Consider the following 72,089-nt stretch of genomic DNA (forward strand, 5'->3'; position numbering starts at 1 on the left):
GACGGAAACTCGGTCCAGAAAGATCTAAGGCAGTGAACGACGAAGTCGACAGGCTCCTCGACGCGGGTTTTATTACCGAAGTTCGATACCCTGAATGGTTAGCCAACCCGGTCGTCGTCAAGAAGAAGAACGGCAAATGGCGCATATGCGTCGATTTCACGGACCTCAACAAGGCATGCCCAAAGGATAGTTACCCACTCCCTCACATCGATCGTCTCGTCGAATCAACTGCCGGTAACGAACTCCTAACCTTCATGGACGCTTTCTCGGGCTACAACCAGATCTTGATGCATCCCGATGATCGCGAGAAGACAGCATTCATCACCGACAGAGGGACTTATTGCTACAAGGTGATGCCCTTCGGGCTAAAAAACGCCGGTGCGACTTATCAGCGACTCGTTAACCGAATGTTCGCTGATCAGCTTGGCAACACCATGGAAGTGTACATCGACGATATGTTGGTGAAATCGCTCAAGGCCGACGACCACCTAAATAACTTACGCGACTGCTTCAAGATCTTGAACGACTATGGGATGAAACTTAACCCGGCCAAATGTACCTTCGGTGTCACCTCTGGGGAATTCCTCGGCTACATCGTCACTCAGCGAGGAATCGAAGCTAACCCCAAGCAGATCTCGGCGATTCTCGATCTTCCAAGCCCGAAAAACAGCCGCGAAGTGCAGCGACTAACGGGACGCATAGCAGCTCTCAACAGGTTCATCTCGCGATCGACCGACAAGTGTCTTCCCTTCTACGAGCTACTAAGGGGAAACAAGAGGTTCGTCTGGGATGAAAAATGCGAAGAGGCATTCAATCAACTCAAGCATTATCTCACGACCCCACCCGTGCTATCGAAGCCAGAAGCCGGCGACACACTGTCTCTCTACATCGCCGTCACATCCTCCGCCGTCAGCAGCGTATTGATTCGAGAAGATAGGGGAGAACAGAAACCAATCTTTTACACAAGTAAAAGAATGACGGAGCCTGAGACGAGATATCCAACACTCGAAAAGATGGCCCTAGCTGTCGTCACCTCGGCAAGAAAACTGCGACCCTACTTCCAGTCGCACACGATCGAAGTACTGTCCAACCAACCACTCAGAACGGTTATGCAAAATACTAACCAATCGGGGCGGTTGACCAAATGGGCGATGGAGCTGAGCGAACATGACATCGTATACAAGAATCGCACAGCAGCAAAGTCACAAGTCCTTGCCGACTTCTTGATCGAGTTGACGCCAGAGCTGGAACAAGACCTCATCCTACCAAGCGTAAACTGGATCCTCCACGTCGACGGTTCATCCACGAGTAAAGGATCAGGAGCAGGAGTGCAATTGCAATCACCAACAGGAGAACTCATCCGACAGTCATTCAGTTTCGGTTTCGCGGCATCAAACAACGAAGCTGAGTACGAATCCCTCATCGCGGGACTCCGTCTCGCCAAAGCGGTGAAAGCCAAACGAATCAGCGCTTACTGCGACTCTCAACTCGTCGTAAGCCAGTACCTCGGTGATTACGACGTCCGCAACGACAGGATGGACGCCTACCTCAAACTCGTCCAAGACCTCACGCGAGACTTCGAGTTCTTCGAACTCACGAAGGTTCCTCGCGGAGAAAATGTTTGTGCCGACGCCCTCGCCGCTCTGGGAAGCAAGCTACATGACCAGGTCAAAAGGACAATCCCGATCCATAAAATCGAGAAACCAAGCATCGATACGAAGGCAGAACAGGCCGCGATTATAGCAGCGATCAACGACGCGATGGACATTGACGAAGTGGAATCCCCCTCGCCAGATGATCACTCAACAGATTGGCGTAAGGAACTCATTGATTACCTCGCGGAAGGTTTACTGCCCGTCGAAAAATGGGATGCCCGGCGACTGAAACGACGCAGCACGCACTACGTCGTCATGGACGGGGAACTACACCGATGGACTGCAACAAAGGTACTACTCAAGTGTATCGCCGGCGAAGAAACGAGACTCGTCATGGCCGAAACACACGAAGGAGCAGCAGGCAACCACTCGGGCGGGCGAGCTCTCGCACTAAAAGTTAAAAACCTCGGATTCTACTGGCCAACAATGAACGCCGACTGCGAGACATACGCGCGCAAATGCGATAAGTGCCAGCGTCACGCCAAAACCATACACAGCCCAACGGAGTTTCTCCACACCTTGACTGCTCCATACCCATTTATGAGATGGGGAATGAACATCATTGGTCCGATGCCGGCATCCCGACAAAAGAAGTTCATCCTGGTCCTCACCGATTACTTCACCAAATGGGTTGAAGCCGAAGCCTACGCCAGCATAACCGACAAGGAGGTACAAAACTTCGTCTGGAAGAACATAATCTGCCGACACGGGCTCCCATACGAGATAATCACGGACAACGGTTCGCAATTCATCTCGCATCACTTCAAGGGCTTCTGCGACAGATGGCGCATTCGACTCAACATGTCGACACCGAGAAACCCGCAAAGTAATGGTCAAGCCGAATCGACGAACAAGACCATCATAGACGGTCTGAAGAAACGACTCGACTTAAAGAAAGGTTGCTGGGCAGACGAACTAGATGGTGTCCTGTGGTCTCATAGAACCACTCCTCGCGGAGCGACGAAGACTACACCCTTCTCAATGGCCTACGGCATCGAGGCAATGGCTCCTGCAGAAGTGAACGTGACGAGTCTACGCCGGTCACGAATGCCACAGAACACTGAACTCAACCGCGACATGCTCCTCGACGCACTCGACGATATCGAGGAAAAGCGCGACCAAGCGTTACTCCGTATCCAGAATTACCAGCATCAAATCGAGAGCTATTACAACAAAAAGGTCAAGTCGCGTCCTCTCGAAATGGGCAACCTTGTCTTAAGAAAGGTCTTCGAAAACACTAAGGAGTGGAAAGCCGGCAAGCTCGGAGCCAACTGGGAAGGACAATACAAGATAGTCGAAGTCATCAAGCCAGGAGTATACCGCCTCGAGACTTCGACAGGCGAAGCAGTATCGAGAGCCTGGAACTCCAAACATCTCCGCCTCTTCCATCCTTAGTCAAGGAAAATACCAACCCGAGTAAATGCGCCACAAAGGCCACTTTTACTCGCAATTTACTGATCGAGTAAACGCGCCACAAAGGCCGCTTTTACTCGCAAAAAAAAAAAAAAAAAAAAAAAAAAAAATCGAGTAAATGCGCCACAAAGGCCACTTTTACTCGCAATCTAAGAACTACGAATGGCTTGATTCCCGCAAAGGGATACGTAGGCAGCCCAAAGGAAAAGGGTCCAGCCGAAATAAAAAAAAAATATATAAACCCTCCCCGAGGAATCGATCTCCGAAGCAGACGATCACTTAAACGATGCCTACACGAGCACGCCCCGGCTCCTCGAACAAACGTATCGGCACTCGCATCCCACGTCGAATACGTCCTGATCAGACACATATTCACGGGAATCGACCGCGTTGCGACCTAAACCAACATGGCCGAGACAATGACTCCAATTCATCCTATAATTAACTAAGTAAGGTCTGGCCAACCAAACGCTTGAAAATTACATTAGGATCGACTCGGAACCGTCAAAGTCGAAAACTCTTAATTAACGACTTAAAGTGGCAAACGGTCGCGACTCAAAGAGGTCGATCGAGACAAAGTCATAACAAGTTTAAAATTATAATGATTCGACATCTCGAACAGCATTTACACCGAACGAACAGAGTCACTTCAAATCTTGAGAAATCACGATTTTGATAGACAAATCTAAGATAAGTAAATCAGTTCAAATCACCAAAAGAGTTCAAGATGGCGAGAAAACAACAAAATAAAAGCCTCGAGGGCAAAGGTTCGAAAAGTTACAACAATGAGTCATATAAGACTCGAAAGAAAACAACATACAAGAGACGCTAATCCTCTCGGTCGCTCTCACGATCGTTGAGGGCAGAAAGCTCCGAAGCCCTAACACTCGACTCGTGAGCAACCTCCTCGTTACCTCGACGAGATCCTTCAGCCGAAGTATCCGAGAGCACGAGGACAGGAGCACCGTCTTCAGCAGCGTTGGTCCCCCGATTAGGCGTCTCCCCCTCAAACGCAGCCGAAGAACCCTCTACAAAAGGCGTCGGCTCGTCACGACGTCCATCGATTGGATCAGAAGGCAGAGTAACAAGATTTGCTGCGGTCTCTGGGTCAATCAGACTGGCGTTGGACCCGTAAGGATCAAGACTCGCCAAAATACGAGCATCTACAAACTGGGAATCCAGTACAAGAGGAGAAAGCGTGAGATCCCCCTCGGGTATCTCGCCAACCTTGAGGTCCTCGGCCTCCTGCTCGTACTTCTTCTCTTGCTCCGCGAAAAGATCGATCGTGGCTTGCAAGATGTCGCTCCCAGCCCTCTTTAAGGCTTCAAGGCATTTCCTGGTCCCAAAAGCTTGGCTATGAAGCAACCGAGCCTTGTCGTAAAGACTTCGGCGTTCCTCTCGGGAGCGAATCTTGGCGAAGCGACGATTAGCCTTTGCAGACATCTCAGCTTCAACCCTTCCTCTTTCCTTCGTCACTTCCAAGATCCTGAAATCCCTAAGGCGCTTCATCTCTCTTTCATGAGATGCAGCGAGTGAAGCCTTCTCGCTCTCGAGCTCGGCATTCTTCTGCTCGAGCTCATGGATAACCCCGCGAGACGCCACCAAATCGGCCTTGAGTTCGTCTCTTCGAGCTATCGTGCGAGTGACCATCCCATTGAGCCTCTCAACGTTAGCCTTTGACGTACTTAGCCGACGAGCAGAAGCTTCCTCTTTCTCCGCGTGCTCCTTCTTGGCCAGCTCAAGTTCAGTCGAGACTCCTTTCAGGGCAGTGTCGTATTTGTCGATTACGACATTCATCGCGCCGTCTCCCTAAACGAACGAGGAGATGAAAATCGTAAGAAAGAATTAAGTAACGAAACACAAAAAAAAAGGGAGAGATCGAAACGTTTACCAGCAGCTTTGCCCTCGCAGCCTCCTCGTATTCACTCCCAAAGATGAGGTCCTTCACGGCAGGTAGAGGTTTCGCCCTCCCCCTGAGTTGGCGAAGAAACTCCCCGCACTTCTCGGGAACATACGCCAGAGGGGCCGGCCCCTCGTAGTGGAAGGAGACTTTGTCCGGAAAGTTAATCCCGGGAGCCCTCCTTAAGACAGCAGAGCCGCGAGGAGACGTGCCGATCTGAACGGCCCCAGTCCCAGTAATAGCTGGGATTCCCTCGCGAGGAGACGCCAAAGTAGGAGATCGTACTTCATCGTCGATCTCATCGTTGTGCCTCCTCATTAAAAGCGGCGACTCTCCGCTATCTTCATCAGAACCGTCCAGGACGGCGACGTTAAGGGAATCCTCAGATCCATCTGCTTCCCCCGCTTCGTCTCGCTCTCTCGAGACTTCAGCCTCAGAAACCTCCTCTTCAGGTTGGGTTTCTTCTTCTTCCTCCTCAGCTCCAGTTGGCTCCTCGGGATCCTCCGACTGAACCTCAACAGACCTCTTGGTCTTCTTCCTCCTTTTCTTCTTCTTCTGAGGATCACCGGAAAGAGGGACGCCACTCGCCTCCCCAGCACTCTCCTCGACACCCGAGTTACCCCTCTTCCTCTTCCTACCTTTTCCAGTATTTGCAGCATCGGAAGGAGGAACCTCGTCAGCACGAGGGACGGCCGTCGAGGGCCCGCCCCCGCTAGCCAGTCCCAGTTGAGCAGCTAGCATCGCGCTTAAGTCTGGAAGAGTCCCCATTCTCTTTGCCTCGGTGACTTGCTTCTGGATATCTCTCGGGAAAATTTCTAGTCTCTTCTTGCGAATAGGAAGAGCTGTCGGAAGATCTGATCTCCACCCTCCTGAAAACACAAGGCAAAGATGTCAGCACGCGGTAAGTAAACCATACGGCCAAAGAGAATACCAGAAACGGCGAGAGAACGCACTACGAGCAATTCGATCTTTAAACTCGTAGGTCTTCTCGACGGTGATCTCGGACCAACGGTAGATTCTAAGCAAAGCGACGGCTTGAACGCTTTTCAGGAAATCCTTGGGATAGACGGAAGACGTAGGATGGCCAACTGCAAACAAAAGAAAAGGAGAGTCTCATTAAGAACAACAAAGTCAGACGCAGTTCGCGACAAGATACTCTACCACAGGAACGGTTCCAAAGAACCCGATAGTCCTCCTGAGGAGGCTCCTCGAAAGCCGAGTCGTCGGATTTAAGAAAGAAGTAAGAGCGCTGCCAATTCTGCGTCTTGTTCGGATGGCCGGCGCATACGTTACAGTTTGGTCGCATCTTCACCGAGTAGGTCCCGTCCTTCATGTCGGTTATCGAGGTCATCTCCTCGAAAGATCTGACGCTCATCGGCATATCGATCTGCTCCGCTAAAACCGATAAGGTGACGGCCAGTCGCAGCGAGCCATTCAATAGTTGGCTAATCGCGATGTCTCGCCGCCTAGCGTACGCAGTGATTAATCGCGGGATCGGGAACCAACAGCGAGTGTCCTCCTGGAAGTAAGACTCATATACCGTCTGATATCCGATCGGAGGAGACCAAGGTCTCTGCTCCTTCGTAGGGATAAGGAAGGTTACGCCTGTAGCGCCCTTGGATCGAAGAATCTTCTTCACACTCCTCGGGGTCGATTTAGTCTCTTCTACACCCTCCCAGTCTTGACCAGCCACGAAGGCAGGGCGAAGCAGGTCGGGTAGAAGCCTCGGAAGCTCCTCGAAAATCCCGTCGGGATAGAAGGTCGTCGGGACTAACTCAGCTTCGGGATCGTCATTTTCAGGAGGATCGCCCTCCATAGGGCGAGCCCTCAAAGTAACCGAGTCGACAGGCATCGCCCCGCTCTGCCCGTCTCTCGCGCACTCCGTCGCGTCTCTAACAGCGACGTTCTCATTCCCTTCCCTCGCAAGCCTCGTAGCATCTGCGACCAGGAGCCTTTGGGAACGAGACAAATTGGCGGTATCCATCATCGCCGCATGGTGGGTAGATTCAAGATCCCCGAGACGACCTCCGTCGGGATTCCTTGCCGGCGTCGACGTCGCTGCAACCGATTTTCCCTTCTGTTGCCTCGATAATCTCGGAACCGATGACATAGTGAAGATCGCGTCGAACGAAGGCTACAACACTTAGAGAGATAAAGGAAGGAGAGAGAAAGTACCTTTGCTCGCGGAGGAAACTTAAAGAAATGAAAGGGGATCTGCATATTTATAAGGAGAAGAGAGGGAGGAGTTCGAGGCATCATCATTAGGTCTATTCGGGCCTAAATGGGCCTCGAAATTCCCCCTAAATACCCAGCGGACCCTCGCGGCGTTTCGACTCCCCGAGATACTCATGAAGGGAAAAAGGGGGAAAGATTCGAGGTATCATAATTAAGCCTAAATGGGCCTAAACGGGCCTCGAGTTTCCCCCAAAAACCCCATCGACTCCCGCGACTTTCCGGCTTCTTATCTTAATTAACCAAACGGTTATCCTAAGATCGGTTAAACCGGTAAATTAGCCAGGATTTGCCGATCAAAATCTGGGAGCCTGCGACTCAACGACTCCGAGGGAAGGCATTACCGCAGCCTTCCCCGCGACTCAACGACTCCGAGAGAAGGCATTGCCGCAGCCTTCCCCGCGACTCATCGACCTATCATTTCAATCTCCCGACAGGACTTCTGTTCCTTTGAACCTTCGAGTTCCAGAATCCATCATGAGCTTGTCGACTCTTCGCTCACTGATGGACTGGGGGGACTTACTGTAGAGGATGGATTTAATCATCCCACAAGGCCCAAGGAATAGAAGGCCTGGCCCAGACCAAGGAAAGCGATGGCTCGAATAGTCGGCTTAAACCGGTTGATTACTCGGCTTGCCTCTACAGTATCTCGAGTCGAGCGACGCCGACTAAGAGGCACACAGCTCGGCGACCGCTCGGACGAATGCGGGCCTCTCGGCCCAATAAAGAAGGCCCACGAAGACGACTTAAGCTAGGTCAAGAACGACACATCAGAGGACTATATAAGGAGAAGGAAGAGAAACGAGAAGGGGATCCGAAATCATCTGACTAACATCTGGCGGCTAGATTAGGGTTTTCACCTTTGCTTCATCTTGCCGTTATTTGTATTTTTCCGGTAGCTCATCGAGTTGCCGGCTTCTCTTCTGTCGCATTCTCTTTACTTCTCTTGTAACCGACTGAACATCTCTTCCGACCGTAATAAGACGTCTTTGTTAAACCCACATCCTTTTATCACCGTTTTCCGATCAAACAATCATAACACTAAAACGTACAGCAGTCCCCTTACATAACCACGTAGAGTTTACATGTGCATCTAGTCTTTCGTAGAAAAAAAATGATTTTGCTTAGAAGATGATGTAGCATTATGGGATCTTTTAGCTATGTTTTTTGATCTTCCTCCTCTCGTTTGTGGTTTCATTTCTCTGAAAATGTATTTCCATCTCATTCTCATGTTTCTTTCGGTTTGAAGAATCAGCCTGAGTCGAGATTTGTTTGCTGAGTATTGAGTTCTTTGTACAATTTAATATGACAGAGATAAAACTTTCGGTTTGTGTGCGTGGGCACCATGCTCTTCTCGTAAAAATTGAGAAAGGGCTTTGCATTATTGACACTCGCTGTTTATCTCTGCTTCTAACACAGACCTTGACCAATTTGGTACATTAGAATGATATCAAAGAGTCACAAATTAGTAAGCACATAGCTTGTCTAGCGATGAGATCAGCCATTTTCTTTGTTTTCCTTCGGTTCTATTGATGATCAGCAATGACAAAATCAAAACCAGAATGATATACCTCAAGAAAGAAGCTTCTGCAGATTAAGCCAGACATCCGGATCAGCTTCTTCACATCTACCTTCATGACAACCATCGTATATCCCACATTCTCTCTACATAGCCCACCATAAACCAATTCTTTCTGTCATAAGTTGAGAAATCTGTCTTGGGACTGTTCTCATTCCAAAACAGATTGCACTACCCTTCTCTTGCCTTTTTTTTTCTTTTCTTTTTGAAACACCCTTCTCGTGCCTTTAAATCCAGCAAACACCACTTGTGTTCTGTGCTTAAATCTCCGTATGTGATGGATTAGGTTCAACAATTCCTTGAATCCTTGATGGGAGATTGCGAAAAATTGGTCCCAATAGTTTGTTGTTTAGTACACATGTTCAGTAAAATGTTGAACACCAACAAGTTGTCTTTTGATTTGTAATTTGCAATGTAATTTCTTTTTTCTTGTGGAAAACTTAAAATCTTTCATATTAAAAACGGATGATTCTGTTTTTCTGAAGCCAGACATTGAAACTAATGTTTGAAACAATTGAAGCCTACTTTTCTGAAAAGAACTTTTGATTAGGTTTTTGTCCAATCAAATGATTGGTAAATATTCCCTTTTCGCTTTGGAATGGGTTGCATAGTCGACTTACTTCATTTAATCCGTATCCATTTTTCCAGCATACATTTTTTTCTGCCATTTCCAACATACATTAAACAAATGTTTTTGAAAAAAAAACTTCTTGTCACTTTATCCAGATGAACTTCTCCTTATAATTTAGAACACTATTTACTATTTTGAGGTTTCCTCTACCTGGACCTCGAGTTTTGCATATACTCTGTAATAAACTGTGTATTAAAAATTATAAGATTATTATTTTTATATAAAACTTCAATTTGAATTACTTAATATGAGAAAACTTATTCAAATAATTATGTAATTTTTATATATGTATATTGATGTGGGATTTTCAACATATTTTGCCAAATCGATTTCATGGGTTGAGGTTGGTTACTTTCATTATGGATTGGATCGACTTGTGTCTGTCTCAACATCAAATTCATGTAATGATTTTAACTCAAAATTAATGTATGTCAATCTAGATTTCAAATATTTCAGATTTTCCTATGTAGACTCCAGTGTTGTGGTAACAAGTTGGGAAGCCTAAGGCAAACTTTATAAGCATTTTTTTTAATGAAACTTAATATAAAATAAATATATTTGTATCAGAATATGAGTTTTTTTAACAATTGTATTTTATGAGATTAAGGATATACTAAATAACATCTATCATTTTTTAAAAAAATAATCTATTAATATTTTTAAGTTATGCAATAGAATTACTATAAATGGTCTACATGCAACTACATTGCACTAAAATAAATACTGTAAAATTCAAATAACAAAACCAATATAAAATAAAAAGAAGAAGACATGAATACTGAACAAGTAGAAGAAAAAATAAAAATCAAAACTCAATGAAAAATATCTCTCAGATAAGCAAAACCCCACTATATATTGATATAAAACATGAAAATCTCACATAAATCATTAATTCTTGTGACCTGAAATATAAACTTTTTTGAATTAGGGGCCCTCAAATTATCTCAATATATAGGGGGCTTAAGGCAATTTCCTTTTTACTCTAACGGTAAGCACGACTCTGGTGGATTTTATTTTGTCCACAATAAAATTTATCTATCCGATTTTTACTATTTTTGGTAGAATTTTCATATTTAAATTACCTCTGAAAACTCATATTACCTGGTTCCCACCTCCGACTCTCGTCCTCCGTCCAAATTCTCCCTGCCTCTAGACGCCAACCCTCTCGCTCTGAGCTCCTTATATCCCCTCACCCCTCCTATTGAATAAAATGGTGGTCTAGGTGTTGATGACTAAGCGGTTTCTCCTACTGTTATCTCTTTCTTAAGTTGTTTGTACATCCTCCTTCTAGTATGCTTATTGTTGATCTTCAGTGAGATCACTAACTTGGTCTTGTACTTTGTAGTGAAATTTTCTTCGTTTTCGTACATTGCATACCGGTTATATGCTCTTTAGTGGTATTTTCTCTTGGTTGATACTTTATGTTTGAAGTTATCTTGCTTTCAAAATTTTGCTGCACCTTAAGTGCTTACTACAATGAATCATTGTTACACTAAAAAAAAGAAGAGAAATGGAGTGAGGCTCCCAACCAGCCCAGACGAAAACCACCAGTCTGTATCCCAAAATCACACTGCTTCTGAACTAGAAAAAAAAAACAAATTTACCCTTTTCGGAAGAGTTACAAACCTAGTAGTCCAAAACACTAAGGCTGTTGTTGAGCTCTTTCTACAACATCATAACGTCACAAAGAAGTTTACATGAAGAGATTTGGAGCCCTAATTCTCTCAGTTCCGTTTTGATAATGAAAAGGACCTCCTTACCATTCTAAAAAAAGCTCTCTTCCATTTTAAGAAATGGATGCTAGATCATCTAGCAATGGAAGGCAGTAATCTCAAAAAATTTCCCAGCCTACTTTTTTTCTTAGAAACAAATCTATGGAATTCCCCTCCACTAACGATTAAGGCAACAAGAAATGAACTAGGTCTGGTATAGGACTGTGTCCTAAACCATGCGCGAGTCCGAGTGTCTATTAATGTTCTTAATCCATTGGAGATGACCCAATTTATCCACCTTCCATCGGGAGAAATAAAAGAAGTGAACTTTAAGTATAAAATGATCGTAAATGTTGTTTCAAGTGCCTATCCTTGTCGAATGAAGAGAAGGACTGAATTTTAACAGTTAGCTTACGAGAAGCCTGAAGGAATCCTAAACATTTGGGAATCACTCAAAACAATATTTTATCTCGACTGGAAGAGGGATAGAAGAAATATGAAGAAAGACGAAGGAATAAAACCCCTAAGAACAAGACTTACAGATTCTCCTCTAAGCTCTACTGAGAAGATATGTGAATACTATCTCATTTCATTGAGTAATCCTTAAAAAGGGAAGAATTACACATTCACAGAATTTTCCAAGGAGAAAACTCCAAGTGGGTACAAGCAGCAATCCATCAACGTATTCAAGGGTTTTGAAACTTTCGATGATACCAGCAATAGTAAAGGAAGGAAAGAATTTTTGGGTGACTGCAAATGCTCTTCCTAAGCGCTGAAACGGCAGAACTTTCAAAGGATTGGGAGCACCCTGACACACTAGCGTACAAGAGAATTCAGAATTAATTCTTTTCATGGAAATGATGAACAAGGATGAAGTGGTGCTCCGACTATTCTAGCATACAAAATATACAAATCACTTTATAGTACCCTCAAATGGAACCGGCGAAGGTGTCTATTTATCATGAAAATAAAGTGTTCAGCTGGATATTTTATCTTCCTCCCCTAATATTATTGACAATTTTATTACACTGGAACATATGTCTATGTATATCTCTTTCATCTATGGAGCACCTCGATCGGACGATATAACCAGATTTTGGAACTTGTTAACTTCGATTGGTCTAGGAAGAGATGAAGAAGATTTGTTTGTTTTGGGAGACTTTAACAATCTCCTAGGTAATTCGAAAAAGTTAGAGGTCCTCTAAGGTGGAATTAAATATTTTCTAGCGCTAAAAGCTTCGTTTTGCAGATGTGATTGTGGGATCTCCAACATTCTGGTAATTCTCCCTATTGGCGAGGAAACTGTTACAATCATTTCATTCAGTCTTCCCTTGATTGAGCTATGATCAACTATAAATGGCTGAATCTTTCCCAGCCGTAACCTGTGAATACTTGAAGTTTGAAGGATCGAACCACCGATAGTCCTAGTCCATTCAACCATACAAAAATAAGAAACAAGGACTCTTTCATTTTGACAAAATACTTGAAGAAAAATCAGATATCAAGAAACTAGATGAATAACATTGGACTTCAATTGTCATAAGAAACTGTTCTTTCCAAAATCTGTCAAATCTGTCGAAAAATCATGGAATGGACCAATGCTCATAATACCAATAATAAGGATCAAATTCTGGATTCTCAAGAAAAATTGTAAGAAGAACTTAGTAGTAATACTCCTGGTCGAACTCTCCAATGACCATCTCACACGGAAACTAGAAGAAGCATATATGGATATATGGAAGATGAGTTTTTGTAAGCGGTGGAGTAGAATCCAATGACTTCATATTGGAAACCGGAACTCCGAATTCTTCCATGCAGGCACTAGGGAGAGGAAAATTATCAATAAGATTTCAGTGATTGAAAATCCCAGAGACAAGCTACTTTTGTTGAACAGCAAATTGCTAACACCATTGCTGATTATTATAGGGATCATTTCTTGTCCAAGAACCTTAATAACTTGCATGTGGTCGATAATTCTATTTCTCCTATGATCACCTTGGAGATGAATGCTGAGCTAACACAATTCTGGAGAATGGTGAAATCAAGAAGGCAGTCTTCACCATCCATCCGGTTAAAGCTTCAGGACTAGTCAGTTTCTCTGCTAGTTTTTACTAAAGCTGTGGAGATATTATAGGAAACGATATGACATCAGACAATGTAAGCTTCTTTACTTCCAACAACCTCTACGGGCGATATAATGAGACACACATCAGGTTCATACCAAAGACGAGGATAAAAAAAGTCCATCGACTATCGTCCCATTTTCTTGTCTAGTATCCACTACAAAGGTTATTGCAAAATTTCTCACAAACCATATTCAACCGATGGTCAAATCAATAATCTCGAGGAACCAGTCCGCGTTCGTCAAAGGAAGAACCATATATGATAACGTCTTGATATCAGGAGAAAAGTTTATATTCCAGTGGCGGTTAAAACGGATATGAGAGAAACATACGGCATGATTGAATTGAAATTTTTAGAGAGAGAGCCTTATCCAGACTTGGTTTCCATGATAAATAAAATTCTTGGATCATGGAATGTGTGTGCTCAATATCTTACTCCCTCCACATTAACGGAACTACTAAGGTAAAGTATTTCCAATGTGTGGGATAAGATAAGGAGATCCTTTTTCTCCTTATCTATTGACCCTATACACAAAAGTTTATCAACTCTAATCACAAAATCGACGCAAGAAGGAAAAATGGCAGGCATAAAAGTGGCCATGTTGTCTGCCTATTAATCATCTTCTCTTTGCAGATGATATGATCTTCTTCAAGAAGATGAAAGTAGCGAGCTGTGAGTCTCTTAAGAGAATTCTTACCGCACACAAAGCTGGCTCGATTGAAGTATCAACTTGGATAAATCAGCTATTACCTTTCCAGAAAAGTCTCAGCGAGAAGTAAAATGTGAGTCAAGAACTTCTTCAATATTTAAAACAAAGGAGGCTTGGCAAAATATTTGGGACTCCTAGAGAATTTTGGAAGGAAAAACGCGACATTTTTTTAGCCTTGTTGACAAGATCCGTCAAAGATCAATTAGCTGGTACACGCGCTTCATGTCGTGGGCAGGAAAGCAAAATCTCTTACAAGCTGTCCTAGCAGCCGTTCCAACATACACGATGTCATGCATCAAGCCCGCATTTTCTTTATGCAAATAGATCTAAAGCATTCTTACCCGCTTCTGATGGAATTAAAAATTGGAGGCAAACGCTGCTGGATTTCATTGTTTAAACTCACAAGACCCGAAAGTTTTGGAGGTTGAAGTTTCAGATAGATAGAGCAGTTTAACTGTGAGATGTTGGAAAAGATGATATGAAGAACCATTAAAGAACCTCAATCACTTATTTATCAAACCTTACTGGGAAAATACTGATGTAAATCTAATTTCCTTGATAGCCTTGTCCTAGTATCTGCTTCTCATGGATGGAGGGGCGTCTTTGCCGGTAGGGAAGTACTGAGACATGGACTAGAATGGGTTGTCGGTAATGTTTTAGACATTAACATGTGGATTAACCAATGCTTATGTTCTTATAAGCCAACATTCCCACCGAACTCTACATGGGAAAACATGAATCTCCGAGTTAAAGACTTCAGATTGACTTCATCTTTCATGTGAAATTTTTCTACTATTAAGGAATATTTATCTATGAGAATATAATTAAGGAGATCAAGTGATAGCGAAATGAGCAGTGAACTTGTTTTGTTAAGACACAAGTCAAGAGTCTATATGACTAAATCCGGTTATGCCATTGGAACGATCAACTCAGACTCTTAGGAAAGTTACCAGTTCAATTGGAAGAAGCGAATCTGGCAGGTTAATACTAGGAACACCAAAGTAGTGTATTTACAAGATAATGTACATAGGAAGCCACATTCTTTGTTTGTATTTTCAAGATAGAGTATCATATTTAGCATGCGAGTTCTTTTAAAAACGATGGTTCGTCGTCTAGGCCTAAAAAATTTTGGGGGCTTTTTTCTATGTAATTTTTTCCAATTTTTTTGGGGGCTTAAGGCCAATGTTTCGTTAGGCTTTGCCGAGGACCGGCCTTGGGTCTTAGCATTAAAAGCTGTAGTTTTGGCAGTAGCTCTCTATAGCGTCTTATCCATCTAATTTTTTTCTTAATGGAAAATGCTCATTAACCTTCTTTCAGTTTTTGACCCAAAAACCCTTCTTTTAGCAAAGTAGATTCATGTTTAAATTCAAAGAATTTTCTTTGTCATCTGGTATATTTATATTTCTTTTAATTTTATGTCTTTTCATTTTGTTCCATATTAGAAAATACTCTAGCGGATACCTTGGCCAAAGAAAAATGTGAAGTAAGATTTGATTTATGAAAAATCAAGTAAAGTTTGAACAAAAATATCAATCTAGATTTCAACTGTTTTTTTTTTGGTTGAAAATTTCAACATTCTTTTCCTTTTTATATTGGTTAATCTATACATTTATAGAATTTCTTTAACATCTCACTTTCAGTGTGAGATTCAAAACCTATGAAAAAAGAATTTGTATACTTAAATGAACAGAAGTGATAATATATTCTTGTTTTTTTCGCTGTCAAAGACAAATGTGATATAAATTAAAATGGCATATTATGTTCGCATTTGATTTCTTCTCTTGGGTACTAAACCAACAAAACAAAAACAATCCCTATACTACAAACATTCAGATTTGCAGCTTCTTTTAGCATACTTATTTACTAAAATTAGAAAATGAAATATTTAAAAATTAAAATCAATTTTCCACTGTGAAATTGATTGAACCTAAATGCAAGAGTTGTCTTGAAAATGACTAAGCCCAATTTTTAACCTATATAAACAAAAAAAAAATGGCACAGCTGTGTCACCTAGTCACATTGTATGTTGTTACAAATTTATAGGGGTGGGCGTTCGGGTACCCGTTCGGGTTCGGGTCGGGTATTTCGGATTTTCGGGTATTTCGGTATAGAGGTGTAGAACCCGTTCGGGTATTTTTGTACTTCGGGTCGGGTTCGGGTATTTTTAGTTCGGATTCGGTTATTTCGGATCGGGTTCGGATATTTAGATTTTGAAAAAAAAATTAAATTTTCATTTCTTAAATTTCTTTTATTTAGAAATATAAATTTCACTTAACTTATTTTTTATTTTTAATAGATTGAATGGTTAATAGATTTGGACATAACATTTTAAAACTCAAAAAAGACATTAATTTAGTTATTGTTTTTAAAATTTTGATATAACTTTTTGTTAATTTTTGAAGTAAAAAACTTGACATGCATTTTAAGTGAGTAGCAAATCATTTTTTTCGTAATTGTATATATATCATATGAACTTAAAGTATATGTAGTATCAATATAAATGTTTTATATAAAATGAAAGATGTAAAGTAAAAATATAAGGTTAATTATACATATGTTCGGTTATCTTCGGATATCCATTCGGGTTCGGGTATTATCCGTTCGGGTTCGGATATCCAATCTCTCCTAATTCAATACCCGTTCGGGTATTTTGCTACTTCGGTTCGGATTTCGGTTCGGGTTTTTCGGATCGGGTTCGGGTGCCACTTCGGATATCGGGTAAAGTGCCCACCCCTACAAATTTACAATTCAAGACAATGACGATTGCATATATAAGACGTGAAGGCCACAATAAATCTCTCAACATGTGTAGCTTTCAAAATTTATAAATACAGTAAAATCTTAAGTCTAATCATTTGATTTTACCCCAATATATTTTCTTTTGCACCTTGCAAGGGCGAAGCCAGTGTATTGATTATGGTGGCACTTGCCGTCATAGAATTTTTAATATTAACAGTTAAGTATGTAAAAATATAAGGCAATTAGGTAGATAGTATGGTTTAATAGAGTTGTGCGCCCTTTGTTGTCTCATGTTCGAACCCTCATGGTTCAAGACTAACCCATGTTCGAGATTGCGGTAAGCGTGAGTCGAGCGGTCGACCCGGACCTAGCGGTTTAACAGAAAAGCAGAGATAAATCGGAGATTACTCGGAGATTTCTTTTCATAAGTTCTTATAGGTATTTAGTATATAGAATATCTAATTTCAATGATAGTAATAAAGATATAATAGTGTAGTGGTTGTGTCCACCTTTCTGGAGCAACATGCGCAGTTCGACTCCAGAATTTGAGTTTCCTAATTCCTTGTCTTTTAGACTGATATTTTTATTTTTATTTTTTAAAAGAGGGGTGTTTTAGTAATTTCATCTTCATCTCTTTTCTGCACATTCAAACCTAGCACAGTGTAGCCGCATATATTTTCCATTGTATATATCACTTTTAGCCATTTTCATCAAATCATCACTTAATTTTTATAAATCTAACATGAATTATTCGATTTACAATCAAGAAACAGCAAAAACTCAAGTTTTTCGAAATCAAATAAGTTTTTGACCGATTATGACGAAACCGGTACGGCTCGTCACCGTTGAGCGAGTATCCGCTGAAGACGCGGACGCCTAGAGCGCGTTTTGAACATGGGGACTAACACATCTTTTGTTAGATATGCGATTTTACACCCATTTAAAAATTATTCTAGCTCCATCGTATATTCACTTCATTTCGAAGGTAAAACATCTTTAAAATGAGAGTCTGAAGATGTGTAAGTCTTGCTCGAAAAAAAGAAAGGAAGATGTATAAGTCTAAATCAATTTTAAATTTATTTTTAAAAGAATTTTGTATTTATATTTTCAGTTTTCAATATTATTAATGATTAATAGTAGTCACTAAACTTCACAAACACTAAGCCCTTGATTGGCAGAACGGATGATAAACTATAGCAGTATGTTGCAAAATATTATATACTCTTATTAAACTTATTAATATAATAATCGGTATAGCAGTATGCACATGCTATTTAAAGTTATTATAAAAATTAGAATATAATATACAATATTTATTTCTATTGAATATATATATGTATAAATAAAATATATATAATTAATTTATTTTATTTAATAATACTAAAATTATTTTTATATCGACAGATGTTATTTAAAAAAATAAATATATATATATTTTAAAAAATAATATTTCACATGTAAAATATAATTTAACTAATATAATTAAATTATATTTTAAATGTGAAATAATATTTAAAAAAAATATTTTCTTTGTAAATTTATTTTAAATTTTTATTTTCTGGATATAAAAATAATTTTATGATATTATTAAATAAAATTAATTTTTTATATATATATATATATATATATTTATAAATTATAAGATTATTTGGTCAGCATTAGCATTTGGTCATTTCTTTTTATGTTTTTCTAATAAATGTTGATAGGATAATGTACATCATAATGCTCATGTTAATGCTCAATCAAGACCTTAGCGTTAACCGCGATAGCAATTTTCTGAACGGCTAATTCCAATGCAACACAGAGATAACATAATAGGAAAGTGGAGTAAAGTATTTCTCTGACAAATATAAGAGTAAATTTTTAGAGGGTTTTTCACTTTATTAACAGTACACAGAGTAAACATTCATGACGATGATTTTACCTGATTAGTAAATTGATAGCTGAACATGGAGTAAACTGAATTTCAGAGCAGTGGCGGACACATAAAGTAATTTTGTTGGAGACATCTATATTAAACTAAAATATTTAAAGTGGTGGCATACAGATTGAGAGTAATAACTTACACTAAATTCTTAAATTTTGTTGGGTTCAATGGCCTCCACCTTGTTCTATGTGGCTATTTCAGAGTAAAAATTTACTCTATAAATACCATTCAGTCACATCTATATTATTCAAACTGAAGTACATTTTGGTACTGTTTGGAAACATGGATAATACTATAAATGAGAATTGTTTGGAAATATAAAAAATAATATAAAAAGAAGTATAATATTTTTAGTGAATTAATTAATATAATTAGATTAATTGTCTTTCCATATTTCAGTCAGTTTAACAATTTTATTAATTATATTATTTTAACAATACATCACATCATTAATTATATTACTATAATAATAATAGTGCAAATTTTATTTATTAGTTAATCAACATTAACTTTGTGGCATTTATATAATCAAAATCTAAAATAACTGAGTTTTAAATATGGTTAAATGTTTTGTTTAGTTTGTTTAACTAATATTTTTTTAATTTTAATTTCAATCGGTGAAAAATTACGTAGCCAAAAACATAATTCAAAGACACGTTTTTGTGAATAAATTAATAACTTAAATAAAAATAATAAAAATGTATTACATTTATTATCACTTAATTTTTCACTCCATATAGTTATTTTACTAAATAAAACATTTTTCTATTTCACTTAATTTAGCCAAACACATAGAAAGAGTTCTTTTTATTAGTTTATAAAATCAGGTAGGCATAAACATTGGTTAACCATTTAAATATGTGTTGTTCTTTTCGGGTATCATTTGTTTTTTTTTGAAACTAGGCCCCGCTTTAATATTATAAATTTATGTGTGGGTTTTGAGTTGAATTCTTCTGAGCCTGGATGAGTTTTGTTCTGATGTATAAGAAGAACCTAAAAATATCTACACAACAAATGTATCTAAAACGGGTTCGGATATATGTAGCAAAAATAACCATATTATTCTATTCAGTCCAGGTCTTTTGAATACAATTAGTTATATTACGACTCATCTAAAATATATAACACTAATTATGAAAAACAAATATCAATGTATAAAAATGTAAGAACTAATATCTGCGCAGATGCACGGGTCTATCTCTAGTTCTATATTATGTTACGAGCCTTCTTGTGACCCAAAAGAAGCCATGAATACAAAAATAAAAATACGGTAACTGTTATAAGGATTATATGTCGTATAACCTATAACTGTTATGCGTTTTTTGAATGTCTTCCAGCACTTTAGGCTTGGGCTCTCTCAAAGATACCATTAAATTCAGCTATTTTTCCAACAAGCTCTCTCTTCACAAACATAGATCATCTCTTCTGGAGAGTTTTCCCGCAGATGGATGATCATCAGTTTGCATGGATACTATGGTATATTTGGAAATAAAGGAATAATAGAGTTGTTAGTAATCTGGACATTGATCATAGGGACACACTTAATTTGGCAGAAACAGAATCAGCACTTTGAGTTGAGACACAGATATTGAACAAACAGAGGAATGTATAACACATAGAGGTTATGACTCTACCGTCAATTCCAGAAAGATGGTGTTTCACAGATGGTTCCTGGAAAGAGAATGATATTTTCTCCGGACAGGGATGGTTCAGTACTCTAGAAAGATTTGATGGGCTGTTAGGGGTGGGGAATGTTCGGGCTAGTTTTTCTCCTCTTCATGCAGAGATGAAAGCACTACTCTCGACAATGGATTGCTCTCAATTGGTGAAGATGATTTCGGAACCAGAAGAATGACCAGCTTTTCCAAATTATTTATAAGATATTAAGGCTCTGAAAGGAAGTTTCCTTCCTTCAGAGATTATTTATGTACCAAGGATGCAAAATACAAAGGCAGATGACCTAGCACCCAGTGTCAAGAAGCAATCGTCTTTCGTCGTTCACATGGATCAAAATCTCCCGATTTAATCCACATAGTCAATATGAGTATGTATAAGTTGTTGGGAAAGTTAGCGGATAATATTTTCTTCGAGAGGTTAAGATGGAATGTAGACGGTTTTTGTTTGAGATAACCTTCGTATTTTAGGAAAGGGATTTTTCTACTAAAGCTTGTGTTTGGAGATTTCTTGGAGATTTTTAGAACTCTTGCTGAAATGTTTTCTCTCTATTATTTTTCTTGATTCTGGATGATTACAAGAGAACTAAACACCCCTATTTATACTAGTGAGGGGTATGTACAAGCTACTTCTAGAACTTTCTTTTGATCTTATCCTAAACACATTCTACACACTTCTTCTTCTTCTACACAATTCTTCTTCTATACTTCTCCACCTTTTTCTAGATGTTTCTTTTTCTTGGGCTAAGGTTTGATTATGATTTAATTAGTTTTGGGCTTAAGGAGGGAAATCCAACAAATCTCCCCCTTCCCGACTTAGCCCGAAACAGTCGCCATGCCCGTGCCTTTGCAGCAATCTTCAAATTTCTTAAGCGGTAATACCTTGGTCATAAAATCTGACCAGTTTTCATCTGTGTGTACCTTGTTGAGATGTATGAACTTCTCTTCAAGAACTTCTCGGATCCAATGATGCCGAATGTCGATGTGCTTCGAGCGGGAGTGAAACGTTGGGTTCTTTGCTAGGTGAATAGCACTTTGGTTGTCACATAACAAGTTGTACTTGTCTTGCTTCACTCCCAATTCATGTAAGAAGTTCTTCATCCATAGCATCTCTTTGCACGCTTCCGTTGCTGCGATATACTCTGCTTCCGTGGTAGATAAGGCAACACACTTTTGTAGCTTCGACTGCCATGAAACAGCTCCCCCTGCAAAGGTAGTTACAAATCCTGATGTTGATTTTCTTGAATCTTTATCACCAGCCCAATCTGCATCGGTGTAACCGTTCAACACCAATTTTCCATTGCCAAAACATAGACACTTCTTCGTTGTGCCTCGTAGATAGCGTAGGATCCACTTAACTGCTTTCCAATGCTCCTTTCCTGGATTCGCTAGAAAGCGACTCACAACTCCTACAGCATAGGCAATGTCGGGTCTGGTGCACACCATAGCATACATGAGACTTCCCACGGCTGATGCATATGGGGTAGTCTTCATTTCCTCTTTCTCCTTCTCACTTGTTGGACTTTGCTTTGAACTTAGCTTGAAATGTCCACCAAGTGGAGTGCTCACCGGCTTTGCTTTGTGCATGTTAAATCTCTCCAACACCTTTTCAACATATCGTTCTTGGGACAACCATAGAAGCTTCTTTGGTCTATCCCGAGTGATCTTCATTCCAAGAATCTGTCTCGCTTGCCCCAAATCTTTCATCGCAAAACACCTTCCCAAATCTTTCTTCAATGCGGCTATCTTGTTGCGATCTTGGCCAACAATTAACATATCGTCAACATAGAGCAATAATATGAGAAAGTCGCCGCTTTCATACTTCTTTATGAAAACGCAATGATCATTCTTGGTTTTCTTGAAGTTATGATCCACCATGAAGGAGTCAAACTTCTTGTACCATTGTCTTGGGGCTTGCTTGAGGCCGTAAAGACTCTTCTTTAATCGGCACACCAAGTCTTCTTTTCCTGGAACCTTGAATCCTTCAGGTTGCTCCATATAGATCTCCTCCTCGAGTTCACCGTGTAGAAAGGCCGTCTTGACATCGAGTTGTTCAATCTCCAAGTCTAGAACTGCTGCTAGACCAAGAACCACTCGGATAGAGGACATCTTCACTACTGGAGAGAATATTTCTTCAAAATCTATGCCTTTCTTCTGGTTGAATCCTTTCACAACCAATCGGGCTTTGTATCTTGGATTTGAGCTTCTCTCCTCATACTTCAACCTGTACACCCACTTGTTCTTCAAGGCTCTCTTTCCTTTTGGTAGCTTCACCAGCTCGTAAGTGTGATTATCATGCAAGGATTGCATTTCATCTTGCATGGCTTCAACCCACTCATCTTTATGAGTGTCTCCTATGGCCTCTTCATAGCTTTGAGGCTCCCCCTCATCTGTAAGATTGACGTACTCATCTCGATAGTATCTTACAGATGGTCTTGTCTCTCTTCCAGACCTTCTTGGCTCATGTTCTTCCTCTGGCTCCACTTGATCTTCTTCTTCACCTTCATCACCATTCGGATCCATGATGGGATCCCCTTCGCCATCATCTCCAATCACTTGTTCATGATTTTGGGACTTATAAGAATCTTCATTCCTTACAACCCTTAGCTTTGGTTTCTTTAATTTGTTGATGTCTTCGATTGTTTGATCTTCGAAGAAAACAACATCTCTGCTCCGGATAACTTTTCTGTTAACCGGATCCCAAAGCCGATAGCCGAAATCATCTCTTGGTGACCCAAGATAGATGCACTCTTTAGTCTTGGAGTCTAGCTTGGCTCGTTCATCCTTAGGGATATGGACGAACGCTCTGCACCCAAACACCTTCAAATGGTTGTAAGAGATCTTCTTACCCGACCAAACTTCCTCCGGGACATTGCCTTCCAAAGGAACTGATGGTGTGAGATTTATGACGTCCACTGCAGTCTTTATGGCTTCTCCCCAAAATGGCTTGGGTAGTTTAGCGTGAGAGAGCATGCACCGAACTCTTTCTGTGATCGTTCGATTCATTCTTTCAGCTAGCCCATTCAGTTGCGGCGTCTTTGGTGGTGTCTTCTCCATTCTGATTCCATGAGCTTTGCAAAATGCTTCAAAGGGACCTCGATACTCTCCACCATTGTCAGATCGAACACACTTGAGTTTTTGACCCGTACTTCGTTCTGCTTGGGCTACAAACTCCTTGAAAGCATCGAGAACTTGATCTTTTGTTTTCAAAAGATGTATCCACACCTTTCTTGAATGGTCATCAATAAAGGTGACGAAATATGATGCACCTCCATTGGATTTCTCGGACATGGAACATACGTCAGTATGCACAAGATCAAGAATATGCTTTCTTCTCATAGGCGTAGACGATCTTCGGAAAGCGACTCTATGTTGTTTTCCGGCTAAGCAATCATGACATGGTGAGAGAGAGAGACCTTTCATATCGGGAAGAAGTTTCTTGCGAGAAAGTATGTTTAAACCTTTCTCACTTATATGCCCGAGTCTTCGGTGCCATATATCCATGTCATCACTTGCGACATTTACTTCTTCCTTGCAAAGCTTGGCTTGAGTCACATATAATGAGCCTTCTTTACTTCCTCGAGCCATGATCAAACTTCCTTTGGTTAGCTTCCATTTGCCACTGCCAAAGTGGCTATCGAAACCGGCATCATCAAGCTTCCCGGTTGATATGAGATTGAGTCGAATGTCGGGAACATGCCTTACATCCTTGAGAACTATCTTACATCCTGTGTTTGATGTAAGAATAACATCCCCCTTTCCAACGATCTTGCTTCTTCCTTGATTTCCCATTTGAACATTACCAAAGTCACCACTTTGGTAGGTTGTGAAGAAGCTTCCATGAGGGGTGACGTGAAAAGAAGCACCAGAATCAACGATCCATGAACTATCATCAGAGCTAAGATTACATTCTCCAATGAGATATAATTCTTCGCTCTGGTCTTCCACAATGGTGGTAGTCTTGTCTTCATGCTTCTTTGTAGGATTGAACCGGTCTGGTTTGATATTACCGGTTTGTTTGTCTTTCTTGAAAAACCGACATTCCGACTTCATGTGACCCGGCTTGCCGCAATAATAGCAGGTAACTCTTGGACGTGACTTGGATCTTCCTCGAGATTGGTCTCGTCCTCTGCTTCTGTTGTGACCACGAGTCTCTTCTCTACCCCGTCTATCAACAATGTTAGCTTCTGAATAAGAGCTCGAACCTCGCTCCTTCCTGCGAACTTCTTCATTTAGAAGGCTATCAGTGACGGTGTCCATGGTAAGCTTTCCCTCCGGTGCTGAATTGCTTAGAGTGACAACTAGTGTGTCCCAACTCTCCGGTAGTGAACTAAGGAGTAAAAGGGCTTGCATTTCGTCTTCAACCTTCATATCAACTTTGTTAAGTTGATTTACGATCCCCTTGAAATTGTTCAAGTGCTCCATCATGCTCTGGCCATCCTTGTACTCTAACTTTACCAACCGTCGAACAAGAAGAGCTTTGTTTCGAGGTGTTTTCTTTTGAATCATGGATTCAAGTTTTGTCCATAATTCAAAAGCATTTGTGTAGGTAGAGACATGTTCAAAGAGAGATCGGTCGACATACTTGCGTATTACGGCAACCGCTTTTCTATTAAGAATCTCCCATGCTTTATCATCCTTTCCTTCCGGCTTATCCTTCATGATGATGGGCTCATGCAAATCTTTGCAATAAAGATGATCTTCCATCATCGGTTTCCAATAAGAGAAGTTGTCCGTCGTGAGCTTGAACATATCACCTTCAAAGGTAACGGTGGCCTCCATCTTCACTTCTTCAAAGATAACCGGTAACCTGGCTCTGATACCAGTTGTTGGGAAAGTTAGCGGATAATATTTTCTTCGAGAGGTTAAGATGGAATGTAGACGGTTTTTGTTTGAGATAACCTTCGTATTTTAGGAAAGGGATTTTTCTACTAAAGCTTGTGTTTGGAGATTTCTTGGAGATTTTTAGAACTCTTGCTGAAATGTTTTCTCTCTATTATTTTTCTTGATTCTGGATGATTACAAGAGAACTAAACACCCCTATTTATACTAGTGAGGGGTATGTACAAGCTACTTCTAGAACTTTCTTTTGATCTTATCCTAAACACATTCTACACACTTCTTCTTCTTCTACACAATTCTTCTTCTATACTTCTCCACCTTTTTCTAGATGTTTCTTCTTCTTGGGCTAAGGTTTGATTATGATTTAATTAGTTTTGGGCTTAAGGAGGGAAATCCAACATAAGTCGATGACAAAAAAAACCTATATCAACAGTAAAATATTTACAATTAAGGATTTAAGCCTTTGTATGTGACGAAATTATGTTTCAAAAACTTAAATTATGTAATTGAGTGGATGAAAATTAGTTTTTTGAAGTGGATGAAAAATTAGTTATCGGGTGGAATTATTAGTTGAACTAAAACTCGTGGAACGGACTACCTAACCTTTAATTATTTTAACATATTACATAACATCTTTAAAAAAATTTAAACATTATTCGCCTTGTCCTTATTGGAGATATTCGTTTTTAGTTTTCCGTAATATACAAATGTTATATCTTAGTTGATTAATAATATACTTATTTAACAGCACCACCACCACTATTTCATGTCTCCTGCCAGTTTTCATTTTTTTTCTTAAATATCATTCCAACCTCGAACAAAGGAGAATTTTGTCTCTTTTCTGTTTCTTCTTTCATCTTCATTTTCAGCTTCATTCATTTCTGGTTATTTTCTGCTTAAGGCAATTCTTTCGTAAACCAAATGTTATTTGTTCTTTTCTAACACCATCGTCGTCGAAGTGTCTCGGAATTGAGCATGGCTACAAGATTCAAAGGGCTTTATCAGAAGAGATTCAATTGTTTCTCCGACGTTTTCGGTAAACACATTGAAATTATCTTGCTTTGCTAAACTAAAACGGGCATAAATAATCATTGTTAATGATTACAAAATGGATTAACGTAGATGAGAAAGAGGATGAGATGGAAATTGGATATCCTACAGATGTTCGACACGTATCGCATATCGGTTGGGATAGTTCACCGAGTAGTGCACCGAGTTGGGTAAGAAAATTTCATTTTCTTGCAAGTCGCAACCATCGACATTTATGTTTTTCCTTTCAATTACAAGTTTACAACGTTCATCGATCCTGGTTAAGTCTAAACCGGTTAACTAAATTTTGTAGCTACATGAATTCAAGAAGAGCAACAACATGTTAGAGCCAACTTCATCGTGGCCGTTTCAAGGCAAGGTTTTTAAAATGAATAATTTATATATATTTTGGTATAATTTTTGTGTGGGCCTATATGTCAATGATCAAACGATTTCTAGACAATAATACTATTAGTTGAAAATTCTATCAAGAAATAAATTATTTAAGCCGGCCAATAATATATATGTATAATTACATAAATTCTAAGTGTTTATTTTGAACAAATATAGAGTTAAAATCAACGAGGGAAGTATTTGGAGAAGTTGAGAGCAGCAAAGAATTGGAAAGAGAATCGACACAACAAAACCTGAGGAAGAAGCTCTGTTCAAAAGCCTATCTATTGTGTAATCCATGGTCACCAAGATTCTCAAGATCACGCAAGGTCCTTGCTTGAATATTTTTCATTTTAATTTTCCAGTCCATTGTTTATAAGATATTATAGATCGAATATATCAATCTTTAATATGTTTCCATTTGAGATATGTCTTTTCAGAAGTGTGTACAAATTAATATTCAAAGTATATTGGAATCGTTTTACCAAGTGCATTTGTTTGGTAAATTGAGGTTTGATATTTCTTAAGTTGCTAAAAAAAGATGTTTTTAAAACCACACAGAGTTTTGCCTTTGCCTGAAATTAGTATCAGTTTATAGTTGTTCTACAAAATAAAATTCCTTAATATTTGGATAGTAAACTAATTAATTTTGAAAAATATTCAAAAATTATTTTTAGTAAACCCTTTCACGATTATTAGCTAACATAAACTAATTTTATCTAAAAATGGTTTAGACATGAATTTTCATACGTCTTTTCGGATATTTGGGTTTGCATTATAATTTTAACTCTGTAACTAAAACTTTTGTCAAAATAAGAACTTGTAGTTGCAAATGTTAGGTTTCTTTTTGGATTCCATCAAATGTATACAGTCACTCTAAATTTATTTAACTCCATTAATGAATTTATTTAAAAACAATTTCGTACTAGGGGGATCCTCACGTTTTTGCGAATGTAAATATTTTATAAAAATATAGATTCAATTTTAATCACATGTATTATATATTTACTGAAAACATATTTTTATATTTATTTTACTACTTTAATATTTTTTGAAATACATATTTTTATAATAGTATGTATTACGCTAAAAAGTGAATTTAATAGTATTATTTATTGAGGATTACACCTTATGGTATACCTCATTACATATGTTTTATTTACTTAAAAAATTAAGGTCATAAGGTGTACAATGTTGATATTTTAATTTCTAAACAAATTGTAGCTAAAAGTGGACTTTTGATTAATAACTAAATGTTACTATATAATCTAAAATTATAAAAAAAATTAATTAATAGATTAATAGTTATTACAATGTCCTATATACGTATATTATAACTTATTATATAGGAAATGAAGTTATTTTTAATGCTGATTTACAATAGAAAAATAAAGTTATTATATTGGCTTTTATATATACCATCTTATCTCTATACTTCATATAGTTTTTAAAAAAATAAAATAATGAAGCATTACATAAACTTCCATAATTTTTAAAATAAGTTACTGGAAGTGATTATTTGTATTATTAAATGGATTGTTGGGAAAATAATATTAATTAGTTCTATAATTTCCTTTACAAAATATGATTAAAATAAATTAAAATTATAAATAAACCAATAAAATTATAACAATTTTTCTTAAACTTCACATATGATTGACACCTGAAAAAAAGTCAATTAAATGACTACGCATTTAATATATAGCATGAAGTAGGATGAGAGAACACCACAAACTTACTAGATATGTATCCGTACCGTCTCAAATTATTTTTAGACCATGTTTAAAACAATGTTAACTGTATATTTAACCATGTCATGAAGTATTTTATAGATTAATAATTTTGTTTATATATAGTTAACATTTGTTTTGAAATTATAAGCTAAGAATTTAGTAGTATATTTAAAAATATAAAGTATTAGACCATAATTTCTATTTTTATTTTAAAAACATGCATATATGTTTTCTTAAACTCGGACGTTGTTTGACTGCGCCACTTGCACATGCTATTAAACAGTTCGCTATGTATTCATTCGTAACAGTTTTTTTGATATTATAATGTTCTAAAAAGCGTTCTAAATGGTGCCCAAGTCGATAAACCTTTGTGATTATCTTCTAAACCTTTTAGACAATTATAACAATAAAAAAAATTTAATATATAAATGATAATATATATATATATATACATATATATATATTAGTATAAAATGTAATGAAAATAAAAGAAAATAAAATTTATCATTTATAAATAATAATATTTATATAAAATTTAAATATATTAAATATATTTTTATGATTTATAAACGTGTAAACATATTTCTTGAACCCTAGATATTCATGTCTGTAACTTTGTTTATGAATATACTAGATATTCATGTGTGTAAATTCTTCTATGGAAATTTATTATTTAGACTATGAATGATGACCAAAGAATGAAGAGAAACAATGCATTCTTTAATATTCTTAAGAATTTTTATCATTTATAAGGAATAGTTTTTCCTTTCTATTCTTTCTCATTTTTTTATTGTAGAGTAATATATAGACCAAATTTGTTAGTCACTAAATTTGATAAAAAATCATCATTTTTCATCATTCCAATAGTTTTAATATATTTGTTCTTTTCATATTCGTTCTTAGTGTTAATGTGATAGTTACCAGATAGAGTGCTAGACCCTTAATTATTTAACGCCAATTGTTAATTTGATATGTCTTCTTTTAAGAGATCTCAATTTTTCTGTTACCATTTTTGATATCTCATTTAAATAGAAGAGTACAAATGTAGTATAACATGGTTATGACTTATGACTTATGTGATGGAAAAATACTATGGAAAGTGTTGACTTAGACTGGAGCATATCAGATGAAGAAGCCTTGCAAATTGAACATTCTTTGTGAACTTTTACTTTAGAAGATCCTAAGAGATTATCCGGTTAAACTTGCACAAGAAGTTTTTAAAATGTTCTCTCTTTTCTTGGTGGAGATCATGGACGTAAAAGTGGATGGAGGAGGTCATGGCTAAGCCCCATAGTCCCTTTCATCAAATCATTATTAGTTATTGATTACTACGTTTTATTACAGGTCAATTAACATAATGTACACGCTACCACAATCGAAAGGTATATCGATCCATCACTTTAGGATTGAATCCACAAAGAACTAGTGATCTATAACAATAAAAATACACAAACTTTCATAGTCTAAACAAATAAGAAGATGAATAATTGGTAACAAGCCAAAATCCTAGAAATATAAAGAAGTTGATCTCAAATTCAGTCAAGAAATAAGTGCAAGAACTAAGCTTCCAATCAAATGCTAAGGATAGATCCATGGGCAAGGATATTTGATATAATGTGATCAATGTTCAATCAAGAATGTTCAAAGAAAACAATCAACAATCCTATAGGTCCAGATCTCATTCAAATAGATTAATCCACTCCCGTGATAATAATCCTTATGCTAATCATGCATTAAACATCAACTCTCGTTGGCCTAACACATTCAAGCATACGTTGTGTTCAAGTCTACTAACCATTTAGCAATCCTAACATCAAATCCTTTTGGTTATTCAAGCTAGAGTAATACTAAGTTCATTCAAGCATTTTAACACCTTTCGGGCATAAAATAGTTTAACGTCTAGATGAGAGTGATCAAGTCTAATCTAACATTAAGAACACTTAGAAAGCATATAAAAATGTTAATCAAGAAAAAAACATCCTAAATATACATCTAATCACCCTAATCCACCTAACCAATGAATCACAAGGTCACTACTCACTAATCTCAATGAGAAACCTTAAATCCATGTAAGGATCAAGACTAATCAGATTAATGAGCAAGAGAAACATAAATATAATATGAAGTACTTCCTTAAATGATCAAAATGTTCAAGACTTTGCAATATTAGACAAATTCTTGAGAGAAAATGAGATAAGATCCATGTTTTAGGTCTAAAACTATTTATAGTAGTTTAAAAACTCAAACTGGGTCAACCCGACAAACCCAGGTTTGACCCAAAAACAAATGGGTAAGTTGGTCTAGGTGTCGACCGCGAACGGGCTCAGTCGGCGGATGTGGTCCGCGGTTCATCCATGTAAAAACTCGACTTCACTGCCTTGATTCCGCAGACTTCCTTCACCCGTGGCCATCGTCTGTGGATCGCTCACTCAAAACTCGACCTCTCCGACCCGAATCCACAGACGGGGTTGGTCCGCGAGATCAACCCACGGCCGACCACATTCTTTAATCTTTGCTATTTCATTTACCCAAATCTCAATCTTCACTTTTTTGGCCCAAGATGGCTCCAAACACCTCCAAAAACTCCAAAAGGATACTACAACACCTAATAGGAACATGTGAATGAAAACGCAACCTAATGATGCGTAAATGCTAATCTAAATGATCAATATGCATACTAAATGGATGGTTAATTCAATGAAAAACACAAGATATCAGTTATGTATACTACATTAGTAACCCTATAAATTAATACTCAATAAATAAATATGCGGCATTGATTAGCTTGCAAAAGTGTTGAGACCATGTCATCCCAGTCGAGCGTAATGGCTAAACTGCACCAAGTAACCTTCCTGCAATGTTCATCCATTCCGTAGATGAATAGGTATAGGGAAAGAACAGATGGTCCCTGGTTTCATTTCTTTCACCAGATAACATACCAAATGAGAAATAATGCAAAAGCACGGGATGTTTCTCGTATCCTATGAATCCCATTATCCTTCTTCTTTAGGGTAGTAGAGCTCTGCCCAAGAAACTTTCGCCTTGTGATTAATAGTTTGAGATCCAGACCATAAGAAAGTGCTCAACATGCTCTCTTTAGTATCAAGTCAAATCTTAGGTAGGATAAACCCAAACTCCAAAAACTAACAGTGCTAGTAATAACATACTTAATTAGCTAATGACGGCCTGCAAAGACAGAGCACTAGGCATTCAAGACAAGAATTTGCTTATGAGCTGATCAATCAAAGGCTCATTAGTCTGTTTTACTCCATACCTTTGATGTTAAAGGCATGCCCAAATATCTTATAGGCAGTGAGGCTACGGTTAATTCTCTCATCTCGGCAGCTTGCTTTAGACTTTGGCTATTCTTTTTTCCTGCAAAATATACGATTTGGATCCGTTTATGTGGAGTCCCAACGTATTTTCAAACTGATATTTAATTTGGTTCAGATATATATTAGCTAGATTTGATCATTGATTTTTGTATAAATATATACATGATTCATATAATTATTATGTTACTACAATTTTTAAAAACTTTATGAAAGGAAAATTTATAAAAATGAAGTATAAATATCTTTAGAAATTTATTTAGTCTCCTTAACTTCAAATACTTTGTTTCTATAAATATATCTCGATATCAAATATTATAATGGTAAACTGATATTTAATTTCAACTAATAACAATATATCACAAACATTGCAATTATTTTTAAAAATTATGCAAATATAAATATAAAACAACAAAATTCCCATATAAAATTTTTAATTGAGTAATGGTAAATTGATATTTAATATCATCTAATAACAATATAGCACCAAGCACTATACATATTTTTAAAACTTATGGAAGTATAAATATAAATACAAAAAAATCTCTAAATATAATTTTTAATCGACCAAAATAGGTTTCACTTAAGGGTTAAATGAAAAAATTATTATTATTTATATTTTAATTAATTAATTATTAAATATATTAAAAATAAATAAATATTCAGAAATTAAAAAAAAAGGCAAAACTTTATTTTGGAAAACTATTTTCTTAAAAAACATTTTGGAAGTCATTCTTGAACGTTTATGATATCTTTTTAATTTGTAAAAGAAATTCCATATTCAGGAATGTCATCATACATGTGTAAATAGATTTTTTGAATGTAACTTGTATGTATATTTAGGCAAATCTTCCCTAAATGTGTATGTCTTTTTTTTTTTTTGTCATCATACCTGTGTATAATCTTACCTGTGTAATATTTTTTTGTCTGTGTAAATAGAATTTTTATGTCATTTTCCTGAATTTTATTTAATGCATATTTAAGAAACTATTATTCAATATGTATAATTTTAAAAAATTTACAAAGATGATTTTTAATACATATAATATTTTATAAAATTTAGATATCAAATTTAAGAATATCATACCAAATTTACATAAAATCAAAATTCAATAATATATTCGGAAATATATATTCATGAAGGGTTTTATAAATAAACATTTATTAACGTATTTTTAAATATATATTTATGAAAGCTTCATAAATTTTATGAAAATATCATACATTTTAATCAAAATATTCAAAAAAATTAAGAAGATAATATAGTTATTTAGGAATGTCTTCCTAAACTCGAATTCATGAAGATATTATACGCATTAAGAAATGTTTTCCTAAACGTAATTTCAGGAAAATATCATACATATTTAGGATGGTATTCATAGTGTTTTTAAAGAAAAAAGAGTTTTTCTTAAATCAATTTTCATTAAAATTTGAAAATTTTCAAATAGTTTTTCGAAAATAAAAATTCTTTACTTTTATTAAAAATCATTTATTTTAATATATATTTAATTTTATATATATATATATATAGAATAAAGGTATAATTATCATTTAACTCTTTAATAGAACAAGTTTTGGTCAATTTGACCTTGGGAAATTGTCACAAATAGCACATTCATAGTACCACTTTTCATGTTTACACTAACCATTTTTACCCTCACTTTTAATGAAGGTTAAAAGACAATTATACCCTTAGGGTTAACTAATCTAGACTTAGGGTTTAGAGTTGAGGGGTGGGGTAGGATTTTTGGAATGTGAAATTTAGGATTCTAATAAATATATAAATAAATACTTAAAAAATATATAAATAAATACTTAAAAAATATATAAATTTTAAAAAAAAAATAGTTTCAAACATAACTTTCGTTTTTCAAAAAGAAATTTGAAGAAAAAAAAATCGATTTTTTTTTCTTTTAAAAAATTTCTAAAAAAGTTCGAATTTGAAAAAGTATAATTCGAAAACATAAAAAAAAAGTTAATTTTTTTTAATTTTTTTAATTTTTTATTTAAATAATGATTTATTATACATATAAATAACAAGGGCATAAGAGTCTTTTGCCACTCAATGAAGAATGTATTTTTGAAAATGTCTCCTTAGTGGTGGTAAAAATGAAAAGTGGTACCATGAAAGTGGTAAACATGTAATTTCCCCTTTGACCTTTGTGTTATTTTGTGATAATTTGTTTTGTGCTATCCTAAGATATTCCTTTAATTCTATGTTGCTCAAATTTAAATATTAATTTCTTCAGATAACACAATTAATTATTTTCTTTAACTTTTACATACTTTGTTATTAAAATCAATATCACCCGTTTGAACGTGCAATCCGATTCTAGTATATCTTATTAAAACAGAAACATTATGTTGGACTTAACATTTATTTTGTAAGTTTTAAAATTAAATACATCTTTCTACTTTATAGTTAAACCTACATTAAATCACTAATATTCTTTTCTTTATACTACAATCTATGTTTCCAAACAATAGACTCATTTCTTTATACTACTATCCATGTTTCCAAATAACACTATAATTAATCTTGTGTCCAAACAATATAAAATAGGAGAAATTTTAATTGTACCACAAGTTTGATACCACTTTTCAAATTTATCATTTTCTCTATCAAAATTTTGTAGAAACGTCATTTCTTTTGCAAAACAATGAACTTTAAAATTTGGATTAAAAGGTAACAAATTATGAAACTATAACAATTTAAATCAAATTGGATTACATATCGGTCATCTATCGGTTCAATCGGTTAGTCTAGAGTTTTAGTGATTTTTTAAAATATGGATATTTTTAAAAATCTAAATCGAATTATCGGATCACCGGGTTAACCGGTTTGACCGCGAGTTCGGGTCGAATTTAAAAGCACTGATTTAAATGCAAAATATTTTAAATACACAAAATCTTACAAATTAACAAAATATTTGTTAAGTTATTAATGAAATTTTTTATCATAAAATATTATGCGTTTGCAAAGCGCAGGTGAAGATCTAGTTATGTTTTAAAACTTAAAACATGAAAAGATCCATATCAAAGCTTTTAGTCATATGGTTTTTGACTACAAAAAGAAAAATGTTAACGCTTCTAATAAACTGGAATAAAAGAATATGGACAATTAACTGGAAAATATTAAGAAGCATTTTTGTGAAACAAAATAAATTTCTTTCTGGTGCGCAATTTCCAACAGATTCAGTTAAAAAAAAACGATTGTAAGATCAATTTTGGGGCAAAATCAGCCATTTCATTTTTCGGACGAAACGGTTTTAAATTGGATTGGTCCAGCCATTTGCACATTGGATTGATTTTGATCAGAGTCGGACTAGTTTGTATTTGAACTCTAAGCTAATTAGAAAGGAAATGGATATGAATGGATCGATCTGTGTTTGTAATAAGATTCAGTCTCAGAGGTCAACAACTACATATGTGCTTATGTTGATACTTGAATGGGCATATAAAATGAACGAAGCTTCGACGCTTCGTTCGCATGGGCTAAACCTTTGTTTAAAATTATATTGTTCCGTCCCATTTCTACTACTACTAGTATCTACACTTTAAGGAAGTAACGAACTTGGAAACCAGTGTTAGGAACTATTTTTTGAACATTATGAATAATGTATTCATATATCAAAAAATAAGTTTTATTTGAATGAGAAATGGAGGTCTAATGTGTGTGATTTGAAAAACTTGTATAAAGTAGCAAATACACATATTGGATATTTGAACTTGGATTTGGGTTTTTTGATTGGTTAGTTGGACTTCATGTTCATTGACTTAATCTTATAAACCAAATATATATTGATCTTTTATATTGATAAATATAAAAAAGAAATCCATTTTAAAGTATATTATTTTGTTTGAATTGGTCAAAACAATAACAATTTTATTCTTTAATTTCTTGGTCAAAATGTGGAATAAATTCACATAATAATGACAAGAATTAAAAACTCCATTAGTGCACCATGGAGGTTTCATTTTTATGTTGAAAAATGAAACTTGTGCTTCTCATTATATTTCTATATAAAGGCTTGTGAGCCATTTAAAAAACACATACACCAACACATTCCTCTACTCAGAATAGTTATGCTAGTATATTTTTTATTTTGAGTCTGAGAGTACATCACAGAAAAAAGGTTCGATAGATTCTGTTTTTCGGTGATGGTAAACAGAAACAATGCTGCAGTTGTATCTTGGGAATCTGAGCGCTATAAAACCGTCACACTACGGGGCGTTTAAAGATTTAAGGAAAGAGATTAACTATCTCGACTCTGCAATTCTTCTTTATTTTTTATATTTCGGTATTGAAATTTTTAGTTTATGTTCTTATTATTTTTTACAAATATCAGTTGTCCTATGATAGTAAAATAAGGTTTCTACACTCTTAAATCTTTAAATATTGTTTATGCTTTGCACTAACAATACTGATATTTGTTAAAAGTTTTTTTTTGAGAACAGGTTATGAAAAACAAGAATTAGAGAATTCTTGGTGTTGGGAAATTATCTCTTCTGATTTCTGAAACTTGATTATTTGAGATTTTGTTGTTAGATTCATTAAAATAATTAATATTTTGGAGTTAATGAATTTGATATCTTTTATGCTTCATAAGAACAGGTTTCATCTTTCGGTCAAACCGAAAAAGGAATTGAAACATAAGCGATCATATCATCAAGACCTTTAATGGCGACAGTGAAAACCATTTTCCAAACGTCTTTGGTAACGTTTTGGAATGGGGTTTGTGAACTCTTAATTTCATAATAATTAATTGATTGAATGGTTATTTAATCAGTTTTTTATTTTTTAATATTGGTCAAAATGTGTTACTGCTTTGACTGGGTTGATGGTGTTAATTTGCTTTAATTATAAAGAATGCTTAACGTTTTGATTTCTTGTTTCAGATTTCTTTTCTTGGAATAACTTAATTTAATTATTAAGTAAATGTGTGATCATGAGAAAAGAAAAAGAATTCAAGTTTCAAGAATGGTGATACCATAGTTATAAAAAGCATCTTGATCTTTGAGAGATCAAGTTGTATGGATGGAAATGGATTTTGTGAGTCGACGCCCCAAATTAAGTTTGGGAGAGGTCTGCCACATATAAATCATTTGCCATAGGAAATAAAATGTTTGTTGATATTGGTCAAAAACATTTATATTTCATCAATGCTTAAATGCAAGTTACAAGAAGATTGACCATGCAAAAACAATGATAATTTTCAGACCAATATGACTGAAAGTGACATGTGTATTGTAGTTTATAAAGTCAATATGGTTGAGAATAATCATATAATGGTCTTGATGGAAAAAATAATATCTTGAAATGATATGTGTATTTGCTAAAAAGTAAAATATGTGTTTGGAAAGATCCAAAACATACAACTTGAATTTATAAATCAGTTTGAGAGAACTATGAAAATAGTTGTATGTAAAATGTGAATTTCTAAGAATGAAATACATTTTTCGAAGTTGCTTTATATTCATTTAAATCTAAAAGAATTGTAAATCAATCCTTCTAAACTCTTAAGAGATGTTGAATGCAAATATGCATATTTTTGAGTTATCTCAAGAAATGTGGGGGAAGCTTTGCTTACCATATAAAGTTATTGGCAAGATGCCAAATGAACTTAGTGATAGTTATCACAATATTATTTTTTAAGAAAAAAAAACTAGTGTCATACACTGAGTTTTGTGTATAATAATTAATTGTATCTTGAAAAAAGATGACAAAAAACATTAGACAATTGATCTCGACTAATCTCAAAAGATTATGTTCAATATGATGATAACCTAGGATCCTTTTATTAACGGTGTGTCATGAGATCAAGTTGTTATATCATCTAAAGGAATGGGTAGCCTGTGAATTAAGATGAGGTTTGGCGGTAACTCTACCTAACTGACTGGAGATCCCAAGAAATAGGTTCAAGGAGACAACTAAGTCAAACTAAATCTACCCAAAGCACTGTAAGACTTCGGTCTATACCCAGTTCCTATGATGATTAAACAGTGCTACATGTAAGGATTATAGGATAAGCATTTGCTTTTAATGATTTGTGTCCATAGCTTTGAGATATGAATGGAGTAGTACATGATACTCCTCTAAACAAAACTAATGGCAAATCACCTTGTGAGTGTGAAATGGGGCCGTTTCTAGGAGAATGAAGGAAATGCTATATTATCCAAGTTCACTCATGATTACCAGGACTGTTCACGGCCAAAATGAACACAATAGAGAACCTAGTTCTGTGAGAGAATGAAGCTGTGTTATAGCTATTGTCTAGGTTTACACCAAAGCCCGGGAGGTTCAAGACATCATGGCCACCTCCTGGCCGAGTAAATCCGATAGCTATTAACAATGACTGGTTCAAGGCTGAAAAATTGCTACCAACTCATCATGCAGTGGATTTTTCGTTTGTACTCTCAAAAGTCTTTAGATCGAGTCTTGTCTAGGAAGTCAAGTTTGTCGAGTCGTCTAGTGTCTAGAGTCATTTCTATTCATGTGGGGGATTGTTGGAACTATTTTTTGAACATTATGAATAATGTATTCATATGTCAAAAAATAAGTTTTATTTGAATGAGAAATGGAGGTCTAATGTGTGTGATTTGAAAAACTTGTATAAAGTAGCAAATACACACATTGGATATTTGAACTTGGATTTGGGTTTTTTGATTTGTTAGTTGGACTTCATGTTCACTGACTTAATCTTATAAACCAAATATATGTTGATCTTTTATATTGATAAATATAAAAAAGAAATTCATTTTAAAGTATATTATTTTGTTTGAATTGGTCAAAACAATAACAATTTTATTCTTTAATTTCTTGGCCAAATGTGGAATAAATTCACATAATAATGACAAGAATTAAAAACTCCATTAGTGCACCATGGAGGTTTCATTTTTATGTTGAAAAATGAAACTTGTGCTTCTCATTATATTTCTATATAAAGGCTTGTGAGCCATTTAGAAAACACACACACCAACACATTCCTCTACTCAGAATAGTTATGCTAGTATATTTTTTATTTTGAGTCTGAGAGTACATCACAGAAAAAAGGTTCGATAGATTCTGTTTTTCGGTGATGGTAAACAGAAACAATGCTGCAGTTGTATCTTGGGAATCTGAGCGCCATAAAACCGTCACACTATGGGGCGTTTAAAGATTTAAGGAAAGAGATTAACTATCTCGACTCTGCAATTCTTCTTTATTTTTTATATTTCGGTATTGAAATTTTTAGTTTATGTTCTTATTATTTTTTACAAATATCAGTTGTCCTATGGTAGTAAAATAAAGTTCCTACAACCAGTACCGAGTTCCCAAAATATTATAAAATATCATAATGGCCAATGAAATTTTTTTTTTTTCAAAAAGTTTCTCAGCCTCGGGGACAACGAGAAAAGAACAAGTTGTAGGATATTAACAAAATAATTTAACAAAATGAAAATCAAATAACTTATATAAAAATGTGAACAGTTCAAAACGAAAACGACTTGAGATTCAATATCAATCGTTAGTGTTGTTCAGGACCCATGAGGTTCGTTTACGATTGAACATTTTCTTTTACTGTTTTAGGTTCGATCATAGTAAACCTCAAAATATTACGGTGGCCAAGAAAAGTCCATCCATAGAAACAATTCAATGATATTAAAATTTAAAACATCTGTACTATTAAAAGGAAAGGAGTCCTCAAAAAAATCTACTTATAAAAGGTTGTTGCACCTACTCATTAATATTTGTTTGGTCTTACCCTTATTTTCTCTAACAATACCATATCTATTGAGATAATTTGCTAACGTGTTGTTTAATTTAATTTTCTAGCTTTTTTTTTGTCAACTATTTAATTTTCTAGCTTAACATGTAGAATATTTGATTTCCTTAAATACATTTCCTCATTTATTTTCTAGTGTATATAAAATATTACAAATTTAATTTTTAAGAAATATGAATATAAAAGTCTGCAACTTAAAAAATACTAACAAACTTTTTCAAACCTTTAGAATATGGATATACACCTCAAAATATATTGTCAAAAAATATTATTTCTATTTTTTTCTCTAATAAAATGATTTCTTGAATATAAAATTTGGATGCAGTTTATTTTTCAAATTTGTATTTTAATAAAATATTGCAAATATAAAAACGCAAGGAACAAATATCATTATTTTTGTTAAAGTAAAATTTTGTCAAAACATATTTCCGCGCTTTAAAATTGCGGATCAAATAGTTGATTCGGTTTTATATACTATTATAATGTATATCTGAAATTAAATCAAAATTTTGAAAATATTATAAGATTATTATGGGTCTTTGTCAGGTCAACCGGTGTCGGTTCACGGGTTAATAAAAAGTTTTTGGATTTTGTCAAAATTTGAATATATAAATAGGTTTTAATTAATCCAATATTTTTAAGTATATTATTTGAATTTTTAAAATTCAGGTATATCTGTTTGGTTTTCGGTTCGGTTTATTTTTTTATTCCAGAGATATATGATTTGTTAGGTTATTTATGAAATTCAGTTCAATTGGTTTCGTTGTTTTTAGGTTGGTATGGCTCGATTCCAGTTCCGAATAAATATGCTCAAACTATATATTATCTATAAAAAATGATTTCAAAAGAATTTATTTGATTTCGAAAACAAACCTGCGCTTTTTAAGCGTGGGTCAAAATCTAGTCAATACTATTAAAAGGGAAGGAGTCTAAAAAAATCTACCTATAAAAATTGTTTGGACCCTTTCATTTAATTCATTATTTTTTTGTCTTACCTTAAATTTATACTAACAATATGTTACCATATATTTCTCTAACAATAATTTAGTCAATTCTTTTATTTATTTAAATCTCACTCCTAAATCCTAATCATTACTATTACTATATTTATCATTTTGATTTTTAATCGTAAAAGCATTGAAACTAATGTTTTATATTATCACTTTTATCATATAATATATGATTTAAAGCAAAATAAATTACAAGACATATATGTGTACATTCTAACTTCCTCTTTTGTTTATAATAAAATAATCATATCATATATAAACTTTCCCACTAAAATCTCATATCATATACTAAACTTTCAACCGTTTATAGTTTGATAATATTTTCATATTTAAAAATGATTTTTCTGAATATTCATGTTATCTTCACAAAAAAGAAGAAATTCATTAGTTTTATTAAAGCTAACCTGACTTCACGATATCAGTATTGATTGTTCAAGATTTTGAAAATTATTTATTTAGATATTATACTTTTATATACTTTTCACTTAAAACGAATCAATACTATTAAAAAGGAAAGAGTTTTAAAAAATCTAATATAAAAAAGTTGTTGGAGTTATGTATAACTATTTATTATTTTTCTGATAATAGATTAATCATTCTAAACATACAATATTTTAAATATTTTTAACAGATCTTAATATTATTTCTAATGATACCTTTACTCAGAAAAATATTTCATCAACCATGTTTTTGTACAATAACGTTAAAAATTTATATCAAAAGGTTGTTGGACCTGATATGGACGTAATGGGTCCACATCTGTTCGAGTATTTAAGATTCTAAAAGAATTTGAAATATATGAAAAATCTGAAAAATATCCGAAACACGAAAAGTATTTGAAACTCCAAACAAATACCAAAAAAATTCAAAAACCTAAAATTTTAAAATCTTATTCAAAATCTGACACGATGAACTGAAAAATACCCAAAATTTTATCCAAACACCCAATTTTTTTTTTTAATTTGAAAAATTTACCTGAATTCAAAACTCTAATCGTAAACCAAAAACTTAAAAACAATATCCATAATACCGGAAGCATATTCGGAATATCCAAATATACCTAATAAACACATATTTATGATCGGGTCTAGGGTAGGACCCGGACTCAAACAAAGACCTGCGGGTCAAAAAAAACCCAATATGTTATCTTCTCTGGACCTGAACTAAACCTATAATTTTGGGTCGGTTCGGTTTGTTTTTTTGATCCGGATATAATTCTCATGTCAAAAAGAAACTTACGTAAAAATGTACATATAAAATCTCAAATAAACTAATTTGTAGATTATATAGCTGTTAAAAATTATGTTTTTCGATATAATAAAACTTTGTATTATAATATAATCCAACAACCTCGTCCGAAATCTAGTATGTAGTTATAAATATTGAATGGTAAACCATCGTCCGAAAAATCCCATTGTAAGATCAATTTTGGGGCAAAAAAATAACTTATTCGGACGAAACGGTTTAGTAGATACGTATTTATGTCTCAAGACTTAAATAGTTTAGTATTTTTTTTTGATAAATAACTTAGATTTACTGTTAATGTTTATTTTCAACATAGATTACTATTAATGTTATTAGAAGAAAATAACTTAGAGACAGTGTTTTCTCGTCCAGGCTTTCTTTTAGCTTTGAGAACATCGGGTAGAGCTAGGGTTAGAGTATCTATACTGGCGGTAGAAGCGAGCCGGCTAAGCCGTTTATAAAGCTGTAAACTGGGTTTGTCAACTCCATTAGCTCATATCCATTTATCCATATATTGTTTGTGAACATAGAGTAACCATGTTTATTAACGACAAACCCACTAAAATTCATGTTTATATGGTCTGCCATGAGGTTCATAATAGACCATATAAAAAAAAATTTAAATTTCAATCTATGAGTCTACAAATATAAATATAAGTTCATAAGACTAAAACTCATCCATAAATACAACAATACATAAGTTCAAAAGACCACATAAGTAGCATAAGTTCATACATAATTTCTTAATTTACATTTTGCGGGAAATTATGTTTTGTGGTTCCATGGAAAAATAAGTTTTTGCAGAAAATTTTGTTTTTACCGTTTAGGCGGGAAGTTTGTTTTGTAGTTTTGGCGGGAAATTCAGTATTTGAATTTTAGTGGAAAAACTCAATTTTTCGATTTTAATGGGAAAACTCGATATTAAGATTTTAGCAGGAAAACTCGATATTTCGATTTTGACGTAAAAATTCGATTTTGTGGTTTTGACGAAAAACTCGATATTAAGATTTTAGCGGAAAAACTCGATTTTTCGATTTTGACGGAAAAACTCGATTTTGCGGTTTTGACGAAAAAACTCAATTTTCTAATTTTGGCGGGAAAATTCGATATTAAGATTGTAGCGGGAAAATTTGGTTTTCCGATTTTGACGGAAAAACTCGATTTTGCGGTTTTAGCGGAAAAAAAATAATTTGACGGTTTTGGCGGAAAACTCGATATTATGATTTTAGCGAAAAAATCTATTTGGATCTAGCTGTATTGTAAAAAAAAATTAAATACAAAAGCATTTTTAAAAAAAAAACACTAAGAGTTAGTGTTTACGATTGTGTAATTTAGGGTTTGAAGTTTGTTTTTACTCTTTTCATTTGTTTTATTTTGACTGGTCCCTAGATTCACCTTTGATTCTGTTGTGTAACCAATTCATAATAATTTAATATCTAATTGTTAAAAAAAAAAAATCAACGACTCATATTTCAACGGAGTAAACGCGAAGAAAGATCAATCAAGTGAGCTATTTGGAAATCAAATTTTCTGATTACGAACTTTCCTTGGAACATTTCTAGCCGTCGAAAACAAACCAAGTTTACCTGACCTATAAACACACACATACATGCAAAGGACACATGTGTTGTAGGAACCGTGTTGGTGAGGAGAGAGTTTGTCGTCTAATTGAGAGTTGCATGTGTTCAACAACTTTGTTATGTTTTGTAGTTTTCCTTTGAGATATTTTCTGCGGTGATAATTCAATTTGCAGTTACATCAATGTTGAAGCTGTACATCGCACATGTGGCCAGATACTCTTTCATTTCAACGGTCCAAATTAATGTTTCATAAACACACGTACACACGTATATATGAAATACGTATATCACACGAACAACACATATTTTCAAGACTTGTCTGCGCATATATGAACCACTATATGCTATAGGTCTAATGAGTTTCTTACATACAACCTTCTTAAATTGATTATATACTACTCGATGACCAAATCAAAACTAATGAGTGTAGTATGATGGTTTAGGTTTTATACCTCTATCTTTTGGTTTCTCAAATCTGTAGCACAAGTTGCAAAAACAATGTATTTTTTCTTTTGAGTAAATTTAACATATATTCAAAAAAATGTGAGGTCTGTTAATTGTTCATATATTTTATTTTAAGGTGAAAGTGTCGCCACCCATTAATGTGATTCCACTTGAATGGCAAGAAAACTCATTTATTTTACAGTTTTTGTTATTATTCTGGATTCCGGTAGATGATATTTCTGGTTACTAGTTTATGGCCCATGTTATGCATGGGAAAAATGATTATAAAAGTGTCTTTAATTATAAGAGAATAAAATTTGCTTCTTTTTTTTTTTTTTTTTTTTTTTTTAACGACAAACGGCCATTCTATTACTCAAGCTTGAGGTGGTCTGGGTAACCAGACCGGAATAGAACAACCAATGAAAAGTAATTCCCTATGAAAGCTCCTAGCAGTCTTAGCTAAAAAATCAGGAAACTGATTGCGCAGACATGGTACATGGGTGATTTTAAAGTCCGGAAAACAAATCTACAGCGTCTCTATCTTCTCCAGCTCTGTCGCAAATCTTGGCCACTTCTGGGGTTCATTTATCATTGCGATCAACTCTTTGCAGTCCGTTCCAAAGCTCTGGCACGGCGAGTGTTGAAGCATGTTCTCCATCGCCCATCGCAGCGCTTCTACCTCCGAATGCAACGCTGATTCACATCGAGTAAAATTTCGTGTTCCCATAAGTTGTATGTCCTCCCTACTATCCATCCAGACCCATCCACATCCACTAAAGCGATCAGAAGCTGTCCAAGATCCATCTAACAAGCAGATATTACCCAAGCTTAAGACTTGGTTTACATCATTATTGCTGGCCCGGACTTGTTGCGGTATCATCTCATTTGCGTTAAACCAGGCTTGACATTCACTCTCTGCGTATCGAACGAGTTCCAAAGGGTCTCTATCTATACCCCTGAAAAGCTTATCATTGCGAGCCTTCCAAACATACCATATTATCCAGGGATAAGGATCTCTGTCTTGGTCTGGCACAATGATATTATTTTTCTTCCAGAAAAGATAGTCCATGTTTGTGTAGACGCTCGCCACTGGGAATATACCTGGACTTGTAGGAGTTACCGATAAAGATCATACTGGTGTTCAAACTAAGATTAAAAACATAACATTATTATAAATCCATATAGAAGACCAAATACAGTTTAAAACCTGCTGATTTTATAATAAATAAAATGTATGTCATTTTCCCTAAAACAACAAAAAGATTTTAAAAAAATCTCCAAATATGTTAAAATTTGAAAATTTTCTTCAAAACATTTAGCAAAGAAAAATATGTTGAAATGGTTACCTGATATGGTTGTTGTATCCTTCTAACATTGACCAAATAACATATCCAAAGGACGACTGATAACATTTGGCCGAACACGAAATAAAAGGAGTGTTAGACATTTGATGTTAGACATGAGGCGTCAGAATTTTCTTGTTCGCATCAGCTATTGTTTAAACTCAAAGTTATCAGTTTTTGTAGAAGAAAAAGTGAATTGAATATCGTGAGAGATTTAAGAAGTGGGGACGGTTGTGCTAAAAACTGTTTTTATTAATTTTTTATGTTTAACAAAAACAAAATAATTAATTTTATTTTAAAACAGTGAATAACATGTACCATTCACAGAATTGCAAACTGATTTCTTTTTTATATTGTATAAAAGATAAAAAAAATTATTTTAGTTCATTAAATATCTTTACTTACATTTACATATTGATTGATATTTGGTCACGTTACCTCTGAGCCTTGACAACTATAGACGGCAAGAAAATAAAAATCATGGTCGAAAACCTTTTCTAGTCCACAAAGGAGGAGAAAATAATTTCAGTACAATATATAATGAAAAATAAATAGCAGAATTTCTCTATTGATATCCAAAACTTAAAACAAGGGTTCAAATTTTTCATTTTTACATATATAGAGTTAGTAAATGCCCATACACATATTTTTATCGGTCGATTGGAAAACTACATATGTGATCAGTTCATATGTAAATGAAAAAGAATGGTTTAATGTAAAAAATATACACTCAGATTGTATCATGGTGGCTGTAATCTAGATAAGAAGTTCAATACTGTTGTAAAAAAAAGAGAGATTGTATTGGTCTGTGAACATATGAGGCAAGAAAAAGATGAACGTTTAATATCCCATTTAAAAATTCGGATAAGTACAATATATGGGTATACCGTGCAAGAAAGTTATGCTATTTCAAAGTTGATATTTGCTTCCTTAATCGTAACTCGTAAGACGCAAAGACTAAAAAGACTTGGTTTCGTCTTGGTCTCACAGATTTTAGATTCTGTGAAGACATCATTGAAACAACGTTATGGAAACTCAACGTTTCAACGGAAAAAGCTCACGCACTTTCTCTTTAGTAGTTCGAGGGAAATACCCATACCATACTTTTAACACTTAAATCGTCCACATTAAAGGCTAGTTTCGTCATTTAAGAAAATATCTGAATTCTGTTTTGTCGTTACCTTTCCCTCCTCTGTTCTTAAACCTCCTCAAAATCTCCTATAAATTCTCTTCTTCTACCTCTTCCATTAACCCCAAGAAATCAAACGGCTCTACTCTCTCTCTCTCTCTCTCTCTCTCTCTCTCTCTCTTGAACCCACCTCGGGAACATCTTCTCCACTCTACAAAAAACAATGATCTCTTCAGTTAAACCAACTCCATCTTCCTTCTCCGCCACCTCCACCGGCGCCAGACGGTCAATTCCGACGAAGCTCCATTTTTCTCCTTTACACATCATAAAAAGCTGCCGTAACCAAAGCTCCAATGTCTCCTATCAAAAGCCTCTCCACATTTCATCTGCCCAGAACTTTTCTAGCTTCAAGCGCGAGGTGAGAGTGGAAGCCTACGAGGCAGATCGATCTCGTCCGCTCGACATCAACATCGAGCTTCCCGACGAACAATCAGCGCAGAAGCTGAAGATCGGAATCTATTTCGCGACTTGGTGGGCACTCAACGTTGTCTTCAACATCTACAACAAGAAAGTCCTCAACGCTTTTCCTTACCCCTGGCTAACTTCGACCTTGTCTCTCGCTTGTGGTTCTCTCATGATGCTCGTTTCTTGGGCCTCTAGAATCGCCGAAGCTCCTAAAACTGATCTCGATTTCTGGAAAACTCTGTTCCCGGTAAGAAAAATCCAAGGTTTTAAGACAGAACAAATCTTGATTTATAATTGTTGGTTGTCTGATTAAGACATGTGTGTTTAATGTTTCTTCGCTTCATCAGGTGGCTGTGGCGCACACAATCGGACATGTGGCAGCAACAGTGAGTATGTCGAAAGTAGCAGTGTCCTTCACGCACATCATCAAAAGTGGTGAACCAGCTTTCAGTGTCTTGGTCTCAAGATTCTTCTTGGGAGAGACTTTCCCTCTTCCAGTTTATCTCTCTCTCTTACCCATCATTGGAGGCTGCGCTCTCGCCGCTGTCACCGAGCTTAACTTCAACATGATTGGTAAAGCATTAAACTCACAAACTGGTTTTGTAACCAATGGATGTTACATTATGATGACACTTATCTGACGTTTTGTGGGTTTTTTTGGCAGGGTTTATGGGAGCGATGATATCGAATTTAGCATTTGTGTTTAGGAACATATTTTCAAAGAAAGGGATGAAAGGGAAGTCAGTGAGCGGAATGAATTACTACGCTTGCTTATCGATGATGTCTCTTTTGATCCTCACGCCATTTGCAATCGCTGTAGAAGGTCCTAAAATGTGGGCTGCTGGTTGGGAAAACGCAGTTTCTCAAATTGGACCGAACTTTGTCTGGTATGAACTAAAACCTAATTAGTAATCTCTTTTTGAATTTTAATTCCATATTGAGGATCTGAACTTTGATGTTCTTGTGTGTGGTTACAGGTGGGTAGTTGCACAGAGTGTGTTCTACCATTTGTATAATCAGGTTTCATACATGTCCTTAGACCAGATTTCGCCGTTGACATTCAGTATCGGTAATACAATGAAGAGGATTTCGGTCATTGTGGCTTCGATCATCATTTTTCATACCCCAGTGCAACCAGTCAATGCTCTTGGAGCTGCCATTGCCATTCTTGGAACTTTCCTATACTCACAGGTTAGCATACAATCTTTGGTTGTCTAGCAAAAAATTGCCCATTTCTCGGTTTCTATGTAGTTGTAATGAACTTTTCATTATTAATGTTGTTTCTCTGTTACCTTGTAATCCTTGAGCAGGCTAAGATATGAGGATGGTTTAGGAAGCTGGATTTTTTCGATGGATTTCGATAAGAACTATTAACAAGAAATAAATTTTGAGGTGAGATCAACATCGGAAATAGCTTTGCCCTGTCAATGGATTTGAAGAAACTGTAGCGTGAAGTTGATGATCTCACAAGAGTGCTTGCTTATTTATTTATTTTTTTTTGACATTTTGTGTATCATTTCAGATTTTGCATAAGACCAAGTAGATATTCTATATCATAATATAAAGCAGTAATATTCACCAAAATGAAAACACCATCACGGAAAAAAGACATCAAAAAACAGTAATACAACCTAGAGGGAAACTATATCTGCTACAAAAATCTCAAGCTCGAAAGTCTAGTTAAATACTATCACACATAAGCTTAACGTCTTGATCAATTAAAACATAAGCATCATTAAACTCAATATAGAACCGAATCAAGCTCAACTTAGAACCATCACTCACAGTAAGAAGTAAAAAACAAAAAAGGCAATTTGTTGTTAATGATGAATTGACAAGATCCTAGAGCCAAACTAGCTGTAAGCTGCAAGGTCCTGGTTAAAACACTAGCATAAGCTTCACGTCCTTTAAATGGTCTAGAATTATTTCAACTACAAAAGTATCTTTAAACTCTATGATGGTTAGCCATTACTATTTCCTCTGCATCTCCAAGGCAGTTTGTTATAATTGTATGTTATTAACATAGAAAAGTTTCACGTCCTCTACATGGTTTAGAAAAGGGGCAAATGTAACTTTAAGCACTGTCCTTCAATCCTTGGATTTCAAGTTTTGTGAATGTGTTTATTATTGGATATAGTCTGGTTTACTCAGAGTCTAGAGTCTGGTTTAGTTAGATTAATTATGGTCTAGTCTGGTTAAGTCTCCTTGAACTTAAGTATATATATGTGTTAGTCGTGATGTAACTGACACTTGAACTGTATTACAGACTTTTCTTATCTTCTTCATCATTTTGAGCTCTCATCTCGAATTTCCATGGATCGATCTTGAAGGTTAGAACAAGTATTAATTTGGTATCAAAGCACTCAACATCGTCTTCCGCTTCTTCTGTTTCAGTATGAGTTTCCCGATCTCTATTTACTTATGCTTTGTTCGTCTTCTCTGTGTTGTGATCGGTGATCTCATGTTTTAGTTTGCTCTTTGTTATTCTCTTCTTGTTCTGTTTGATTGATCATTGGGATATCTGATTGTGTGATATGAGTTTTCTTGATCTTCATTTCTTCATGGCGAATCCAACTTCAAGTCAACCGGCGGAACGATTTCAGATTGATTAATATGATAATCCGTATCATCTTCATCATAATGATCATGCTGGTCTTGTTCTGGCTACTGATCGTCTAACTGTTCCTTCGAAGTTTCACTCATGGAGGCGATCTATTCGAATGGTTCTAAACGTACGCAATAAACTTGGCTTTATTGATGATACGATCTCTAAACCTGATTCCACACAGAGATTATGGTGCTTGGTCTAGATGCAATGATATGGTGGCTACGTGGTTGATGAATTCTGTGTCTAAGAATATTGGCCAGAGCTTACTTTTCATCAATACTGCGGAATGGATATGAAAAAATCTATTGACTAGGTTTAAGCAAGATGATGTGCCTAGAGTCATTGATATTGAGCAGAAGTTGAGCAAGATTAAGCAAGGTTCTATGGATGTGTCAGCTTATTATACAAAATTTGTTACATTGTGGGAAGAACACACGAATTCTCTTGAACTTCTGGTTTGTACGTGTGGGAAGTGTGAATGTGATGCAGCTCTTCTTTGGGAAAAGTTGAAGGAAAGAGGTTGTGTGACTAAGTTTTTGATGGGGTTGAATGAATTTTATGATCAGATTCGTCGGCATGTACTTATGTTGAAGCTGATTCCCACCATTGAGGAGACATTTAACATAGTCACACAGGATGAAAGGCAACGTTTGATCAAGCCAGTCTCTCGGATTGATAATGTTGTGTTTCAGAGTTCTACTCATGTTACCCTCGTTCCGGAAAATCCTTATGTTTGTGCTTATAATACTGCTTGCAATGCACAAAGACCAGTATGTACACATTGTGGCAAGTCTGGATATACTATCCAAAAGTGTTTGAAGTTGCATGGATACAAGAACCAGTCTTAGTCCAGGATGCAACAATCCCAACCACCATTACCAGTACAAACGCCTACTGTCAATCAGTCTCACACAGCGAATGTGATAGCAAATGTGTTTCTCAAACTGGTTCTCCTCTGTATTTTCAAGCTAATATTGTACCGTCGTCTCCTCAAATCACTACGGGGGGTGCAAACTTAACTTTGCAGAACTTTACTCCACAACAAATTCAGAATCTCATTGCTCAGTTTAATTCTCGAGCTCGACTTCAAGAGCATTTAGTTTCTTCCTCATCCGGTTCTCATTCTGGTAAAACTACTGTCACTGATCATGGTGTCATGGCCTCAACTTCAACTTCTGGTATATTTCCTTTTCCATCAACTAGTCTCACCAATGTCAATAGTGTTTTGCGCTTTTAAAACCAATGTATTTCTTCCATACAATATTTTCTACCTCATGATGCTTGGATAATAGATAGTGGTGCTTCTAGCCATGTATGCTTTGACTTAGCTATGTTTACCTCTTTGTCTCATGTCTTTAGTGTCTCAGTGTCACTTCCAAATGGATTACAAGTTCCAATAACAGACACATGCACAATTCACATTACCTCTTCTTTAATATTATATGATGTTTTTCATGTTCCTGATTTTCGTTTCAACTTGATCAGTGTTAGTTGTCTTGTAAAATATTTGAATTGTGAGGCTTATTTCTTTCCTACTGGTTGTTTGATTAGGCACTTTCTTAGGACTTGATGATTTGGAAGGGTAACATGTATAACAATCTATACATTCTTGAGCATACATCACCATCACCATATGCATCACTTTCATCCTCTTTATCTACTTCATCGACTTTACATGATACTTTTTGTGGATCTTTGTTGGCTGGTGAACAATTATGGCATCATCGCTTAGGCCATCCTTCATCAAGTGTTTTAAAGAAATTATCTTCTGTTTTGCTTGCTTTCAAGCCTGCTGTTGAAGATTCACATTGTTCGATTTTTCGTTTCGCCAAACAAAAACGTTTAGCTTTTATTTTGCATAATAACTTGGCTTCTCAGCCGTTTGATTTGATTCATATGGATACTTGGGGTTCTTTCAGTGTTGATTCAGTTGAAAGTTTCAGATATTTCCTTACACTTGTAGATGATTGTACTTGGTTTACTTGGGTGTATATGCTTAAATATAAAAGCGATGTTTCAAAAGTATTTCTAGCTTTTCTCACAATGATACAAACACAATTTCAAAAATAAATTAAAGTTATACGATCTGATAATGCACCTGAATTGGCTTTTCCAGATCTTATGACTAAGCATGGCATGTTGCATTACTTTTCGTATGCTTACACTCCTCAACAAAACTCTGTTGTAGAACACAAACATCATCATCTTCTTAATGTGGCTAGAGCATTGCTTTACCAGTCTAACATTCATTTGCCATATTGGAGTGATTGTCTCATTACAACTACTTTCTTAATCAATCGCTTGCCATCATCATTACTTGATCATGTTTCACCATTTGAGAAATTAGAAGGGAAGTCTCCGGATTATACTCAGTTTAAAACTTTTAGATCTCTTTGTTATGCTTTAATATTGCTGAAAGATAAAACTAAGTTTTCTCCAAGAGTCATTCTTTGTATCTTCTTAGGCTATTCTGTTGGTTATAAAGGGTATACGCTTATAGACTTAGAATCTCAAAATGTTTTTATCTCACGCAATGTATTCTTCTAGGAATCTGATTTTCCTTTTAAAACTTCTGAGCTTTTGCGTGATTCAGTGAACATGTTTCCTAATTCTGTGTTACCTTTACCTGCTTTTTTACATTTTGTAGAATCTATGCCTTTATCTGAATTTCATTCAGACATTGCATCATCATCTACTGCAACACAACCTTCATCTTTAGGTTCTGACACTGAGACACATGATTCGGTAAATAATGAGGTTCATGTAGCTCGGTCTAAGTGTCCTACTAGAGCTCCTAGTTATTTTTCTGAGTATCATTGTTCCCTTATTCCTTTTACAACACTTACTCGTCTTTCTTGTCCTGATCCTCAACCTGTTTTCCCTACACCTTACATATATCCTCTATTTTATCATATAACCATTTAGCTCCACGTTTTCAATCCTATACTCTTGCCTACACTCTAGAACGTGAACCTAAAAACTTCAAACAGGCCATGACATCTAAAGTGTGGGATACTGCAGTGAATGTGGAACTTTGTGCTCTTGGGAAAATGGAACTTGGAATATTGTATATTTGCCTTTGGAAAAGAATGTTGTTGGTTTTCGATGGATATTTACCATCAAATACAATGCAAACAGGACAATAGAGAGATATAAAGCTCGGTTAGTAGCACAGGTTTTCACATAACAAGGAATTGATTATATGGATACCTTTTCGCTTGTCGCCAAGCTTACTAGTGTGAAGCTTTTAGTTGGTCTTGCTGCTGCTAAGGGCTAGAGTCTTACTCAAATGGATGTCTCCAATTTCTTCTTACATGGTGATCTTGATGAGGAAATTTATATGAATTTACCTCAAGGTTATATGCCTAGTGATGGAACCTGCTTGCCTCTTAATCCTGTGTGTAGACTGCGCAAGTCTTTATACAACTTGAAACAGACTTCTAAGCAATGGTATAAGTCATATTCTTCAGTCTTATTGGGATGCAACTTTGTTCAATCTCCAGCTGACAATATTCTTTTGTGAAGAAGATTAATGACTTTTTTTGTCGTCTTGGTCTATGTGGATGATATCATGATCGCAAGCAATTTTGACCTTGATGTTCCACACTTAAAAGAGTTACTAAGTTCTGAGATTAAGATCTAGGATCTTGGTCCTGCTCGTTTCTTCATTGGCTTAGAGATTGCACGATCCTTAAATGGTGTACTGAGGCACAATACCACACTCCTCTAGGTATATGGAAAATGGTCATGGACGTTGTTCACCTGAATGATCATACCGACCATATTATTCACCTCCACGATCAGATCTGACAGACTTCATCCTTCGGTCGAGTTGGTTCTCAACCTCAGCCTTAAACCTTTTGAATACGTCAAGAGATTCTGATTTCTCATAAGAAATATGTATGCATATCAAGAATAATCGTCAATGAATGATATAAACTATTGTTGACCATTCCAGCAAGCCGTAGGGAATGGTCCACAAATATTTGTATGTATCAACTCAAGGACTTCTGTAGCTCTATATGCACATATTCTCTTATGCTTGGTATGTTTTACTTTAATGCAATACACAAATATATCAGAATTTGTGAACTTTATGGAACTATACCTTCTGGCACAAGACGCTCAACTCTATTTCTAGAGTTGTGACCTAGGCGTTGGTGCTTAAGAGTTCCTGAATTTGCATCTTCGAACTTTTGTTTAGTACCTCTTGATTCAACATTTAAACTTTCATCCTTAAAACTTATAATGTCAAGCATGTAAGGACTGTAATTTTTCAAAAGTTTACTGGTCCCAATAAATACTGAATTTAAAGACAAAGTATGGTTCCTTTCTCAGTTAGACAAGAATAACCAGAGTTATCAAACAAAAAACCAGAAACCAAATTACGTCTAAAAGACAGTACAACAAAAGTGTCTTTAAAATTCAGAAAATGACATGAACTAAAAACAGTCTAAAATGTGTGATTGCCTCTACATGCACCTGACTCCCATTAGCCACATGAATGCGTCTTTCAGCATCAGTTGGGTTTTGGTAACTAGGCATCCCTAAAGCGAAACACTGATGCTAGTGGTAACACCGGAATACAGATGTTAGTGGTAACACCGGAGTCTAACCACCAAGTGCTTCTAGGTACTTCAACCATGTTTATTTCCGACAGACTAAAGCCAGGAACATACCTTTCTTAGCACACCAATCATGATACTTAGGGCAGTCCTTCTTTATGTGTCCACCCTTCATGCAAAAGAAACTTGTATCATCAACCTTTGCATGTTTCTTTTGGGTAGGACCCTTAGCAGCATCATCCTTAACGGCTCAAATTTTTTTCTTTTGCTCTGTCCCTTAGAGGTGTAAACCTATGAGAATTTTCAGCCCTCTCTTGTTTCATTCTCTCTTCCTCTTGCACAAAATACGCAATGATCTCGTTAAGAGACCATTGCTCCTTATGTGTGATATAACTTTATTTCAGCTGACTGAACTAAGGAGGAAGAGAATTCAAGACAAAGTATATGAGCAATTCAGCCGGAAGCTCAGTCTTAAGTTCCTTGAGTCTTAAAACAATGTTGGACATTTCCAAAATATGCTCCCTTATATTTTCATTGTCGTGATACCTCATCGTGGTAAAGTGATGCAAAGGCATGCTTATTTATGCCTTATTGCTTCTTGCGAAGTGTGAATCCATATCGGCAAGAAACTGTTTGAGGTCATTGACCTCCTCATTACCTCTAAAGGTTTCTGGAATGGTGTCCTTAGCGATCATCAACCCATGTGGTTTGAACGCTCCCACTTCTCATGCACATCCTTCCGGAGTGATGTCATCCGTAGGAGAAACAGGTTTGTATATCCTAAGCGCAAGGTCGAGATCCATACACCCAAGAACAATCTTAACTTTACTTTTCTATTCGGGGAAATTAGAACCTGTAAGTGTTGAAATGGATCCTAAGTTGGCAGATAAAGTAGCTGAAAAGAGAACAAAATCCAAATTAATTACTCACTATCCGAAAAAATCAATAATAAATTATAACTGATTATACTTCTCATCCAAGATACCAAATGTATCATCAATATGAAGACTTTGGACAGTAATATCGATTACTAGCGGTACTCCTGTTGTAACGATCAAATATTGACAAACAATAAACCTTTATCATTCACATGTTAAAATCCATATAATCATCACGTATTCATCATTACATGTGTATTACAGTTCGGCCAAATATAAAACTTTCCTTTGGGTTGATTTGACATCCGCATGAATATTGCACATATGTATATACGTAAACCAGGCCAAATACAATATTCTTTTGGGGCGATTAAACATTCGCATGAACTTACATACATACTTATTTTAATGATTCTCTTAAAAATTGTCATTAATTGAATAACTAAAAATGCATAATCAAATTTATTAATTGATTTAAAACTGAATTTTATTCTTGCACAGACAGATAACTAGAAGTCCATCGGCTATTTAAGCAAGAATATTGAAGCAACAGTAGTTGGAGATACCACAGGGGTGCCAGCCTTTACCACGTAGCTTTGGTTCAAATTTCAGCATATGCACCTTTTAACTTAATAAAGGCTAGACATGCATAAATTAAAGTTTTTTACAAACTGGCCCAGAATAATTAATTAAATCAGAAAATAATTAATTAAAGCATGTGATTTTAGTTTTCTATTGATTGAATATAAAGTATTTTTTATTTTCGGCTAGGGTTGCCTTGAGAACCATAACTCTTTTTAGATAGAGAATTAATTTATAGTTCATCCTTTCATTAAACTAGATAATATTTAAGATATCCACATATAAATATTTTATGCACTTATGCTCAAATCTTTACCTTATTCACAATATTAACCACTTAAATAAGCTAATTAATTAATAGTCCTATCACATTTATTCGTAACATATGTGTCCCTTCAAATGATCTTACACTCGATTCTCTCTCTCCTCTGCTCTCTCTCTCTCTCTCTCTCTCTCTCTCTCTCTCTCTCTCTCTCTCTCTCTCTCTCTCTCTCTCTCTCTCTCTCTCTCTCTCTCTCTCTCTCTCTCTCTCTCTCTCTCTCTCTCTCTAAGTGGTTTTTAAATATTTGTTATAATAACCATGGAATCTCAAAATTTTATAACTCATCCAAAATTTGTGATTTGCTTTAGTTTTCAAAACATTTATAATTATAAGACTACAGCATGCATTTTTGGATTAATATATAAAATTTACTGTATCAACTACGAATTATCATTTACAGAGTTGGTACGAAAATACCGAAGATGGAGAAAATAACAATTAGATGAAATGACAATTATTGCACCACGTTGCATACTTTTATGCATTATAAATATTCAATAATAAATCTGAACAGATAATTACCTACTGAATATCTAATTAATTATTTAGATACAACTTTATGTTATAAACTACCTATTTTATTGGTCTTGATTGTTTATGCTAATAGAGTTTCAAATCCGCAAATTTATTTGTTTTTTATATAATATTTGAAATACCATTTTGTTAATTGCTTTCGTATTTTAAACATTTGAAATTACAAGACTAAATCATGCATTTTTGGCTAAAATATAAAATTTACTGTATCAATAAATAAATATTATATATAGAGTTGGTAAAAGGAAAATACTGAAGAATGAAAATAGTAACAATTAGGTAAAATGTCAATTATTGCACCACCTTGCATAATGTTTTATGCATTATAAATATTCAAATATCAAATCTAAATAAGCCATTGCCTACTTAATTTCTAATCGATTATTTAGATCGAAAACTTTATACTATATTTATTAGTCATCGTAGCTTTTACTAATTTTAAGATTCAAAACCGTATATTGCATGCATACTGTATTGTTTTTAATACAAATGTTTATTTAAAAAATTAATTATGAGTAGGATTGGGGTACCTAAAGTTTTAAAATTAATCATTCAATTTTTATTTACATTTTAAAAAAATAAATCTGTTTGCGGACTTTTGTGGTAGTGTTTGTTGTACTATTTTGGCGATCTTATATTATTATTTCACCGGTCTCTTATCAGTATGATCGTTTCCAATCCAATTCTAAATATAGATCTCTATTGTAGAAGAAAATATAGGAATAGAGATTTTGTTCAAATATATTCCTAATAGATGAATATTATATTTTCTTCTATTTATAGAGAAATTCTATTTTTCTGTTGATATAGAGATATTAAATAGCATTCTTACATAAATAAAGAAAATGTAGTATTTTTATTATAGGAGCACACTGAAGTAAAATATAAACTTCTATTTTGTAATTGAAATCTCTATTTTTTTAGATGTGTTAGAAATGTTTTAAGAGTATCCCAAAAACGAATTTGTTTTAAGATTTGTCAAAACTTAAAATTTAAGGTTTGATGGTATCTTTCTCTAAAAGCAAAATCTTATATTGAACCTTGAATTTTTTTTTTTACACTTCCATTCTTATTATTGATCAAACTAGTCAAATATAAAATATATGATAAAATGTCGTTTATAATATTTCTCATAAAACTATTCAATCTAAAGATGACATAATTATATGGAGAATTTATTAACAACTCTAACCGGAAACCATAAAAGAATATAAGGAATAGGAAGGAAATGAATGAAGAGGAATAAAACAAGAAGAAAATGCATTCCTCTTCTAATTTGATAAGGAATAATTGTAGTCTATTATTTCTTAAAGTTTAAAGAATGTTAAGGAATCATAAGGAATAAATATTCCTTGTAAATGGTGTAAATTGTAAGGAATGATAATGAATTTACTATTCTCACTCATTCCCTTGGTCACCATTTAGACCATGGCTTTCCATTAAACCAAAATTATTTATATGGATGGCTTTTGGGAGATTTTGGATATTTTAAATAAAATTTACATAAATTATTTTAATATTTTAACTTTATATCTGATAGTAAAATTATACAATATATGTAAAATTTTATGAAATGTGAAATTATAAGGATTTAATTGATAAAATAAAAAGATTGATAAGATTATTTGCAAGAGATAAAGTGTAAGGACTTAAAAGTATGTAATCTCGAATATAAGGATTTAAATAACGAAACGATATATTCGAAGTTTCACTACTCAAAACTAGAAAATTTAAAGTTTTAAAGTTGCTTTTGGAGTACAAAAAATCTTATATTTGGATTTATAACATTGTTTTGGAGATGTTTTAAAGATGCACTGGTTAGTCTCTTTTAAAGTTTATTTCTAATTAACAATAAAATGAAGAAAAAAGAAGAAGAAGTAAAAGTAAAGGAGGAAAGAGAAGGAGAAAGTCTCTACAATGAGCTTTTGATAAACTGGTTTAATACATTTCAACATTTTAGCTAATGACATTTTTTAATATGTTAAACTTTATCACTAATTAAGAAATTCAGAGAATCTCTCAGCATTGCTGATACTCTTATGTTCTCGGAAATTTAAAATTCATGGAAAAAATAAGGTATATAACTATATAAGGGGTGTATTTTAGACTAAACATGAGTATCTTAAGATAATTAAGCGATGGTGAGATATTGATAAGAGTTAGTACATTACAACCAGATAACACCAGAAGTTATTTTACTAATTCATAATAAGTCATTAAACAATCTAAGGAAAAAGACACACGAACAAATGATTAAATAAATACTATATCAACAAACGGGGTCGGGCTCAACAATTACATATAGAAATGATTGCCTTGTTGATGATTTCCTTTCGTATGTCCACGGAAAAGACCGTTTCTAGGTAAGTCCGTAAGTAGAAGTCAACTTCTTTGCCATAAAACTATCATATAAGTTTTTGTGTTTACAAAACTCACTTTGATGATTTAAGTAACGTGAACAGAATGTTCAAGGGGCAGAAATTGCCCTTTAATAGAGCATGCCACATAATTGGTTAAACGTGTGGAATAACTCAAAACGAAATCAAGTGAACGAAGCAGATCGTCAATGGCAAGGATGTCATAGGCATGAAAAATTCATGCTTATTTATCAACTTCACAATTTCAATTTTTTTAATATGATTTTATTTTTAAATTATCGTATGGACTCCTTCGCTGATGTCTCTTAATTAATCTCTACAATTTATAAATTCCTGGACAAGTAAACAGAAATTGAGGATTGAATAACAAAAAAGCTAAAGCGAGGGTTGAAAAAGAGGAAGAAGATGCTTTTAACCAAATCTATTAGTATCATCAATTTTTCTCTCGTTATCATCTTTCTTGCAGTATACGTAACGTTGTTCTACAGCGTTTGTTCAGACACTGGAAACATCAAAAGAAGTAAGTTCAGATACGAAAGTTACGACGATAGCTATGAAGCTAGAAGCAGCCAGGTCACTAATCCTATCCTCAGCCGCCGTAACACCAACCCCTTTACCAAACCGGTCAAAGTTCTCTGCCGCACCACCACTTCGTGTTCAAAATCGTAAGTCGTATTTATACTCTATTTATCTTTGAATTATATTTAGATTTCTCTAATCTTAGCATGTTTCAAAGAAATTCAGATGAAGTATACGACATGTGTTGATATGATTAGTTGTTAATTTAATTATGGACTTTTAAATATCCAATTCCGTAGAATCGGGCTGGTCAAATGAAATTAGTGGCCTGAATTAATAAACAAAATTATGGTCCCTTCCCTTCCATATTTTTAAATTGCATTTAACAATAAGAAATGAATATACAATTGTTATAAAAGAGTTGCTACATTAATTAAGTGCGCACTTATATACCGTTAAAATGAAAAAAAAATGTCTTAAGTTTGGTGGGAGATTTTTTAACTATACTTGTTTTCCTTGTGACGTCCATCCTTTGACATTTTCTTTCTAAATAAATCACATATCGAAATTAATACATTAGGAAAACGAGTAAGAGATTAACGGAGGTTATAGGCGTACAAGTTCATATTTTAAAAATCGATGATTTTCTTTGGAACTTTATGATAATGCATGTAGACATACCTTTTTAGTTATAATATGTAAAAGTATGAGAGGATGTTGACAAAAAAAAGTAAAAGGAAAATGATATATAATATTTAGTATTATATGTTTGTAAATAAATTGATGTGTAGCCTATGATAAGTAATAGTTTCGAATATATTCAGTAGGTCGAAATTGGAGACTTTTTGAATATTTTAGATAAGAGTACACCAAATCTCAATCATGCAGCCAAAATATTCTATAATTTTCTTATAAATATAGACACATATAGATAAGCGTACACTACAACAAATCGCAGAATATAAACAAACACACAAGAGAAGAAAAAAATGAAATTTTTTGCCAACGTAACTCTACTTTTATTACAAAGCTTCTTGTTTCCTCTTTACAGTTCATCTCTTCATCAAACTTCTCCAGATGATTCATCTCCATTTCCTTCTGATTTCCTCTTTGGCACATCATCTTCTGCTTATCAGGTACTTCCCTTTTCTTCTTTTCGTATTTTCCAATTTTGAAAATTCTTTTATTTTTTGCTTTATACTTTTGTGATGTTTTTTATCTTGTATGTATTCAGTATGAAGGTGCGTACTTAACCGATGGAAAAGGTTTGAACAATTGGGATGTCTTTAGCCATGAAAACCCTGGTATGCATGTGCTTATTTGGAATCGTTTTGCATATATTCGATCTAAAGAAAAGTAGGAACTAAACTAATTTTTTTCACAAAAAAATAATTTTTATAGGAAAAAGAAAGAAACTAAACTACCTAGTCCTTCGATTTTGATTTAGTTTTTTTTTTTTTGGCAAATATGTTTTGGTTTAAATTAGCTACACGAACCATTTCTAAAATAAAATAGTGATGGGGTTCAAATTTTGTTCGATTTCTCATGTGTTGTTTATATGTTATTTTGTATCTTCGACGGTCCGTAGAAAATATGGACGGAAGCAAATTATAATTATGGACCTGTTAATTAAAAATATAACACACATAAACTAATTTTAAAAAGGTTTGAACCGCTCTCACCTTTCATTAGCAGTATATCATGTTTCACCAACTATGCTACTGAAGATTTTATGCAAAACATGGCCGAAATTTTCGTTATTATAAACCGGCCGGAAGTATGTTTCTGCCGCTTCTGCCCAGGGCCGCCATATACGTTTACGTATGGACGCATAGCATATTTAAATTTACTGATAGTTACAATTATATTATAATTTCTGTCGGCGTTATCGTTTTTTTAAATCAGGTGTCTATTCCTTTTTTGTGCACCTTTTTGTGTGCACTAACCCGTGTTTCTTCCATTGACAATATTTTATGGTAAAATGCAGGGGATATATTGGATGGGGGCAATGGAGATATAGCTGTTGATCAATATAATCGATTCATGGTTAATTAACTTTCTTATAATAATTCGAGAACAAAATATATATATATTACGGAAAATAATAACTGGAGAACAAAGTGTATATATATATTGCGAAAACGTATTGAACTTAGTTTAATGCTTACAGGAGGATATCCAATCAATGAATTATCTTGGCGTCAACAGTTACAGATTTTCAATATCTTGGTCTAGAGTCTTACCTAGTAAGTCTTTAGTTTCTAAATAATGGTTTTAATAATTAAACTCAAGTTAAAATTATTTGTTTACCATCAAACGACATTCATACACGAGATATCAGTAAGGCCGGTTTTATTTTGGTTAGAAATATCGAGATTTCTAACAAACGAGGAACATGATTTTTGGTCTGAAATTCCTCAATTAAAGAAAAAAAAATTGTTAGACTTGTTATTTTCGACATCTAATTATATTATAAACCGTGAGAAGATACAATTTCATGATATACTGCGGGTGATAACCATATTGGAGGAAAAATACAGCTCAAATAAAAATGAATGTTCTTTTTGGACAAAATAGATCGTATTATTCATTGAGCCTCATTTTAGCAAGGTAATGAGCTAGTCAACTGAATCACGGGTTACATGTGAAAAAAAGAGAGAAATGTTTATATTTTTGATTGGTATTACTATTATATAAAAAGCTTGTTATCTTAGTTAACAAGAAACAAACCTTTTGCATTTATAAATACAGAAGGGAGACTTGGAAGCATAAACCATTTGGGCATAAAGCATTACAACAGGTTGATCGACGCTCTCATTAGAAATGGTAATAATTACCCTATTTTTAATATACATATATATTATTGATAAATTAAATATAATATATTCTTTTTATTCAAAAAATAAGTTGTTTTCGAAAATTTTGTATGTTTTTAAAATGAAAAATATTTTGACGTTTTGTGATAACCTTAATTTTAAAAATGTTTGACGAATTATATTTTATATGTTTTTAACTTTATTAAAAAATGTTTGGCTAATTATATTTTATAAAAATATTATGATAGATTGAATCATTTTAGTAATATTTTTGAAGAAGTATTTTTAATCTTAAACCTATATATCATATATTTTGAAATAGGGTGACTAATATTCTATAGAATTTTTTTACAAAAAAAATTATATTCTATAGAACTGATTTTTCATGTAAACGTTTCCAGGGATTACACCATTTGTGACGTTGAACCATTTCGACTATCCTCAAGAACTTGAGAACCGATTTAAAAGTTGGTTAAGCCCTGAGATGCAGTGAGTAACTATAGTCTCTAGTCGATTAAACCATAGTACCTAAAACTAATTCTTCAATTATTTTTACTAGGAAAGAATTCGGGTACTTGGCTGATACATGTTTCAAATATTTTGGAGACCGAGTTAAACACTGGATCACGATAAACGAACCAAATCAACAAATCATCTTAAGCTATCTAAAGGGCATATTTCCACCAAACCGGTGCTCCATGCCGTTTGGAAATTGTAGTCAGGGGAATTCGGAAACTGAGCCTTTTATAGCTGCGCATAACACAATCCTCGCACACGCAAAGGCGGTTCAAATATACCAAACCAAATATAAGGTAATAAAACAATCCAATATGTATATATTTTAGCTATTTTGCATGTGTTATATCAACATACATTCATGATGTGTTTGTAGAAAGAACAAAAGGGAAGCATTGGCATTGTGGTACAAACATCATGGTTTGAACCCATAAGCGATTCCACTGCAGATAAAAATGCTGCAGAGAGAGCTCAGTCATTTTATTCGAACTGGTATGTTGTTTGATTAGATGACAAAAAAAATCATAAAAATATGTATTATTCACATACTTATGTTTCCTTATATATTGTGCACTAAAATAACAGGATTCTAGATCCCGTTGTGTATGGGAAATATCCTGAAGAAATGGTGAATCTACTTGGATCAGCTTTACCGAAATTTTCCATAAAGGAAATGAAGAACCTTAAAAGATATAAATCAGATTTTTTGGGTATTAATCACTATACAAGTTACTTCATCCAAGATTGTTTGATTTCTGCTTGTAATTCTGGAGATGGAGCTTCTAGAAGTGAAGGATTCGCACTGAAATTAATCCAGAAAGGCAATGTTTCAGTCGGAGAAGTTGTAAGTACATTTGTATTTATACTTCCAAAATCAATTATTGGACTTCCTAGTATATACAATGTTTTATAACACTAGTTTTGATTCTTTCATTTTTTGCGATTAATAGACCGACGTAAGTTGGTTGAACATTGATCCTGAAGGATTCAGGAAGATGTTGAATTATCTAACAGATAGATACCCAAACATACCAATGTTCATCACCGAAAACGGTACAATAGATAAGGATTTTCAATTATATTCATTCATGTTTTTGGAATGTATTTTAAGCAATTATCATCATGTTGTACAGGTCTCGGAGAGTTACAAAAACCAGAGACAACTGTAAAAGAACTACTAAATGATACAAAAAGGGTACGCTATTTGAGTGGATATTTGGATGCTTTGCAGACAGCAATGAGGTACCCTCACTATAGTTAGTCAGTCCTTTAAGCCAAGTCTGACATTCTCAAGGGAACTTAATTTAATATATAGATACTGAAATAAAAAAATAAAATATTACCAATTACTAATTAATTATAAGTTAACTGTAAACTCTTTTGTAGGGATGGAGCAAATGTGAAAGGATATTTTGCATGGTCACTATTAGATAATTTTGAATGGTTGTACGGATACAAGCTTCGCTTTGGGATATTCCACGTTGATTACACAACTCTTAAAAGAACACCGAAGCAATCAGCTTATTGGTACAAGAACTTCATTGAAAACCACATGGGTACAAGAGATCTCGCAGATAAAAAATGAAGATGTCAAAACTAGGAAAGATTTAGTAAAATCTTATGATTATTAATTCTTTTGGAATCTTGCACTACAATTTTATTACAACGATTATTGTACATGAATATGTGGGTATCCCCTATATATTATTTGAAGATCTTTTAAAAAGTTATAACTTCAATTTTGTATTAATTACAAAATGAACTTGCTGATGTGTCATCTCCAAACTTCTTCTAATGATTATGTGACACTCTTATAATGATTTTGGAAAAACCTTAGTTTAATTTTTTTCTCCCCAAAGAATTTCATTAATACTACATCAAAACAGTCCCTATGTTGTACATTGTTATACATATCCCTTATATATTAAAGGAGAAACATTGTAATAAATGCGTTCACATTAAACTGGATACATGTTACGTGGAAAAATATTGTAATAAATACGTTCACACTAAACTGGACACATGTCACGTGTAGAAGCATTGTAATAAATACGTTCACACTAAAATGGATACATGTCATAGAGAGCTTCTCAGCCAAACTCTACATAAATATGTTCACACTATATACTTTATGTTTTTCAATATAAAACTCACATGCATAGTTCTTCTTTACGTTATTTTTATTGTTTACGAATAGAGCTGGACAAATTATTCATAAATTTTGATTTGAACCGAGATATTCGGATATCCGTTAGTCTACGAAGCAAATCAAATACTAAAATACAATATTCGTAAAAAAAGCAAATCACAAATATCAATATTTATAGGAACGGATATCAAAATTTGATCCGTTATATGCATATATATATATATATATACTAGGTGATGTTCTCGTGCTCATGCACGGATATAAATATTTATAAAATGAATATACAATAATCATTGATTGATATTTATTTTCTAATTTTAAATTAATTTATAATTTGTATTTATAATTTATATTAATAATATTATTTTACTTTAATTAGACATATAATATTAGATATGTTATATCTAGTCGGCTTTGTTATTTTTACGGTCAGTTTAGTTATTTTTTAGATATATTGGATTGCATCAATTTCTTTGAATTTAACTATAAAATTTATTCTAAATATATTAAAATTTTGATTAATTTTATTATTTGCATTTAAGTTGGTTGTTGTCTTAGATATGTAAATATATTTAAGGAAGATTATGACTTAAGATATATTATGCTTCGAATGAAATAAATATAAAATAAATATAAAAACAAATAATTTTAATAATGATAAAATATAATACATATACCTTGTTAAAGTATATAGTGTTATGCTATTTTGAAATATTTTGTAATACAACCTATTGATGAAAAATTTCCAAAAATAATAGTTTCTCAGAAAATTATTTAAAAATACAACCTATTGATGAAAAACAGAAATAATAGTCAACTATCCACAAATATTTTTTGATCTTAATTTATAAATCACAAAAGCCAAATCTACAATATTTCTCAAAATATGAAATCTTTCCAAAATAGCAGTTTTTAAAGAAATTATTTTAAAATATAACCTATTGATAAAAATTCAAAAAAATACTCATCTATCCACAAATATTCTTGTTATCCTAATTTTTAAATCACAAACCCTAATCTACAATATTTCTCAAAAATATGAAAACTTTCCAAAAATAGGAGTTTTTAAGAAAATTATTTAAAAATACAACCTGTTGATGAAAAACTCAAAATAATACTCATCAATCCCCAAATATTCTTGTTAACCTAATTTCTAAATCACAAACCCTAATCTACAGTATTTCTCTTAAAAATGAAAATTTTCCAAAAATATCAGTTTTTAAGAAAATTATTTAAAAATACAGCTTATTGATGAAAAACTCTGAAAGAATACTCATCTATGCAACTTGTTATCCTAATTTCTAAATCACAAATCCTAATCTATAGTATATCTCTAAAAAATGAAAACTTTCCAAAAATAGCAGTTTTTAAGAAAATTATTTAAAAATACAGCTTATTGATGAAAAACTCAGAAAGAATACTCATCTATGCACAAATATTCTTGTTATCCTAATTTTTAAATCACAAACCCTAATCTACAGTAATTCTCTAAAAAATAAAAACTTTTCAAAAATAGCAGTTTTTAAGAAAATTTATTTTAAATACTGTAGAATTGAATAATTTTTTTTAAGTATACTAATCTATCCAAAAATATTCTTGTTATCCTAATTTCCAAATCACAAACCCTAATCTACAATATTTCTCTGAAAAATGAAAACTTTCCAAATATAGCAGCTTTTAAGAAAATTATTTAAAAATACAACCTATTGATGAAAAACTCAGAAAAAATACTCATCTATCCACAAATATTCTTGTTATCCTAATTTTTAAATCACAAACCCTAATCTACAGTATTTTTCTAAAAAAATGAAAACGTTCCAAAAATAGCAAATTTTTAGAAAATTATTTAAAATACTGTAGAATTGATGAAAAATTCTTTAAGTATACTAATCTATCCAAATATATTCTTGTTATCCTAATTTCCAAATCATAAACCAAAATCTAGAGTATTTCTCTGAAAAATGAAAACTTTTAAAAAATAGCAGCTTTTAAGAAAATTATTTAAAAATACAACCTATTGATGAAAAACTCAGAAAAAATACTCATCTAACCACAAATATTCTTGTTATCCTAATTTTTAAATCACAAACCCTATTCTACAGTATTTCTCTAAAAAAATGAAAACTTTAAAAAAATAGCAGTTTTTTAGAAAATTATTTAAAATACTGTAGAATTGATGAATTTTTTTTTTAAGTATACGAATCTATCCAAAAATATTATTGTTATCCTAATTTCCAAATCACAAACCCTAATCTACAGTATATCTCTAAAAAATGAAAACTTTCCAAATATAGCAGCTTTTAAGAAAATTATTTAAAAATACAACCTATTGATTGAAAAACTAAGAAACAATACTTATCTATCCACAAATATTCTTGTAATCCTAATTTATAAATCACAAACCCTAATCTACAGTAATTCTCTAAAAAATGAAAACTTTCCAAAAATAGCAGTTTTTAAGAAAATTTATTTTAAATACTGTAGAATTGATGAAATTTTTTTTAAGTATACTAATCTATCCAAAAATATTCTTGTTATCCTAATTTCCAAATCACAAACCCTAATCTACAGTATTTCTCTAAAAAATGAAAACTTTCCAAATATAGCAGCTTTTAAGAAAATTATTTAAAAATACAACATATTGATGAAAAACTCAGAAAAAATACTCATCTATCCACAAATATTCTTATTATCCTAATTTTTAAATCACAAACCCTAATATACAGTATTTTTCTAAAAAAATGAAAACATTCCAAAAATAGCAAATTTTTAGAAAATAATTTAAAATACTGTAGAATTGATGAAAAATTCTTTAAGTATATTAATCTATCCAAAAATATTCATGTTATCCTTATTTCCAAATCACAAACCCTAATCTATTGTATTTCTCTAAAAAATGAAAACTTTTCAAAAATAGCAGCTTTTAAGAAAATTATTTAAAAATACAACCTATTGATGAAAAACTAAGAAACAATACTCATATATCCACAAATATTCTTGTTATCCTAATTTCTAAATCACAAACCCTAATCTACAGTAATTCTCTAAAAAATGAAAACTTTCCAAAAATAGCAGTTTTTAAGAAAATTTATTTTAAATACTGTAGAATTGATGAAATTTTTTTTAAGTAGACTAATCTATCCAAAAATATTCTTGTTATCCTAATTTCCAAATCACAAACCCTAATCTACAGTATATCTCTAAAAAATAAAAACTTTCCAAATATAGCAGCTTTTAAGAAAATTATTTAAAAATACAACCTATTGATTGAAAAACTAAGAAACAATACTTATCTATCCACAAATATTCTTGTTATCCTAATTTCTAAATCACAAACCCTAATCTACAGTAATTCTCTAAAAAATGAAAACTTTCCAAAAATAGCAGTTTTTAAGAAAATTTATTTTAAATACTGTAGAATTGATGAAATTTTTTTTAAGTATAATAATCTATCCAAAAATATTCTTGTTATCCTAATTTCCAAATCACAAGCCCTAATCTACAGTATTTCTCTAAAAAATGAAAACTTTCAAAATATAGCAGCTTTTAAGAAAATTATTTAAAAATACAACATATTGATGAAAAACTCAGAAAAAAATACTCATCTATCCACAAATATTCTTGTTATCCTAATTTTTAAATCACAAACCCTAATCTACAGTATTTTTCTAAAAAAATGAAAACATTCCAAAAATAGCAAATTTTTAGAAAATAATTTAAAATACTGTAGAATTGATGAAAAATTCTTTAAGTATATTAATCTATCCAAAAATATTCATGTTATCCTTATTTCCAAATCACAAACCCTAATCTATAGTATTTCTCTAAAAAATGAAAACTTTTCAAAAATAGCAGCTTTTAAGAAAATTATTTAAAAATACAACCTATTGATGAAAAATTAAGAAACAATACTCATATATCCACAAATATTTTTGTTATCCTAATTTATAAATCACAAACCCTAATCTACAGTAATTCTCTAAAAAATGAAAACTTTCCAAAAATATCAGTTTTATTTTAAATACTGTAGAATTGATGAAATTTTTTTTAAGTAGACTACTCTATCCAAAAATATTCTTGTTATCCTAATTTCCAAATCACAAACCCTAATCTACAGTATTTCTCTAAAAAATGAAAACTATCCAAATATAGCAGCTTTTAAGAAAATTATTTAAAAATACAACATATTGATGAAAAACTCAGAAAAAAATACTCATCTATCCACAAATATTCTTGTTATCCTAATTTTTAAATCACACACCCTAATCTACAGTATTTTTCTAAAAAAATGAAAACGTTCCAAAAATAGCAAATTTTTAGAAAATTATTTAAAATACTGTAGAATTGATGAAAAATTCTTTAAGTATATTAATCTATCCAAAAATATTCATGTTATCCTTATTTCCAAATCACAAACCCTAATCTACAGTATTTCTCTAAAAAATGAAAACTTTTCAAAAATAGCAATTTTTAAGAAAATTATTTAAAAATACAACCTATTGATGAAAAACTCAGAAAAAATACTCATCAATCCATAAATATTCTTGTTATCCTAATTTTTAAATCACAAACCCTATTCTACAATATTTCTCTAAAAAAATGAAAACTTTAAAAAAATAGCAGTTTTTTAGGAAATTATTTAAAATACTGTAGAACTGATGAAATTTTTTTTAAGTATACGAATCTATCCAAAAATATTCTTGTTATCCTAATTTCCAAATCACAAACCCTAATCTACAGTATTTCTCTAAAAAATGAAAACTTTCCAAATATAGCAGCTTTTAAGAAAATTATTTAAAAATACAACCTATTGATTGAAAAACTAAGAAACAATACTCATCTATCCACAAATATTCTTGTTATCTTAATTTCTAAATCACAAACCCTAATCTACAGTATTTCTCTAAAAAATGAAAACTTTCCAAAAATAGTAGTTTTTTAGAATATTATTTTAAAAACAACCTATTGTTGAAAACTCAGAAAAAAAATACTCATCTATCCACAAATATTCTTGTTATCCTAATATTTAAATCACAAACTCTAATCTACAGTATTTCTCTAAAAATGAAAACATTTCAAAAATAGCAATTTTTAAGAAAATTATTTAAAAATACAACATATTGATGAAAAACTCAGAAAAAAATACTCATCTATCCACAAATATTCTTATTATCCTAATTTTTAAATCACAAACCCTAATCTACAGTATTTTTCTAAAACAATGAAAACGTTATAAAAATAGCAAATTTTTAGAAAATTATTTAAAATACTGTAGAATTGATGAAAAATTCTTTAAGTATATTAATCTATCCAAAAATATTCTTGTTATCCTTATTTCCAAATCACAAACCCTAATCTACAGTATTTCTCTAAAAAATAAAAACTTTCCAAATATAGCAGCTTTTAAGAAAATTATTTAAAAATACAACTTATTGATTGAAAAACTAAGAAACAATACTCATCTATCCACAAATATTCTTGTTATCCTAATTTCTAAATCACAAACCCTAATTACAGTATTTCTCTAAAAAAATAATATAGCAGCTTTTAAGAAAATTATTTCAAAATACAACCTATTGATTGAAAAAGTCAGAAAAAATACTCATTTATCCACAAATATTCTTGTTATCCTAATTTCTAGTTTTTAAGATATTTAAAAATACAGCTTATTGATGAAAAACTTAGAAAAAATACTCATCTATGCACAAATATTCTTGTTATCCTAATTTCTAAATCACAAACCCTAATCTACAGCATTTCTCTAAAAAGTGAAAAGTTTCCAAAATAGCAGTTTTTTAGAAAATTATTTTAAATACTGTAGAACTGATGAAAAATTCTTTAAGTATAACGAATCTATCCACAAATATTCTTGTTATCCTAATTTTTAAATCACAAACCCTAATCTACACTATTTCTCTAAAAAATGAAAACTTTTCAAAAATAGCAACTTTTAAGAAAATTATTTAAAAATACAGCTTATTGATGAAAAACATAGAAAAAAATACTCATCTATGCACAAATATTCTTGTTATCCTAATCTCTAAATCACAAACCCTAATCTACAGTATTTCTCTAAAAAATGAAAACTTTCCAAATATAGCAGTTTTTAAGAAAATTATTTAAAAATACAACCTATTGATTGAAAAACTAAGAAACAATACTCATCTATCCATAAATATTCTTGTTGTCCTAATTTCTAAATCACAAACCCTAATTACAGTATTTCTCTAAAAAATAATATAGCAGCTTTTAAGAAAATTATTAAAAAATACAACCTATTGATTAAAAAACTCAGAAAAATACTCATCCATTCACAAATATTCTTGTTATCCTAATTTATAAATCACAAACCCTAATCTATAGTATTTTCCTAAAAAATGAAAACTTTCCAAAAATAGCAGTTTTTAAGAAAATTATTTAAAAATACAGCTTATTGATGAAAACTTTTAAAAAAATACTCATCTATGCACAAATATTCTTGTTATCCTAATTTCTAAATCAAAAACCCTAATCTACAGTATTTCTCTAAAAAATGAAATCTTTCCAAAAATATGAGTTTTTAAGAAAATTATTTTAAATAATGTAGAATTGATGAAAATTTCTTTAAGTATACTAATCTATCCACAAATATTCTTGTTATCCTAAGTTTTAAATCACAAACCCTAATCTACAGTATTTCTCTAAAAAATGAAAACTTTTCAAAAATAGCAGCTTTTAAGAAAATTATTTAAAAATACAACCTATTGATTGAAAAACTCAGAAACAATACTCATCTATCCACAAAATATTCTTGTTATCCTAATTTCTAAATCACAAACCCTAATCTATAGTATTTCTCTAAAAAATGAAAACATCCAAAAATAGCAGTTTTTTAGAAAATTATTTAAAAATACAACCTATTGATGAAAAACTCAGAAAAAATACTCATATATACAAAAATATTTTTGTTATCCTAATTTTTAAATCACAAACCCTAATCTACATTATTTCTAAAAAAATGAAAACTTTCCAAAAATAGCAGTTTTTAAGATATTTAAAAATACAGCTTATTGATGAAAAACTTAGAAAAAATACTCATCTATGCACAAATATTCTTGTTATCCTAATTTCTAAATCACAAACCCTAATCTACAGTATTTCTCTAAAAAGTGAAAACTTTCCAAAAATAGCAGTTTTTTAGAAAATTATTTTAAATACTGTAGAACTGATGAAAAATTCTTTAAGTATACTAATCTATCCACAAATATTCTTGTTATCCTAATTTTTAAATCACAAACCCTAATCTACAGTATTTCTCTAAAAAATGAAAACTTTTCAAAAATAGCAACTTTTAAGAAAATTATTTAAAAATACAGCTTATTGATGAAAAACTAGAAAAAATACTCATCTATGCACAAATATTCTTGTTATCCTAATTTCTAAATCACAAACCCTAATCTACAGTATTTCTCTAAAAAATGAAAACATTCCAAATATAGCAGCTTTTAAGAAAATTATTTAAAAATACAACATATTGATTGAAAAACTAAGAAACAATACTCATCTATCCATAAATATTTTTGTTGTCCTAATTTCTAAATCACAAACCCTAATTACAGTATTTCTCTAAAAAATAAT

General features: G+C 33.3%; 3 protein-coding genes and 1 long non-coding RNA gene across 5 annotated transcripts; 2 read left to right on the forward strand and 2 right to left on the reverse strand.

The window, feature by feature from the left end:
• Nucleotides 1-3,842: 3,842 nt before the first annotated feature.
• Nucleotides 3,843-5,797, reverse strand: LOC117126578 (meiosis-specific protein ASY2-like). The gene is made up of 2 exons (XM_033274970.1): nucleotides 4,960-5,797; nucleotides 3,843-4,877 (listed from the first exon to the last, which is right to left on the reverse strand). The coding sequence occupies exons 1-2, from the start codon at nucleotides 5,734-5,736 to the stop codon at nucleotides 3,897-3,899; spliced, it is 1,758 nt and encodes a 585-aa protein (XP_033130861.1). The 5' UTR covers nucleotides 5,737-5,797; the 3' UTR covers nucleotides 3,843-3,896.
• Nucleotides 5,798-25,934: 20,137 nt separating this feature from the next.
• On the reverse strand, nucleotides 25,935-40,481 carry LOC117126255. The gene is made up of 2 exons (XR_004448790.1): nucleotides 33,782-40,481; nucleotides 25,935-33,211 (listed from the first exon to the last, which is right to left on the reverse strand). It is a non-coding gene; the product is annotated as an uncharacterized LOC117126255 (long non-coding RNA).
• A 5,764-nt stretch (nucleotides 40,482-46,245) lies between these two features.
• On the forward strand, nucleotides 46,246-48,189 carry LOC103831151 (glucose-6-phosphate/phosphate translocator 2, chloroplastic). Its single transcript, XM_009107010.3, has 5 exons — nucleotides 46,246-46,852; nucleotides 46,953-47,178; nucleotides 47,270-47,492; nucleotides 47,583-47,796; nucleotides 47,916-48,189. The coding sequence occupies exons 1-5, from the start codon at nucleotides 46,364-46,366 to the stop codon at nucleotides 47,925-47,927; spliced, it is 1,164 nt and encodes a 387-aa protein (XP_009105258.1). The 5' UTR covers nucleotides 46,246-46,363; the 3' UTR covers nucleotides 47,928-48,189.
• A 7,632-nt stretch (nucleotides 48,190-55,821) lies between these two features.
• On the forward strand, nucleotides 55,822-64,062 carry LOC103831159 (beta-glucosidase 46-like). Of its 2 annotated transcripts, XM_009107022.2 has the most exons (12): nucleotides 55,822-60,127; nucleotides 60,226-60,295; nucleotides 60,979-61,037; nucleotides 61,162-61,237; nucleotides 61,743-61,817; nucleotides 62,209-62,296; nucleotides 62,367-62,619; nucleotides 62,700-62,815; nucleotides 62,909-63,167; nucleotides 63,274-63,376; nucleotides 63,457-63,565; nucleotides 63,710-64,062. In XM_009107022.2, the coding sequence occupies exons 1-12, from the start codon at nucleotides 59,981-59,983 to the stop codon at nucleotides 63,906-63,908; spliced, it is 1,554 nt and encodes a 517-aa protein (XP_009105270.1). In that variant the 5' UTR covers nucleotides 55,822-59,980; the 3' UTR covers nucleotides 63,909-64,062. The 2 variants fall into 2 exon arrangements, with proteins under 2 accessions (XP_009105270.1, XP_009105279.1); XM_009107031.2 differs by lacking the exon at nucleotides 55,822-60,127 and having other exon boundaries at nucleotides 60,257-60,295; nucleotides 60,979-61,671.
• Nucleotides 64,063-72,089: the final 8,027 nt, after the last annotated feature.

Source organism: Brassica rapa, chromosome A01 (assembly GCF_000309985.2).
Source record: "Brassica rapa cultivar Chiifu-401-42 chromosome A01, CAAS_Brap_v3.01, whole genome shotgun sequence".
NCBI lineage: Eukaryota > Viridiplantae > Streptophyta > Magnoliopsida > Brassicales > Brassicaceae > Brassica > Brassica rapa.

Coding starts and splice junctions, on each gene's coding strand:
- LOC117126578 (XM_033274970.1), bottom strand. CDS start 5,736: ATGGGGACTCTTCCAGACTTAAGCGCGATGCTAGCTGCTCAACTGGGA. Junction 4,878..4,959: donor CTGCGAGGGCAAAGCTGCTG/GTAAACGTTTCG, acceptor TCGTTCGTTTAG/GGAGACGGCGCGATGAATGT.
- LOC103831151 (XM_009107010.3), top strand. CDS start 46,364: ATGATCTCTTCAGTTAAACCAACTCCATCTTCCTTCTCCGCCACCTCC. Junction 46,853..46,952: donor TCTGGAAAACTCTGTTCCCG/GTAAGAAAAATC, acceptor TCGCTTCATCAG/GTGGCTGTGGCGCACACAAT. Junction 47,493..47,582: donor ATTGGACCGAACTTTGTCTG/GTATGAACTAAA, acceptor GTGTGGTTACAG/GTGGGTAGTTGCACAGAGTG.
- LOC103831159 (XM_009107022.2), top strand. CDS start 59,981: ATGAAATTTTTTGCCAACGTAACTCTACTTTTATTACAAAGCTTCTTG. Junction 60,296..60,978: donor CTTTAGCCATGAAAACCCTG/GTATGCATGTGC, acceptor GGTAAAATGCAG/GGGATATATTGGATGGGGGC. Junction 62,620..62,699: donor TATACCAAACCAAATATAAG/GTAATAAAACAA, acceptor ATGTGTTTGTAG/AAAGAACAAAAGGGAAGCAT.